General features: G+C 43.6%; 3 protein-coding genes across 4 annotated transcripts in view; 2 read left to right on the plus strand and 1 right to left on the minus strand.

The window, feature by feature from the left end:
- Positions 1-38,021: 38,021 nt before the first annotated feature.
- Positions 38,022-40,029, minus strand: adra2db (adrenergic, alpha-2D-, receptor b). Its single transcript, XM_027000143.2, has one exon. The coding sequence runs from the start codon at positions 39,602-39,604 to the stop codon at positions 38,357-38,359; it is 1,248 nt and encodes a 415-aa protein (XP_026855944.1). The 5' UTR covers positions 39,605-40,029; the 3' UTR covers positions 38,022-38,356.
- An 8,588-nt stretch (positions 40,030-48,617) lies between these two features.
- Positions 48,618-58,499, plus strand: cnot6a (CCR4-NOT transcription complex, subunit 6a). Of its 2 annotated transcripts, XM_035527479.1 has the most exons (12): positions 48,618-48,700; positions 50,301-50,422; positions 50,676-50,862; positions 51,557-51,642; positions 51,811-51,912; positions 52,324-52,392; positions 52,679-52,836; positions 53,182-53,336; positions 53,518-53,672; positions 53,772-54,005; positions 54,335-54,537; positions 54,702-54,914. In XM_035527479.1, exons 2-12 carry the CDS (start codon positions 50,311-50,313, stop codon positions 54,912-54,914), a joined length of 1,674 nt encoding a protein of 557 aa, XP_035383372.1. In that variant the 5' UTR covers positions 48,618-48,700; positions 50,301-50,310. The 2 variants fall into 2 exon arrangements, with proteins under 2 accessions (XP_035383372.1, XP_035383373.1); XM_035527480.1 differs by lacking the exon at positions 48,618-48,700 and having other exon boundaries at positions 50,311-50,422; positions 54,702-58,499.
- Positions 58,500-69,402: 10,903 nt separating this feature from the next.
- The window catches only part of adamts2 (ADAM metallopeptidase with thrombospondin type 1 motif, 2), a 41,482-nt gene continuing 38,795 nt past the window's right edge, over positions 69,403-72,089 (plus strand). The window contains exons 1-2 of the mRNA XM_035527297.1: positions 69,403-69,564; positions 70,573-70,931. Coding sequence (XP_035383190.1) covers positions 69,480-69,564; positions 70,573-70,931 — 444 coding nt within the window. The 5' untranslated portion in view covers positions 69,403-69,479. The remainder of the gene's footprint in view (positions 69,565-70,572; positions 70,932-72,089) is intronic.

Raw genomic sequence — 72,089 nt, forward strand, 5'->3', positions numbered from 1 at the left:
GTTTTAGTCACATGACTAATTCCCAGAGGTTCCGTGCCCTGCAGTGAGAAAGAGCACTGCCACGAGTCTCACCGTGGCTCTGTTCCTTTTTTTCCATTTAGCCGCTATTTTCTCAGGTTAATGGGGCCCATGGCAACCCTCCTGGTCAGGTTAAATCATGTGCTTGGTATTGGGTGGCTGTGTGGTAGCTGGAAGTCTCCTCCGGGGCAAAGAGCCGTAACCCTGAAACAAGAGATCCGAGAACGCTCCGTGTAGCAGAACAAGAGGGCAGGGGAGTCACCCGCCTTTGAAACTGTCATGTAGATCACGTAGGTTACGCCATGGATCAGTTTGGAGAAGATTACCTACGGTACACGACTGAGTCATCGTCTTTGTTTTGGCGCTCGTTTTCTGAGCGTTTTTAAAACGCTTTTGTGGAGATTTACCTCTGAGCTTTAATTAGGACTGGTTGCCGTTGTTACAGCTCCGCCCCCTGCCGGCACCTGTCTGGGAGCGAGGCCGATTGCGCGTCCTTCCTTCAGTCGCGACGCTGAGCCACTTCGTCGTTTTAAACGTGTGGACATGCATCACTGCGGAGAGGCTCAACATTGCCAAGTCATTAGATTGCTTAATGGTCGGGGGAGGGGACGTCTCCCCCTCCGCTGGTGAGAGTGCTCTCAGGGACTTCAGGAAACGCACCGCATATCACGCTCAGCCTCTTGTCCCAGAAGAAAGGCTCGTCACTTGAGAACAATGGACCTTCCCCATGCATTAATCTGCCGAATTCATTAGTATCTCCAAGATCGCACATTTCTCGTGAATATTTAAATAGTTGTGCTTCACAGTTCTGTCCAATTACGGCTAGAAATTTCCTGCTTCCTAATGGATTCCTATTATACAAGGTTGCGGGCTAATGGATGCTTCCCTCACACGTCGTGAATCCAGATATCATTTTTGTTGTTTGTTTCGACCTCATTAAATCTTTTTACTTTTTGCCTAAGCCCACAAATTATTTCAGGTTAAACAAATATCTCTGAAGACCATAAACTGCCTCTGGTGGCTCCTAAGAAAAGCCATTTAAAGAAACGGCATATAGCGGATCATCCTGAAACCGCAGGACCGTCCTGGAACTCTCTCTCAGTCCAGGCTCGGTCTAGGCTTGTCTCTCTCTCTTATATCAGACCCCCACACACATAACTGATATGCCAATTGTATAAAATCCCACTGATCTCCACGTTGGCTTCACTGCATCATAAGATGAGATCATAAGATCATAAAATGGAATAAAATGCCTAATGCACATCAATGCTGGTCATACCAGCTATTTTTTAGGCAGCTCCTTCAATCCAGGGTCAGACTTGGTAATGTTTGGTCATGTGTGGTAATGAAAAAACTTCATTTTAAATGGGGAGCTGTGGGTGATAACTGCAAAATGTGAAATAAGGCTTTTCATTTCGCATACACAGACGTGCGCAGAACACAGGCAAGAGTTCACACAGAGTGAACCGAAGCCCACAATGACACGTTTTATGAAGTCCATAGAAATGTTTAATACAAATTTCAGTAGAAAGCATCATATAAAAAAGTTTGAGTTGGGCTTTGGATTTTCAATACTTTTTCAACATTTTTCACACCATTTGTACAAATTCTTGTTGTCGGGAGTCAGGAGGATTACCTTTCAGTATGCTGAAGATGTGACTTAACTGTGGAAGATCAGCACTGGGCCTCTTACAAAATTCATCACACAGGTAGCTGGCTTCCCTGCTACTGCGGCATGAGCAGGTGTAGATGCAACAGTCCACTGCTTTTACATCAGTTAATTTTACCAGTGGATACTCTTTTGTGAAATAAAGAGGTACAGGTACAATTAAACAGAATTTTTTGACTCTTTCAGATTATGTGAGTTCACTGCTAGAAAAGATTTTTCAGCAAATCAAATCAAATCAAAATGTATTTGTCACATACATAGTCATACACAGTATAACTGGCAGTGAAATGCCTTTGATGACTGTTCTGCCCATAAACCGAGGAGAGATACAGAATAATATATAGAAATATAATCTTAAACTGAAATAGATTCTTTAGGCAACCAAAATAGCAACTGTTCATTTTCACTTCCATACTGTCCATATATGGAATTTAAGAAACCACTGTTCATTTGATGTTACAACAACACATTAATTTGCATATCCTAACCTGTCTACAGCAGCTTAGCCCTACCCACTTCTCAGGCATCTTTCAGTTACACACTTTAGCTGCCATTTTTGTCCAAAGCAAGTTACAGTTGTGACTGAATACAACTTGAGCATTAAGTGTCTTGCTCAGGGGCCCAACAATGGCACCGGTGGGGCTTGAAATAGCAACTTTCGGATTACTAGTCCAGTATCTTAACCACTGAGCTACTGCCCAAGTTCTGAGTGCTTTTTGAATGAGGTGTGATGCAGGGCAGTCAGTCAGAACACAGCCCATTGAGCTTATATCTGTATTAAAGGTGCAGTAACAGAAATGGCCTGTTAATAAATGTAAATTTAAAGGGATAACGAGAGGTTGGAAAATGGTTGAGTAAAAATTAATTATGACTTCAGAATGTTTTAATTCAGCATCAAGGAAAAATCTAAAATAAAACAAAAATGTAAGATGTGGGTCTTTTAAGGTTTTTATTTTGTATCACTATTTTTTAAAGATAAATTCTAGTGCACTATGATTATTGGATATTTTAATTTAGGTAAACTAAATGAAACAGGAACAGAGGCATTGATAAACAGAAGTGTGGTGAAGGTGTTGTACAAAACATTATTAAAAATTAGAAGCCCTATGATATCTCTTTTGCCTATGATATCTCTTTTCAGGTAGGTCTTATTGCCTCAAATTTTCCCCTGGGGATTTCTCTGGAGAGCTCTAGTTTATAACACTTCATATGCAAAACATAAGCTCTGGTTGAATTAAATCTTATCAATTTTGATCTACAGTTTACCTCAGTGTGGCAGTGATTGACTCCATTTTCATAACTGTCAGGCTTGAGCATTGAATGACACTATTACACAGTGCAACCACCAATAGGCTATGCCAAAAGGCTTAAACAAGAAGACATTGTTTATTTCAGAATAGGCTCTTACCTCAGAAGAACCTCATTCGTCATGATTTATTCAAAATATCCACAGCCTCTGACCATCTGCGACCTTTGTAAGGAATGCTTCCTGGACTGAGGTTTGATTTACCCTCATATTCTGTATCAGTAGTGATGGCAGATGTTTTGTGATTGTGCGCTTGTGCTCTGAGTGTCTGAGTAACATCCTCTGAGACCGAAGCCTTTATTGCATCTTTAACGGAGGAATTTATTCCCCTTTATCGAAAGACTGCAGCAGTCAACCAGACGTTCCAGCGCTTTCCTATATTGAATACGAAGCAAGAGCAATTTGGCCAAGTAGAATCTCATAATGAAAAGCAATATCCTCCTATCCAGTTTTCGACTGGATTATTCACAGATAAGACACACTTTCAATTTCGAGCGTCAGTATCAATTTTAGAACAAACACCTTTTCACTGTTCCCACCTGCCTGAACACTTTTAGTGTAGATTGAAGTAATTTATGGAACCTGCTGGCTAATCTTCAAACTGTCCAACCTAATAAGCCCATAATTACCTGCTGATGACCAGATCACACTGAAGTATGGTTTATGCCCATCACTATGTTAATGACATCCCCACTCCAAAACAGAGTTCTCTTAAGCAACTGAGATAATGAATAATACAATGGGGCAGATGTGTGTGCATGTGTCCGTGTGCGTGTGTGTGTGTGCATGTGTCCGTGTGCGTGTGTGTGTGTGCATGTGTCTGCGTGTGTGTGTGTGTGTGTGTGTGTGTGTGTGTGTGTGTGTGTGTGTGTGTGTGTAAGCCAAGGCTTTGATTATCTGGCTTGAATGTTGGGTGGCTCCTGCCTTGTTGCTGGTCCTTTGCCTTGGCCTGCTGTTGCTGCTCAAGCTGCCCACTCATGCTTAGATTCAGGATTGCAGAGCCTTGAATTGCTCAGAACAGCCATAGAGCGCAGGGTCTCATTTTTAAGGGTCCTCCAGTTAGTGAGGACACGCAGAAAGCTTTAGCGCAGATGGCCCAGACTGTATACAGGGCTTTTCGGTGCAGGCAATACATAATACCAGCATGAGACGGACATCAGTGAAATGCTCCGTACACCTGGCTGACCACCTGCATGGCCGTTCCAGTGGAAACGTGACTGGGCTTTGTAATCCCCGGTGGCTCCCGGTGGCTCTCGCCACTCGCCCATTTAATAGGTGAGTCATGTCCCTGTCACCACTTGATGAGTTCTCTCAGGTTTAAGGCATAACGAACAATGTAGCTCTGTAGCCGTGACCCTGAATCACTGGGCACGAATTAGCTGTAGTAATTACCAGTGCAAACAGTGACCCCAACAGTCTACAGCCACTCTAGAGCACCTGCAACTTAGAGGCACGACTACTTATATTTAGAAAGTGTTAAGCTGTGAGATCTGAGGTCTTCTGGCTTATTCTGCTTAAAGCCTAAGCAGCACCCTCTGACTCCCAGGGATTCATGTTCACTGGAGTGGGAGTGCTCGCTGAGGACTCTCCCTGATGAATGACTGACTCTTCTCCATGGTCCGACATGATGGAATGATGAGTAAAAATGCAAACTAGCAGCAAATGAGAGAGGCAGAGGCAGAGGGACTGGGCGGAAGAGATTGATGTTTTTAGCCCTGCCCGCAGAAAATAGCTGTCATGCGGGTCGCCAGCGTTCGGTAATTAACTACACGCCGACTGGACTCTGCAGCGGGGCACGACAGCTAGCATATGGCTCCCTGGAATCCTAATTACACTAACTGGAGGCCAGTAATCCCAGAGATCGTGCGGGTGCATCTTACATTTTTAAAACTCCCCTGCTTCGGAGGACATGGCCTGGAACTCCATTTCGGCTGACAATTGAATTGCATTCAGAGAGAAATATTTGCTTCTACTTAATTGTTATTGTTTTTCTCTTCGTCTTATTGTCATTTCCTACTCGAAGGTCCGGGAGCTACAGTTATGCTTGGTTATGCACATTAATGTGCTTGCATATAGCCTATCGATGTGATTTTATCATAGCAAACAATTAATTACACTATCATAATCACTCTGCTATGTATTGAATTATTAGCAGCAAAGACACATAGCAATTTAGCATGAAGCCCATCGTTGGGGCAGCCATTATTGACCTTTTTACTGCAAGATACAGACTCCTTTTCACCTCAAAGGCTACTCATCAACAGTAGAACTTCCAGTCTACCATATATCAAGCTGCGCCTAATTACTGGGCTTATCACTAAGCTAGTTGCTAATTAGCGTAAACATACAATTGAACCAGTAGGTAATTAATGCGTGTGCAAGGTTTGGATTCCATTAATTCTTTTGATGTCAGTGGGCATGTGCGTACAGTTCTTTCCACTGTAAAACTCTGTGGTTAGCATTCCGCAGGCATCCAACCCATCTTCTGCCTGACCCGTGCCTGCGCAACCAGAGCCGTCTGCTTGTCAGAATAAATTCAGGCGAAGCCACGGACGCCACTAAAGTGCTAAAGTGACAGGAGGCAGTGGACATGGCGTGGGTAGGCAGAAGGAGTGGCTCGCCCCAGGACACAACCCCCCCCGCACCCCCAGTCAGCCACAGATGTGGAGCTGAAACAAGGAGCCTCCTTGCGGCTTCAGATAACCCTACTTTGTTTTGCACAGACACAGGGACTGTCGCTGTAGGCCCCGAGCAAGAGAATACTAAAAGCACCATGCCGTGCAGAAAGCAGATAAGGATGGGCCAGTCCTACAGTGTGGGCAGTGACAGGTAATACTGGCTATGGTTGTGTTCCTCCCTCTGAGCCTGGAACCTTCTGTTCATGACCTCATGTGAATACACTTTCTGCAGCTTCAGAGTTACTCAGGAACATCCGAACGAAGAGCTACAAACCTTCCCCAAGGACCTCCCCAAACGTTCCCCATAGTTGTAAACTAGGTGCACTGAACACAGGTTTTATTGGCCACACATTTCACATCCCTGCTGTTCCTTGAGAAAAGAAAGAAAACCTCATCTCTCCATTTTTTGTCAGTTTTTTGTCTTTTCTTTAATCATTAGCCTCCCTTTTTATTGTGGGTACATGATCTTTTCTAGTGGATTAATAGTAATAGTCCACAATACTTATACAATCAGTGATATGTAATTTAAGGAGTTCTTGCAAGCTATTGAATAATGGAAACCAGGCACTGCAGTTTTGATAAACTATGATAATGTAAGTAAATGTAAGTAAAATTAAAACCCATTTACTCAGTCATAAGCTGGGACAATGCTAAACACACATAAACGTAAAAGGACAAACAATTACAGGCTGCTATGGACCGTATGCACTTAGTATTCACTTCAAAGCATATAGTTCTTAAATGAGATGATAGGGTCCATGGTATGATTCAGTCTTCCTTTGTGGTCTCTGCTAATTAGATCACTTCCTGCCCTTATCAGGTCCTTTGAGTATGGAGCAGACCAAAAACGGACTGCAGGTATGACCTTGTGTAGCTCATATGTTAAACAAAACCAGTCAGCTAGTCAGCTAGCGCTTATGGTCTAATTGATATTTCAGGAAAAGGTTGACCTGCGTTTTTTTTTTTTTTGTTTTTGTTTTTGTGATGGTGGTGTTTTTATTCCTATTGTTTTTTCCCTAGACATGAATTAAGATGATAACCTCTGTGGGATGGCACACAAGACATCCTTTCGTTAAAATTATTTATTCAGTCAGACCTAGAACAAGCTGTTACTACAGACTATGAATGTGAATATACAGGATGTAAATTACATTCCGAGTAAAGGGGTGAGTACCTCGGTGAAAGGTTAACTGTAATATCAAGCTAATAAACAGCAAGTCATTTTTTCCCCATGCCAACAAGGGTGCTAATATTACTTTAGGGCCCTGTGTTATATAAGCAAGTTCACAAAAAAACACCTTTCCCTCTTTTTCTTGCTTTGGCTTTAGGCAGTGTACATTGAAGAATTCCACCGAGGCTTGCTCCCTAACTATTTTACACTCTGGCTACTCAGCTTAGAGAAGAACACAAGCAGAGAATTAGAATGACTGCGCAGGGACTGCGGCTACCAGGGAGTTCAGAAAACACAAATGTTCCGCACCCTTCAGAACCCCTGAGATTTGTTGTTTCCCTTTTATGTCTGAAACTATATGAAAAATGCGCTCCAAGACATTGGGGTTTTTTTTCCTCTATTTGCATAGTACTATGCCTACTGCCTAGTAATCACAGTACTGTATAGTACAGTATTTGATCACATAGTAGTCATATGCTGTAGCACGGTCCTTAACTGATTGGACAATGGCAAGTTTTATTGCTTTATACTCCAGCATAGTCAACTTCAACTGAAAGATTGGCACTGAGGTTAAAGTTCAGAAAGTTTGTTTGTTGGTTATTATTTACAAAAGTATCGGTTGATCCAAACAGGGATCATAGGCCTTTTATACGTAGGCTGCCAGTTCCTGAATCATTAAAAATAAACGGTAGGCTATTGCTAATGTTATTTTTAGCCAACGAAAAATTCCTTCTATAATGTTGCTATAAAGAGCTGCTTGCAGGAAATGACTGCAAGCAGGCAGTCTTTAAATGAGGCAGCCTGTGTTAACTAATTAAGCTCTGAATAATCTAATCAAATCTGCATTTAGGCTCGACAGTTGATGATATTATGAAACAGCTTTTTATAATATATTTCCCGACACTAATCAGTTTTTAGGCCAAAATTCACTGTATTGGGAGAGACAAGAAAATGTGAAAATTGCTCATGCATGACTTTTTTTTGGAGCGAGTCAATGAGAGAGGGGCCTGGCTTGTTATCTGCTAGCAGCGTGGAACACAGCATGCCTTTGAATTTTCATAGTAAGGAAATCAACAAACATTCTGAATCTCTGCATCACTTCTGGGGATTATTGATTGATTGATTTTTTCTTGTAGCCTAGTTTTTTTCTGAATATTAATCACCTTTTATTCCACCCACTAAATCCCCCCCCATCCCAGACCACCACCACCAAACGAGACGAGTGAAGGCTATCACATGCTTCCTCTGATACAGCCACCAGCACAACATCACTGGATGGCACCCTTGGAGGAGAACACCAACCACCAGCTCCACCTGTGCTGGCAAGCACACAGCCAGATTGGTTAGCACCCTACTAGTGATGGGGTGGGAGAAAGTAGCAATCCAATCCAGCCACTCTGTTGGACTGGGACTGTTCTGGCATCGTCAGGGACTGAACCAGAAATCGCCCAATGACAGGGCTAGCACTTAGACCACTTAAACACTTTTGTGCACTTTTTGCTTTGTTTCTATATATGCTGCTAACTTAGTCCTCCTTAGTCTGCTTTAGTCTTCCTATGACAATGATCCAGTAAGATGATGCCATTCAGTGTGTGGGGTAATTCTCTCACTGTAACTCAGTCTCCATGGTACTACCTTGTGTCAAGCCTGTTTTAATTTGTCTCTGTTGTCTCTGTTGAATTAAATATAGAGTGGATTGTTGTGTGTGTGTGTGTGTGTGTGTGTGTGTGTGTGTGTGTGTGTGTGTGTGTGTGTGTGTGTGTCCGTGTGCATGTGTGTTTGTGGGTGGGTGGGTGGATGTGTGCTTGTGTGTATGCATATATATGTTTGTGTGTGTGTGTGTGTATGTGTGTGTGTGTGCGTGTGCATGTGGGTGGGTGGGTGAGTGTGTGTATGCGTGTGTGTGTGTGTGTGTTTGTGGGTGGGTGTATGAGTGTGTGGGTGTGTGTCTGTGTGTATGTGTGTGTATGTGTGGGTGTGTGTTGATGGGTTGCTGCAGAAGAAAGATCCCCAGCAGGGAGGATTAGCATGCTGTGTATTGGATTAACAGCAGAGTTGCATGAGTGCAGTGATGCCTACAGTCACAGCTAACACCTCTCATCCCTCAGTACAGCCTCTATTAGAGAGGCGTCTGTGCTGACACACTCCTCTGTAAAAATGGCAGTTTCTTTGATGTAAAGTGTGCTGACTCTTGCAGTCACAGCCTATCAGTGTAAGTGCAGTCAGATCTGAATGCTGATGAAGGCTGGAATCAAAGCTAGCTTCTAAAAGCGTTTTGGAGTGTTCCAAAACCAAGAACCTCTCTTTTAGAAAAGGGTTTCAAAGTGTATCTGGAATCTCCTGTCATAGTTAAGCACAATCCCCAGGCCTCCAAATTAAGCCGGCAGACGTCGGGAGCAATGTATCTTGCCTTACTTCAGTTGTTTTGTGCTAGAGGTTTATGCCAGAGAGCCTTGTATGCTTTCCTTTTTTTTCAAATTTTTTGATTATGGTGATTATGGTTATGCAAACAACCCTAGTGGTCACGATAAATTAATCTAATCCCCAAGCTTGTCACTAGTTTTCCTCTGCCAAGCTTGTCTTTCTTGACGGAACTGCAGGTTGCCTGTTTCTGAAGTGTGTCCATCGTGGGCTATGGTTAATCAAAGACAGGTGGTGGGATTCCTTTATCCCTAGATATTAATAATGAAGCCAATATTCAGTAAGTCCAATAAGTCCAGTCTTAAGCGTACCATCGTTTGCTCTATGGGTGGCTTTAATTAGCCGGTGACTGCATTCCCTTAACAGAAAACTCGGTTGGTTAATTCCTCTCAGCTTCACAGGGGTGTTTTAGAGGTATGCAGGTTTGTGTCAAGCAGGTCTGTGACAGGTGCTTTGCTCTGAATATTATGACCCAAAGGAATATGCAAGCTATCTTTAAATAACAATTTCACGCTGTCTGACATGCCAGAAAAATGTGTCTAAGGTATGGTAAAGAATGACACATAAATGTTCTGGTGATTTCTGGTAAACCTAGAACTTCATAAAGACAGAACTATGTAACTATAGAACTAGCTCATATAGGCCGTAACTGTTGCACTACATATACCTTGTCAGTACTGATAAAATCACAAACACACACACACACACACACACACACACACACACACACACACACACACACATACACATACAAATAAAGTTAAACCTGTCCCGAACTACTTATCTCCAGGTGTTCTAGTGCAGGAAATGTCACTGTTCACAGGATTATACTAGATTTGGTTCTATAGTTTAATAATTTGCATCAGAATCTTTTGTAGATTCAGTTTCATTCCACTTTATAACATAAACTTAGTTGCGATGAAATGAAACATTCACACCTAAACCTATGATATTCTATTCATTTTATATCATGTGTGCTATTGAGTATCATGTGACCAGTTCCACTGATCCCCAGACATCAGATTTCTGTGATAGATACAGTCTGCTTTCCAGGCTTTACCGTGACTGTGTCCGGGATCAGTCTGGATCTCCCTGCTGCTATTCTAGATTAAGGTGTAACCCGTATCATTATTAAAGGGGTCATTCGCTGTCCAGATCTGTCTCACATTCTATCAGACCCTTTGTACACATTGCAGTGGTCATATCTCAGCTGTCTGCTCACGTCTGCAATAGGGTCTATTGCTGCCTGCTTCCTGCTGCCTGGACTGGACTGGACTGGACTGGACTGACCCTGCTCAAATGCACCAGTGTGTGCACACAACAAACTACACTGCTTATTATATTTGCCTGCACTGATCTTAGTTTATTTCACTCGAGCAGCAATGTACTCGAATACTGGCAGCATGGACGTGGGGTGAAGATATGTATTACAGTCCATGACCATACCATTTTCTGAGGTAGAGCAAATTGATATCATTGTTTGTGTCTTACTACGTCTTAAATTGACCTTTTCAGGTTTGTATAATTTTAACAGTTAGCCTCTTATATAGGTGACAGAACCTTATAAAGCAGGTGACAAAGAATGACCAACAAGGACCCCATAACTATGGATTTACTTTATTTATTTCTAACGCAGCAGTAGACTGCACAGGTTCATGACATTAATCACACACACAGTAAATCCAGTGGCAGCAGGAGTCAGTGATCCAGAGATTTCTGGAAGATGAGATGAAATCTTATGCCCCCACCCTTTACAGACTAAACATGAATTTTGCAATAGATCCTTACTCTTCTTTCGGCTGGGAACTGAAATTATACATATTTTCTGCATATATACTGTCTGTAATTACATCATACATCCTGTATGTAATACATAAACCACCAAAGCTGTTTACAAACGGAATTTCCAAAGTATGGGGCTCCTTTAATTACACAAATGTATTCAGTGTTTTGAAACCCCCCAGGGTGCCTTATCCAGAAGGAATATTCTTGTTTAAGAATGTACAAAATTTATAATTTCAGCTAGCATCATAGCAAGGTGCTGGGAGAAAGTCGGCGTATGAACAATGTGTCTTTTGTAAAGCTTTCTGCACTTTTCAAGTTGAGTTTTTTTTTTTCAATAAATAAGTTTAATTTGCAAGATAGTTAAAGAACCTGACTGTTCCATGTGTGTGAGAAAGAAAAATCACCTTCAAGCAAGCTAGCCGACAGAACATTTTTCCAATAAGATGTTCCTGCCGTTGAACAAAAGATGTTCCTGTAAGATCAAAAAAGAACATGAATCTTCAAGGACCCTTGAGACATATTTTATATTACTTTAGCAACTTTACTGCCTGTTTCATCAATTAACGGCCTCATCAATGGTACATTTAGGTTTAAGAGCATTGCTCTGGTTAATGTAACCCAGCTCTGTTTACATGTTCACCAGCCTGCTAAAAACATTCCTGTTAGACTCTAAGAAGAAGCCTCATAGACCAGTCAAAGGTACATTCTATAATTGCTGGTAGAATATATTTGGTTTCACTGAATGGCTTATTGGATAGCTTTTTTTTTCAGTTGTCAACAGCGTGTCATCTTTTATAGACTTGGTTAGTGGATGTCTAGATCTTTTGCCCACTTTCTTCCTTTATCTAGAGGAGCAGTAGTATTGAAATACAAGACGTCTGAATGTCTTTCGCTGGTAATGTCATTTTCATGTAGGTGCAAATGGCATATCTCATTATCTCAGAAAGGACTCAAACACCACATCAAACATGCACTTTGCATCTGGCTTATATTTCCTCTCCATTCAAATGCTTTTTTTTGCAGACGGCTCAGCTGCTAGTTAGCAAGGACCACGTGAGGGGGTCAGGCTTCTAATGACACGGGCCCTATGAAGGTCAGTGTGCTGGACAACTGTTGCCCAGTCCAGGCAGACTGAACCACTTCCTTTCCAGTCAGTGCCACAGGGAAACCGCAGTGAATCCGGACATGTTTGCAAATATTAAAATGGTGCCCCATAATGCTAAGTGCCTAATTTCACCCATTGTTAAGCACTCTGCATTTGCCTACAACACAGACACATCCAGGTCTGCTGGGCATTTTAAAAAAAGAACAAAAATAATCTATTTTATGAGCACACCTTTTACTTAGCAACGAGATTCGGTGAAACAGGAAAAACACAGTTTGTGGTCATAAGTAACCTATGAAAACGCAAGTTGTAACTGGTAGTGAAAAACCCAGTTTGTAGTTTTCGACATATGGGCACCGTTAGAGCAACATCAGGAAGGAAGTTCGCTGTATGCAGCTTCTAAGTGAAGCTCAGTTTCACTAAACTACACGTGCATGAATGCGTTTAAGATGGGAGAGGAAAGGGCATAGCAGTTAAGAAAAGCTCTGGGGTTATGCTGTCTTCTGATCACACACACAGAATAGTGCCACACACAGCGTATTGAAGGGCACACCGTGGCTCAGGCTCATAGCACTTTCAGACTTGCCCTATCTTGTTCTGCTGTGATTAGGGCTGTTTTAATCAGAGAGCTTTGATTAACTGACTGATAACATCAGTGAAATCGTGTGGAATATTCTACCAGTTGTACTGCCCCATGGAACCATGTCCATTAATTTTCTTAAAATCACACAGTGCAATCAAACTTAGAAATAGGTACAGAATCTTTTTACACCATCAGTGTCTAACCATGCCTAATCATATAGACCCAGTGTGGCATTTGGCTGTCTTAAATTGACTTTATAAAATGTTCACTTTCTATGAGTCTCTATAAGAAGGCACTATGCTCTGTTGTCATCAACATTATTGTGTCGTTTTATTAAAGTTAACACAAGTGGTCGCCATAACAAGCATGCAATGTTTATAGAATCTGTTCCAGTTTTGGATGTAAAGCAATACTCTTTTCCTTCGGTTTCAGAACATTTACTGTACATCATCTCTCTGTAGGCTGCTGTGGTATTTAGGGCCCATGAGATATGCCCTCAACTTAAACTTCCTGAATCGCGCCCCCTCATTTCACATAGCAAGGGCACTAAAGGTTAGCCATTCTGCTGGGAGTCCTTCAGTGACTCACTCATGTATGCTACATCAAAGAATTAGGGCGCACTAGGTAATTTCTAGCCTTCACCAATGTCCCTCTAATGAGCATGAAGCAATTCTCCATAGGCTGAAAGAAAGATCGTTTCTAATATTTTGTCCTGTGGTCATTTGCTGATGGGTTGATGTGTATGAAAAACGAATAACGACATTGGACTATGGGGTTGAGTGTAACTGTAGAAAAAAAAGGTGAATACAGGGTGTTATCCTGATTTAGAAGGATGAAAAACGTGAGGTGAAATTTGAGAACATATGGAGCTTGGTTTTCTATTAGAGCAAGATTTCTATAGTTGCATCACCAAAAAAATATTTTCGTCGGAAGGAGTGATCACAGCTTAAACCAGCTGTCATCTCATTAGTCTTACTATATACCTTGAGTCTGGTGAGAACCTGAAGCAGGACCTTGCATCAGACATACGTAAATAAACTTGAATTGGAAATCCAGTCCTGGATTTTGTAATTGCTGGTAGTTAACCGAACAGTTTATGTAACTGAAGGGAGAGTAACATATCTGTGAGAGCTGGACTTTAAGGACAGCATTTTAAACACTGAACTTAAACCTGCTCGGCTTGCAGAGAGACAACACCATTTGTCACTTTTGTGGCTCTCCCTGAAGAAATGAAATGAAACTTTCTGTGTGTGCTCCATAACTGCAGAACTTTTCTTTTTTTGACAAAGCTATACGATTCTTTCGTTTTCATTTCTGGTCGCACAAACTTTATAGTTGGCTTTCATTCCCTTTGTTATTTTCAAGAAAAGACTTAACACAAATAATTCAGTCTCTGTGCTACCCAATAAAATGTCAGCATATGGCTTAGGTTCAGATACTTCAGTATCAAATTATGTGGTTCATAATTTTTCTGTGATTGATGTTCTTCTGACTATTTTTTAATGTGCAATCAAAGATGCATGTTACAGGATCTGACGTGCTGCAGCTTTTAAAAGAAACTTCCACTGGAGGGCCTTTGAAGGAAAGTCAAAGCTTGCATTAGGGCCTCTCGTTGTTCACACCGCAGCCTTTGACTGGCAAAGCCCATCGTGCCCCCAGCACGGCATGCTCAAGTCTTCCAGTGACCGAACCGTTGACTGAACTGTACAGAGTAGTTCTTCTGTAAAAGCTCAAATGTGTAGGCATACAACGCTGACGTTTGTTTGGCTGGAATATGATGAACACAGAGCCCTCACAAGGAGAAGAGAACTGTACCGTGCATGACTGATTCCCATGCGCGACCTGAAAAACCCATAAACCAATAAAGGAATCCAGCCCCCTTTCGTAAACCTTCCTGAAAAGGCAGGGAGACGGCTGGCGAATCGTGCACTGCGGCTTTAACCACCCTCAGAGCATGAACGTTAGATCACATTCTTCCCTCACATCTGTGGGTTTTTTTCCCTTTCTTTTCAGCGCTGGCATTCTGACCTGATGTGGAGGTGTTTCAAACCCCCCCACAGCTCTAGGGCCTCATCCAGACCTCGTCGGCCCGCTTTCGTCTGTGCCGGCACCAAACCGAAACGGGTTCGTTGGGCCTCCATAACCTCATGTCCAGCTCATCCTCCTTCAGTCCTGCCTGGTACTATGCACGCCTCGGGGAGCACCGTCATACGGAACCAGAGAACAACAGCATAGTTTTTTTTTTTTTTTCTGGCCGTGAAAATCCTGTTGTGTGCTGTGTGAGCAGCATGTCAAGAGCCTGTGAGAGAGATGATTGTTACGATGAGCATTTACAGGAGCATTCATGGGTAATTAAACAGAATTATGCAACAGCGTGGGCGGAAATAACCTTAGTGTTCCGTTTTCATCTTCGACTTTAATTTCCTCCCTTGGGACCCGCGATGACTCGACTGTCAGGCGTGCGTGCGGGAGCAATTTCCGAACACGCATGTAATATTACTGATGTGGATTTGGATGTGAGACACGCGTATAAGAAGCTGCGAGCTGAAATTCTTCAGGTGGAGGGCCCATGTCCTGTCAGTGGTACTTCGTTGTAAATAGTGAAAATTCTTAATTAGCTTTCAAAAGGGTATCACTGCCAAGACCCCTATAGAGCAGAATGTGCTTCACTTTGAAAGTCTTTGCCATCACCACGGTGATTTACTAGGCTGCTGTGCTATGGCACCTTTATCCAGTCCTGCCACCTCCCCACTGCTGCTCCTCGTGGGAGTAGAGGGTTTCGTTGTGACCCTAATATCTTTATCACCAAAGGGGGATTTTTTAAAATCCGTTTTCAATGATCGCAGAGGGTCAGCTGAAAAAAAAAAGCGCCAACAACGTCTCCACGAAGTCACCTTGCTTTGTCGTCTTAATGGCTCCTTTCCACTCAGCTGAAAGAAGGCGACAGATATTGCCCTTCCGAGAGTCCTCCTCCGTCACTCTGAGATTAAAGAGCCCCCCTGCTTGTGAGGGGCCGCCTCTGGCCCGATGCACTCAGTGTGCTCGTATTCACAGTGGATTAAAAGTGGTGAGCAGCCGCACAGCCTGCCACGATCCGTTGGTACCAGCCGGCAGTGGCGCCTACCCCTGCTCTAATTCATACTTCTGAGGTGGCTTCTGTTAGCTGCCTCCCTGCAACTCTCTGCTTCGGTTAACTGCCTCCCTGAGACTCATTGCTTCAGTTAGCTGCCTCTCTGAGACTCACTGCTTCGGTTAGCTGCCTCTCTGAGACTCACTGCTTCAGTTAGCTGCCTCCCTGAGACTCACTGCTTCAGTTAGCTGCCTCCCTGAGACTCACTGCTTCAGTTAGCTGCCTCCCTGAGACTCATCACTTCGCAACACAGCAGCCAGTGCCACACCTACCCACAATTCAACTTAACGGACCCCTGAAGGCATTTGACATACTGAAAATTCTGAACCCAAATCTAAATGAAATCCACACAAGAAAGGATATAAATGCAAAGATTCAATGCTGTTAATGTTTCAGCTCACTCCCACTCTTTGTTGTTGACTTCACTGGAGCCAGTGCTTCACTAGAGCTGGACATAGAAACAGGAGGTGACAGCAGATGTGAAGGCTAAGAGGTTTTATTGGATGCATTCAAAGGCTACGGCTGGCATGTCAGACTCAAAATGGAGGTCCTGTATATCAGCATTCTCCATGAACTCAGGAATAGACCAAAACAAAAGGCAAAGGATAAACCAAACCGGAGAGGATGAACTGAAGGTTAGGTAAACAGTGGAAAAGAACACAGTGGTGGAATCCTGCCTTGCTACACAATGAGACAGATTAACACTGGGGTTTATATACATTTGGAAGATTGGCTATATAACAAAGAGCAGCTGATGGGGATGACAATAAGCAGGGTGGAGCTAGTAAAGGAAACTATGGTAATCAGGTTGGAAACACACACACATGGGGCGGACCAGGAACGGTCAACAAACACAGGACTGGCAGGAGCACATGCTGCATGTAAACAATGGACAAACACTAAACAAAGGCCAGCAAAGATAACTTAAACAAGTGATGGTGTGCCAGCAGGGACTCACCCTATACTAAAGAGGAAGTCATACAAACATTAGTTGTCTTAGCCCTATTTAAACATTTCAGTCTATTCTCTACAGATTTAGATTAATCTATTAACCATTATGCTATGTTTACTAGGGGTTGACTATATGACTGTGCATTTCCTTGCATTTCTTTGTCCCATAGGGAATTTTAACTTTGTATATGTATGCAGTTTTTTAAGGGTCACAGAGGTCACAAGGTCCTATAACTCTTAAACCTCCAGAGAGACAGCATTTTCCCATGACCCCTAGCAGCTATCGCTATGGCATATGCTATCCCTCATCCGTATCCTCTGCTCACTGTAATAGCAGTCAGTATTTTCTCTGAAGATGATTTTGCAACAACCATGGGGCTGCTAGATGCCTCACATGTTCACCAGTCTCTCCGTGTATAGTACCAGCTCGTGTGGGAAACAAATGTCACAGCATGCCTTCAAAGTCTGCAGCCACACAGTATTGAGTAAACATTTAGTTTAGTGCATAAAAATATATTCAAGTCAGCTGGAGTAGGAAGCAGGAGATATTTTCCTGAGTTATTTGCATTTGTCGAGTTCCCAGATGTCTGCATAGCTAATAGCAGCAGTGACAGTTGAACTTCTGAGAACAGGTTACTTCCAGCAGTGCCTTATTTGGTTTACTTATAATAACTGTCAACATTTTAATAATGTTGCTACAGAACAATTCTTCCAGCATCTACTGTATGAATACTGAATGTTATTTTGAGCTATTTTGGCATTGATGTGTTTGGGAATTGGATCATCTGGTATTCCAATTACAAATTACAAACTGATATCCATAGATTGATATCCATCCAATTACAAACTGATATCCATAGACTGATATCCATCCAATTACAAACTGATATCCATAGACTGATATCCATCCAATTACAAACTGATATCCATAGACTGATATCCATCCAATTACAAACTGATATCCATAGACATAGAGGCACCTATTATATTTAGGATAGCACTGTTACCCACCACAGCTTCTGTGCTGTTCTGAGCTTCCAGGTTAAAGCCGTTAAATCCATCATCAACATAGCCAAACACATCATTTTATAAAGAGGATTGTTTTTTCTACACTGGATATTTTTGTAGATTGTTTTTCCTCTGGTTCAAGAAAAGTAGTGAGAATGCTATACATTTATACATGTATATTAACCTAATCTTGGGAGGTATAGAAAGCACATTTTAGAATTAGAGACAGCAGCGTTTTTAAGGACTTATCTTCTCTGACAATCATTGCTATCAGTTTATGGCATTCCAGAGAGCTGATGAATGCACTCGGGATTTATCTTGACAGCAATATCATTCACTGCCTCCAAGTGAATTAATTTCCTCATGCCATGGTCCTATTAGACTGCATCTTATTGTCAGCTCTAAGATAATCTCGTACCACTTAGATAAAGGAGTGTGCTGTCAAATAATGACCTTAGAAACAACATTTACAACACATGAGACAAAGCAGACGATGAAACCACAGAGAGCATTAGATCTGTGTTCCAACTTTAAATTGTTTGAAATTGTTTGTCTTAGTCAAGATCCTGAACTTCTGGAAGAAGGCAATCTAATGCTTTGAGACAATTGGTTTCTTGTAAAATGTAGTTTAAAGCCAGTTAAAATGTCTCTTTAATGTATAAATGGACAGAACTGGCTTTCATAAAGCTTCTAATCACTTCAAATGTCTCCAAAATTAAGAAAGTGATGTAAATTTGCCGACATCCTGGAATAAAAACTATTTTTAAAAGTTGTACAGATCAAAGTAAGCAATCTCCTCTACCACAAAAGCAAATAGTGGAAATAATTAAAACTCTATCTTCATTGCCTTATAAAAAGGTTTATGGCAACAGGGGATTAGAGAGATGTTGTGCCTGTTCAGCTCTGCCTGTTGCTCTCTCCTGGAATGGCTGTCGTTTTCTATTTATGGCCAGAAAAGCAGCATATTATTGAAATAAAAACGCATACATTGGATTAAACAGAGAAAGATATTAATATAAAAACATATGATGCATTGCAATTTTAACATTTTTCTCTTGGTGACTTCATTGGCAAACAAATTATATTTTCATTATAAGAAATCCTGATGTTTGCAGAACAATTACCCAGAGAAACAATTGTCCAGTATGTACAAATTCAGTATGATAAAAACTGTATTTCCAGTCTATCTTACTAGGTGCATACAGAACAAATCTGATGGAAAGTTGTCTGACGGAAATACAGTTTTTAAAGGGAATATCTGTAATTAGGTGACTATCTGGGTCTCTATTGTTTCAGCTTTTGTACTATTCAACTATAATGATCCCTTAGACCAGACATACTGAGTCCTGGACCTTGAATCCCTATGCCAGCCTTGGAATTTGTGATTACTAGTAGTTAATTAACTTAATAATTCAAGCCCTCTGGGGAAAAGTTATACTGTAGAGGAGGGGCTGTGAGTGTTGGGAGGGACTGTGAGTGGTGTTAGGGACAGTGAGTGGTGGGAGGGGCTGTGAGTGTTGGGAGGGACTGTGAGTGGTGTTAGGGACTGTGAGTGGTGTTAGGGACAGTGTGTGGTGGGAGGGACTGTGAGTGGTGTTAGGGACAGTGAGTGGTGGGAGGGGCTGTGAGTGTTGGGAGGGACTGTGAGTGGTGTTAGGGACTGTGAGTGGTGTTAGGGACAGTGTGTGGTGGGAGGGACTGTGAGTGGTGTTAGGGACAGTGAGTGGTGGGAGGGGCTGTGAGTGTTGGGAGGGACTGTGAGTGGTGTTAGGGACTGTGAGTGGTGTTAGGGACAGTGTGTGGTGGGAGGGACTGTGAGTGGTGTTAGGGACAGTGTGTGGTGGGAGGGGCTGTGAGTGGTGGGAGGGGCTGTGAGTGGTGGGAGGGACTGTGAGTGGTGTTAGGGACAGTGTGTGGTGGGAGGGACTGTGAGTGGTGTTAGGGACAGTGTGTGGTGGGAGGGGCTGTGAGTGGTGGGAGGGGCTGTGAGTGGTGGGAGGGACTGTGAGTGGTGTTAGGGACAGTGTGTGGTGGGAGGGACTGTGAGTGGTGGTAGGGACAGTGTGTGGTGGGAGGGGCTGTGAGTGGTGGGAGGGACTGTGAGTGGTGGGAGGGACTGTGAGTGGTGTTAGGGACTGTGTGTGGTGGGAGGGACTGTGAGTGGTGTTAGGGACAGTGTGTGGTGGGAGGGGCTGTGAGTGGTGGGAGGGGCTGTGAGTGGTGGGAGGGACTGTGAGTGGTGGTAGGGACTGTGTGTGGTGGGAGGGACTGTGAGTGGTGTTAGGGACAGTGTGTGGTGGGAGGGGCTGTGAGTGGTGGGAGGGGCTGTGAGTGGTGGGAGGGACTGTGAGTGGTGTTAGGGACAGTGTGTGGTGGGAGGGACTGTGAGTGGTGTTAGGGACAGTGTGTGGTGGGAGGGGCTGTGAGTGGTGGGAGGGACTGTGAGTGGTGTTAGGGACAGTGTGTGGTGGGAGGGACTGTGAGTGGTGTTAGGGACAATGTGTGGTGGGAGGGGCTGTGAGTGGTGGGAGGGTTGTGTGGTTGCACAGTGGGCCGTATATGTGTACTACTATAAATAAATTGTAAACTGTATATATAACTGGAGGGATAAAAAGGAGGGAAAAAAAAGAAAGTTTGGGGCTATTGTGGCCAAGCAATCCTGGACTGGGTTTTAAAAAAACACCCTTCGGATCCAGGCACTATGGATTTCTTAGTCTTTCTTTAGATGTGATGACATCCAGTTACACTAGTTACAGTACCGCGGCTAAAATAATTACAAATAATAAAAAAAATCAATGACAAAATAAATAAAATAAATTGCATTTGAGATCTGGAGTCAAATACATCTGACTAATTTTTCAAGTAATAGAATTGGAAGATTCTATTTAGTTTATTCACATAACCAGCATGTAACAGTGTTTAAATTCTCTAAATAAAGTCAGATTTATCACTAGTATTAACTTCTTAGAAATGTGTATAATGTAGACCCCTGTAGCATTAAAACTTCCTTGCACTGTAGATGCTAAAATGTTGTAGTGTCATATTTAGCTGCACATCATCTGGCCTTGATTCATTTTTGTTCACATCATTGCATGACCCAGGTACAAAGCATGCTTTTTAGCTGGTGCTCTTTAAATGATGGGCTGCACTCCTGTATGGTTTAATGCAAACCTAAGTGCAGAGAAGCAAGCTTTCCATTGTCTCTAACACCAGACGGGGGATAAGCGGGGGAGGGGGGGGGGGGGGGGGTCCACTCTATGAGGGTGTGGTGGTGAAACAAAACAGCGGAATTAGTTTGGCGGCACGGATCGGAATTGTTGTCCAGCCGAATGCCTGATCAGGCCTGTTTGTGTATTTCCATGTGCAATGGACAAGGCATGAAGGATCAGAGTATGCTAGAGGAAGGCTAGAGGAAGTGTGGCGAGTCACTCCCGTCCACTCTCATCAGCTCAGGTCACCATACGTAGGCTCATGTCACCCAGAGACTGCAAAGGAAAGTGTTGAAAACAATTCACTGCCTTTATAAACCCACAAATGTCACACAGGACGGTGTTAAACACCGCAGCCTCCCGTGGTTGCCATGTGTTTCAGTGAATTGTTCTGTGTGTCGTCTGTGCGTGGTCGTTTTCACATATCAAATAAAGGGAAAAATATTCAGTTGCAAAATCGAGCCATTTAACTCTCATCAGTTTTACACTTTATTTATGGTTGACCAGATGCTGCCGAGGGGCAATTTTATTTGACTGATTTTATTTTGTTCCCTTAAGCTGTTCTGTGATGATTCATGGTACTTTATGTGGATGACTGCAGATGGTTTAGCACAGTAAATGACACTAGACATACTGTGTTGCAGGTTTTAACCTGTTATGTAGTTGGTTTTAAGTGAAGCACCAGGTTGGTTTGGATATTCGGAATATCTAAAATAAACAGCTAAATACAAGAAATAGCCAAATAGTCAGAGTAGTAGGAAAAAAAACCCATAAAGCTCTGTTCATTAGCACAATGACCCTGACTACAGCTACCCCACACCACACAAACAATGTTTTCTCAGTCCTCAACAGCCAGGTTCACTAATGACATGAGAATTCTTTCACGTGCTTGTCTGCAGTTATGCTTTATACCGCCAACCAAATTGCTTATTGTACCGCAACGATTACATTCTGATGTTAACTGTCAAAACGTCAATTTGCAGTTTATAGCTATGGTCCCAGCCACCTGACCCTGGCCGCTCTCGTCTGCCGTCCGTGAAGCTTTGATGGGGCATCTTGCATTCCGGTCTACTCGTCTTACACCTTTGTGTCGGCCTCCTTTGAAAAGCCTGCAGGCTCTACAGTCTTGCCGACGCTTCAGCCTGATGCCCTGGCACCTTTCATCTCGCCTTTTTTCAAAGTCTGTTAGACCGCGATTTTAGTCTATTCTCAAAATTCCGTTCGCACGAAATCACCCTCCCACCCCTGTGTTCTGCAGGGACGCGCATTGTCTGGGGGCCGTAGGTAATTGTGAGGCCCTGTTTGGACTGTCACGGTTCATTAATTACAGAGGCTGTTTGGTAACTCGGTATTTATTCACTGGCATGGTCTGAACACATCACTTCATTTAAAATGGAGTTTTTAGCCATTTGAAAGCCACTTATCTTTAAATTTTGCAAGGTGCAAATTTCTGGTTATGAAAGTACTTTGAGCAGGGTGTGTTTTTCAGCAGAATACATGTGAGGTTGATTACTTTGTTATTTTTGATTTCTTTAAGAGCCATCAGCTGAATTACAGCACAACAGTAAAGGAGACTTCTGCTTTGTTAATGAGTTTAAAATTAGTTATTAACATGCTCATATTTCTTCAAAGCATGTGTAATTCAAACTAGTGATTGACGCATTGTTGGTACAGGGCTTCGCTATTAAAAGATGTGACTCAGTTGGAAGATGGCGATTGTTCCCCGGTGAATGTCTACTACCCGTCCATCCACCAACCAAACCAACCCGACAGCTTCTCTGTAACTCAGATATGAATTCTTAGCTCTACGATCTCTCTGTGCTTTGCCTTAACTATCCTACAGGTAGGGAGTGGCCATTTAGTCCTCTGTTTGTTTTCCCTGTTTTATGTTAGATAATTAGCTTTAGCTAATGAGCAGTAAGCTCACCCCTGAGGTTGCAGTTAAGCATTCACATTTGTAAAAGAAGGTCCAATTCTCTTACTCTGGCAGACTTTCTGTTTTTCCTATTATAAGTGACAATATGCTGAGTCTCACATACCAGACTCCAAAGTGTCAGGACACACTGATCTGATCTGACATCAGTATTATAAGCACAGCCTCTTTCCACCTCCCCCGACACGAAGCATTTCATTACACTAGAGCACACAGCTGCAGATCACTCGGAGGACAGCCGGACAGTGCCATCCCACACTCAGTACACCCTTCAGTCACTGGTACGAGCTGACACACCTGCCCAACTTGCTACGGGGGAAAGGCGTGCGTCCTGGCACTCGGGGTTCAGACGAGGCTGACTTCAGGCATGTGCTTTACCAAGGGATTCATTCTTTATGCAGAACAGATATCAGATATCAATGTATGACAAATCAGGGTAGTTACAGTATCACATATAATCTGGGTTCAATAATATCACTAGGTTCGGTCAGAATTCAGCAGAATAAATATGAAGACAAATCAAATTGTTTAATACCCACTGCGCTGTGAGGCAGTATAGACTGTTCACTGTGTTGACACGCGTTTGAACCCTCTTGGAGAGTTTCTCTTGGATCCTGAAATGAGATCAGGATAAGAACTGAAAACCTAAAACTGTCTTTTCTTTTGTGAAACAAGAATGAAAAAGTGTATTTTAGCAGTTAAAATAAAAATATAATTCTATATAACAATGACCATATATTTATTACAGCAACAAATAATAATTTAATGGTTATATACAAATATAACCCAGTATACAGATACTATATGTGTCACGATTGGTCCCTCCAAGCTTCCATGTTCCGTGTTTTCCCTGTCTTAGTTCCATGCCGTAGTTTCGATTTCTCCGCGCCTCGTTTGATTTTGCACACCTGCCCCTTGTTTGTAGGCTTGTTAAATTCATGTATTTAAACCCTGTCGTGGAGCCTGTGTCTTGGTTGTTCATGGTTTATTTTAATGCTTGCGTTTATGTGTCTGGGGGAAGTCGGAATGCCCGTCTGTGTTTCAAAGCCTTCGTTCGCCTGTTTTGTTATCCTAGCCGTCGTGTTTCCTAGCCTATGTTATGGCTTCATCTGGTTGCCTTCGTGTTTGTAATGTATCCCCATAGTCTCCTTGTTGGCTCTTTGACCCTGGACTGCTATAATGACTACGACTCTGGATTTGCCCCTAATAAATCTCGCTCTTCTCCGCACATGCATCCGCCTCCTTACCGCTCACCGTTACAATATGCTAATAACAACAAAAAATAACTTTGGGCCCTAGAGAGTTAAGATTTTCTTATTTATCTCACTCAATTCTGACTATGTTTTCATGCCTCAGAAGACTATAGCGTGTCTAAATGAAACCTATATCCGGGTTTGTGTATTTCTGCATATCTACGTATTTAATGGGTTTGAAGTTGTTTTATTTGATTACATTTCAAGTACATTTTAGAAGCATTTGATCTAAACACTGCTCACTGAGACTCGGTGTGTGTACTACTCTGCTTCTCTGGTTCTTCATGCCCATACAGCAGACCAGCTGCTGGTCACACAGCACAGGGCTGAAATAATCTACCCACTCCCTCTGGAACGTTCCATCAAACAACACATCCTAAGAGCATCCATTCTCTCATTGTGCTGCACACACATGACCAGAGAGAGAGAGAGACAGACAGAGATAGAACATACACTTTTCTCCACATGTGCACATACCTCTGTGTCCTCTCACCTCTATATTTCTCTAAAATATCACTGTGTGTGTGTGTATATATATATATATATATATATGTATGTGTGTGTGCGCGCGAGAGAGCGAGAGACAGATGTAAGTTTGCCCCGGTTGTCTGTCTGTGGCTTCATCCAGCTAGCTGCCACCAGCACTATCCACAGCTTGCAGCCTCTGGCCAAACAGCCGAATAGTCTCCTGCAGGACCATCTGTCTCAAGACACCTACAGTATATCTGATGTACGAGAGGAGGAACAAAACAGTGCACCCTCTCTCCTGCTCAGAAGGGTGAAGTCAGAGGAGTGGAGGGAGCCTGCTGTGGAGGCTACGGTGGTGGAGGGTTTCTTTTTAAAAAAAATATTTATTTATTGCGATTTATTGTGACTCTCAAGATCAGAAAGGTTTGTAAACATGTAATAGTAATGGTGACAGGCAATGTGTGATATCATTCATGGAAATTAAAAAAACGCAGTGACTAATCAGCATCTGGAAAGGAAACGTCTTTCTCTTCTTCTACGGTGCCTTTCCCTTCAGATTCCTGGCTGATGACACGATGACTGCAGTTATTCAGGAACAGAGAGAGCAGACCAAAACCCAAAACTTTAGGCAACCAGACAGTTTGAGGTGAACTGGCCATTTTTCTTCATCTGGTCATTAATGATTTGGGGGGGAGGAAAACAATACATATCTTAGATTCTGTTGACGGGCTGTTCACGGGCTGTTCACGGGCTGAAGCTGAAATGTTTCCCAAGAGTGAGCAAAGACATGCAATGGGGCTGTATCGGACACGCATCAGCCTGATATGAAAATTATGCAACAGTTCCCTGCCCACATCTCAGATAAGAGGGAAAATTAGCCTTCCAAGGTCAGAGATAGAGCAGGAGTCTCATTCTCAGATGACACCTCATGATGCAGGCTGAGACGTTATGGACAGGAGGCAGACGACTGGGTTTTATTAGTAGCGGGAAAATCCAGAGACATATTTAAAAAAAAAAAAAAAACAGGCATGAGCCAACAGCTAGAGAGAGCATATACAAACATAGGGAGTAAGCTAAATCGGAAACAGGTGAATAGCGCAGAACTTATGAAACCAATCGAATGAGGCAAACAGACCTAAAGGGGATTGAGGCAAAGAAAATAACCAAAGCACAAAAACTGCACGGTAACCAGAAAACCAGGCAAAAAGCATGCTCAATATGCATGAGATAAACATACTTCGCAAAGACAAAGTGCAAACAGACCAGTATGTAGAGAGAATGGATAATAGGATATGAGTGAAAAGGATCAATAATCAGGAGAAGCAGATCAAACGAGATTGACGTGATTGGTGGAACCAGGAGTCACAGACAAGCAGGTGGAGGGTGTGAGCTGGGAGATGTAGTCCAGACCACGTGACATGGGCTCACTGAAAGTTAGAATGGTCCACCTCTCTCACGAGGGTGTCGCACTCTCTTGTCCACCTGTACTGTCGGATTGCATAAACACAGGCCGTGGGATGCGCGTGCCAACAAAACCCTGGAGGTGTGTTACTTTCTTCCGTCATATCCCCGTATGTGGATGGGATGGCAATAAAGTTGCTTTATTCTTCTCAAAATTCTCTCTTCTCGAATTCTCCTCTGGGTCAATACTGCATTCAAAATTCAGTCCAGAAGCTTCAGATTTGCTCAGATGCTTTTTAAATAGCCGCTCTCAAATGGAACCCCTCTGCCTTGGAGCCTGTCCCCTGCGTCTGTGCGTGTCTTCTACATCTTCACGTTATTTGTTCGTTTGTTTCTTACAAATGATCGTATTCACTCTCCTGCATTGTTTGAATTTTTATCATGAAATTCCTAGTAGGGGACTGACAGATGGCCATCCTAAATCCTGACCCGAGGTAATAGGACACTTAGCCATGTCATAGAGCTTTGCATGAAAAGCAGCAAGCCAGGGCTAAAGGCAAGGCAATTAGCTGCCTCAGAGAGGAGCCCTGGCTTCCCTTGCACTCCTCAGATGTTCTCCACACTTCCTGCTTCATGCATGCGCCTGTCTAACGCCAAATATTTTATTTATGCAAGCAGTAGACTACTGACATGTCGTTTTAATACCGGGTCCTGGCTCCAGTTGTTTCAACTGCATATTTCCATATACTCAAAAGCATAGCAGGCAATAATGCCCATCAGATCATGGGCATATGTGCACTGTTTATCCAGTGGCTGAAACCATTGCTTGGTGCTGATTTTAACTTGGCTGTGGTCTTGATTGGCATATTGATTGGATGTTCGAGATGCTTTCATAGGCTTAAATTAGCAATCTTTATCTAGATGTCTGGTGGAAGGTCGATGTTTAATGAATGTTAACTATAAGCTATCCTTATTCCTGTCACAAAACCTCACCCAAGTCATAATAATTGCCCTAGCCTTAATTACTGTTATAATACTAACCCTATCCCTAATCTTTATTTTAGCATTAGAGAACACCTTGAGCAACTCCATAAACCAAAATAAAGATTTGTATGCCACCCACAGAAACTGAGGGTGTTATTTTCATCAATAAACACTATCTCTTCATGACCCTGGCAAAGCTAATTAAAAATCTGTCACTGTAATAGCTCTAATTTTCAGTAGAGAGATCAGCAGAACGGCTGTACTGCAACTGACTGAAGTCACGGCATTGGCAATCCACAAAGCTGCATGAAAGGTGTGAAAAGATTCAATTAATTTGAGATGCTAGGATTTTGTGACAAAGGTCTTTGCACTACGCGCAGCTTTGGAAGTAGTTTTTTAGATTAATTTATCTCTTATTAGACCATTATGAGAATTTTCTTGGATAACCGATGGCATCATGGGTGTGCTAACATGAGCCAGATGTATTTATAATGTTACCTGATGGCATGATGCTTTCATATTCAACAATGTATTCAAATCGTATTGAAATTCAGCGTTTCCTGTAGCTCCCCTTGTACTTCATTCAGTAGCATAACTAAGCCCTTGGAGCATGTGTGCTCATGATATAATGGGCATTACGGCCTGCTATGCCTCTGCGCAAAACCATCTGGCATCAGTGCACCTCAACGGTAAGCCTGCAAATTAGACAAAATGCAAATGAGAGATGTTGTTTGGCTCAGTCCAGGATACATCAGTCAGATGAACAAAGGGACCATACTGTGACTCTCTCTCTTTCTCTCTCTCTCTCTCTCTCTCTCTCTCTCTCACACACACACACACACACACACACACACACACACACACACACACACACACGCACACACACACACACCCAGAGCTCACAAATTCCACCAAGGATAAATCCTTCCTCTTTTTTTATGGGTGAGCATTCTTTTTTATCATCTGCTACCGTTACTGTAATACCCCTTAAGCTAGAAGCTACGCTGTTTGAGTTAACTTTGGGAGCCCATGTTTTGCCAGTGTTTGGGTTGGTCTTGATTTCTAATTATGAATTATTATGAAGATATCTCAACGCTAAATTGTATATCAACACACATCAATTCATCGCTATGTGCCAATTTTTAGTTTGTTGACACACTTTGAATGTAAATACTTAATGTCTGTGATCTACATAACTAAATAGAATACTCTTTCCACATACCCTTCATACTCGCATAGCCTCATGGAGAGATACCTTCCTGCAGAGGTAAACTCTGGCCGAGGCCTAACATGCCTGCTGGAGCTAATTGAAGAGATGTGAAGACAGTCATTAGCTGTGGTGGTAGTAACGCGCTACATTTACTCCATTACGTTTACTTAAGTACTTTTTTTTAACAGATTGTACTTTTAAGAGTTGTTTTAAAAGTGTACTTTATACACTTACTCGAGTATATTTGCGAAGTCATAAATGTACTTTTACTCTGTTATATTCTTCATTGTTACATTTTAAAATGATTTTACATTTTGTACAACCTGTCAAGTGTAAAATGGTTAGTGAAATCACTAAAGATGATAATACATGCTTTGTTTTGGGTTTTTTTGTCTCTAATGTTCTGGTCAGTGGAACGATCTCCCTGCATTCTGGTCAGTAGACAGGATCCTGGGACGGAGGCTCTGCTCCAAGTTTGGCCTTCCCAGGTTTGCCAACTGTTCCTCTGGCTCCGTCCTAGCATCGCCCACTGGTCACCATACGTGCACCTTGTGATGGTGTGTCAACATGATCCAGAACCTGTTCATATACACAGTTATTAGTGATGTGTCGTTAGCAAAAGAATCGAAAGAAGGGAACACGTCATCCCTATTCTTAAACCCAGAGATAACTTTAAGGTGTTATTACTGGTATGTAAAGCAGTTAGTGCTGTAGGATTTGTGTCTGTCTGATATGCTGCAGCATAATGAGCCAAGTAGAACTCCCAGATCATTAGGAACTAGTCAGTTTGTCCTGCCCAAGGTAAAGACTAAGCACAGAGAGGCCGAGTTTAGCTATTATGCTGTTTCTAAATGGAACCAGTTGTTCAAGAATATTAGAAGAGACATTAGACATTAGATATGTTTAAATTGAAACTAAAAACTTTCTTGTCCAAGCTTTCAGCTCCGTTTATACACTGTTCCCTTATCTCCTGTAGCACTGCACTTTTACATTTAAATTTTACATTGCACTTTTATTTCTTTTCATTCTTAATTTCTGTCTTTATTTTAATATTTTATCTCAACCCTTTACATGGTTGATTTGAACTCTTGAATTTCAATTTTTAGTAACTAGTTTATATAGATGTCTAACATTAAAATATGTTCAATTTAAATCAATTGGTCATGGTAGGGAGATCAGCCATCCAGCAGGAGGTTCACGCCCACTCCTGCGCATACCCACTCGCAGCAGCTGCCTCGGTCTCGGTCACCAGCCTATTAATTCTTCTCACCTGTTCCTTATTTTCCGTGTCCTTATTTAAGCCCAAAGTCTCCTTGCGTCGGCGCTGCACGTTGTCGGACTACCGAGCTATCTACTGCTTTTCCTCACGGTGCATCTACTGCTTTTCCTCACGGTGCATCTACTGCTTTTCCTCACGGTGCATCTACTGCTTTTCCTCACGGTGCATCTACTGCTTTTCCTCACGGTGGAGAATAAAAACTCCTTTACTTCACCTTCGCCTCATGCTCCCTCTGTGCCACCAGCGTCACACGATCACTTTACATTTTATTTGATTTAAATCGTAGTTTTATTTATCTATGTAACAACTCTTAATGTGAACCACTTTTGCTAGCCACTGTGTCGGAAAAGTGCTGTCTAAATAACCTTGCCTTGAGGGACTAGAGAGTCCACCTTGGGACTGAAGGGTTGATGGTTCAAGCCCCTGGACTTGCAGGAAAATTGGGGGATGGTGGGAATGAGGGAAACAGCATTTTCTCTTCCCCAATATTCACGGCTGAAGCCCCCGTGAAGAAGGCACCCAACCCACAACTGCTCGCCAGGTACTGTGCTGCTTAGGTAGCTGCCCACTGCTCCGGGTATGTGTGCTCACAGCCTCTGGTGTGTGTGTGTGTGTGTGTGTGTGTGTGTGCGTGCACTCACTACCATGGTTGGGTAAAATGCTGAGATTCAATTTCCCCAGGGGGATTAATAAAGTACCTCTTTTTCATCTTCCTGCCTATGGCACAGGTGCAGCAGACATGATAACCTAAATGCAGGAGGTAGGAGTAGCTGATGTATTCTACAGGAGTGCGTGCTCTAAAATGAATAAGAAACAATGAAATTCACTGTGCCCTTACCCCTTTACGTTGTGACACATTAAATAGCTATTTACAGTATGAATATTCCAGATAATGTCCTGGTGCCACGAGGGCAATTAGCAGCAATAGTTATATTAATAACTGTAGTACTACATAAAATAATATGCAGGTCATAATACCGTTAACCTTAAAAATGTTATATTAAAAAAAGCCTTTCAATGCTAGTGAACAAAGAGGTCTTTGGAAACCAAAAGGTCAGCTTTTATTACTAAACTGTATGAAAAAGAAGAAACTTATGCAGGATTGTAGAACAAATTTAAGCTGTGGCCCTTTAAGCACATACATGCATTGAAATGTAAAATGCCTGCACATTCTTTGAAATTCATTTTAAAAAGAGTGCAGGAGTTATCTGGCTGACATTTAATGTGTCACTGTTTTGATTAAGCATGAGCTTGCGGTGCTTATCCTCTTGTGGTAAAATCCTAAACCTGATTTTGAGGGTTCATAGTTGTGAACACAGATGCTTAGAAGTATTCTCTCTCTCTCTCTCTCTCTCTCTCTCTCTCCTTCTACCTCCTCTCTCCCTCTCTTTCTCTCTCTCCCACCTCTCTCTCCCTGTCTCTTTGTTGGAGTCAGTAATCTCATAACAAAGAACCCCTGAGAATGTCCACATGGGCTCTGAGTGTAAATAAGATAAACCCAAAGTCTAGCAAGAGACACGTCATGTCACCCAGCCTTTATTTCCTGTCCTTTCTTTTATTACTTTATTGAGCAAGACAATAGTGCTTGGAAATGTAGCCATTTTCACCAAAAATTAAATCCATAAGTACTGTGAAATTATATCTCCCAATGTCTAAATGTCATGTTTAGTTTTTCCCCATTTATAAAACCACTTATTCAACTTATTCAACAACGTAAGACTGCAATACATTCATGCACAAACTTTTTTTTTTCTTTTTTCCAGTGGCATGAGAGCTTGCAGTACAGAATGCAACATTGTAGTACAAACTGGTCAAGTTTACACACACACACACATACACACAAACACACACACACACACACACACATACACACACACACACACACACACACACACCATTCTCAACAGACATGCCCTCATGATTTAACAATTAATATTTGGATCTGCTGCACTCAGAACAGAGGTTCAAGCTTTCTACTAAGTGGAAGCAGAGAGACATTGATTGTCTGTGTTATTTACTGTACTGTTCATTGACTGTCCATTATAAGTGGAAAAAGATGCCCATTGTTCGGGTTTTACAGCAAAAAAAAAAGTGCTACTAGAATACAGTAGTTATTTCACTACCCGTACTCTCTGATGATTTGCCAGTTCTGACTCTGAAAACTTTCGAGTCTGGTTTATTCATGAGGCTTCTGCAGGCGCTCAAAGGAGAACAGGACATGGAAGTAGGGAGCAAGCAGCAGTCTCGCTCCTTCAAACCAGGGCTGGATATCCACTCTGGAACTGCACCATCCAGTCAGCAACATTCCTCCGAGATACAGACACTTCCGTTTCAGGGCAGTGTACACACTCACATACATTCAAGTCTGAGGGAATGCAGAATGATGAAGACAACAGTAAAGCTCTCAAGTAACTACTGCATGCTGTACTATGTATGTCTTATCATTACCAACTGATTGGGAAACATATTGCATGAATAAATAGTCTGATGAGGTAGACTGTGTTTTAACTTGGTTGCAGGACAACAAAGAAGATTCAGCAGTTATTTGACAGTGGTTAGGTTGGTGTACTGCCCAAGAGCTGCTGCGCTGATTACATAACGTCTGACGCCTTGCCCAGAAAGCACTGATTAGAGATGTGACTATGACAGAAGATTAAATATGTGAATTAACATGAACTCTTTGAATAATGATGTAGCACCTTCCTCAGAGAAGGGTCAGGGTGCTATAGCCCCGCCCCCATAATGAAAGTCATACACATAATTGGTGAATCCCTGCAGCCATACTAATGATTAGTTCTGATTAGTTCCACTGTCAGAGAGAATTACATTCTATAGTAACCACAAATATGTAAAGCAGCATGTATGAATATATAGATGGTTTTATTTTAATGTGTATACGAAATGCGTTAATTTATTCGGTTTAAATTGTTTCCTTCATTCTAGAGGGTTAAAAGGACAGGTACAATGTTAGTGACATCACGCTTCCTCACAGGCTAAAAGAAGTGCTTTAACATGAAATGGTACATTTTTGACATAGCAGCACAAAAGGCAGATTCAAGTTTAGCCAAGCACTTTTCAATATTGAGCAGCAGGGGCTTAAACAGTAAGGTAATGGTCGATAAACAGGTGATGCATTGCCTTGAAGATGGGATTAGATGCTCAAATGGTGTTCACGTGCTGAACTTGAATGCGCATCTCGCATTGTGGTGTCTGCTGAGTACAGCAGCATGTGTTAAGCCATGATCCAGGTTTCAGGAAACAGTGTTACTGCCGCCTTTTAAAGCACCCTGTTCAGCACTTCTGGTCGTGATAGTGTCGAGAGTGTTACGAGTATTACTGGCAAGGCCAATGTTATTAGGTTACCACCTGTTGGCCCACAGCGTTTTAGCTACATTCTAGGCTTTGAGATCGTTATGAGTATTACTAGGAAGATTTTGAGATCTTAGATCTTGCCCTAGTCGGGTTAGATCTTGCCCTAGTCGTTTGTTTCTTCTTTTGACTGCTTTTCCGTTGGCACTCACTTATTCATTCACTGCCTGGTGTGGACTGGTAAGAACATACAGGTATGTTAGCAGGTCTAGATAAGGGCTGGCTACCCACTGTACTTTGAATACAGTAGACTTGGACAGTTAGATAGGGTCGTCAGTTTGTTTTATTTCTTTTCTTAATTTGGCACCATCCATAGTCCATTTTTACCTTCCCCATACATTATGTGCTGTTCTTACCAAACAGCTAAAAGAATGATCCATGCCCTATGTCCTGGTCTCTGCACACATACCATGTTGCATCTTCCCTTCACCTCAGGGGAGGATGTAACAACTGCATACAGCACAAAGACACACACACACACACACACACACACACACACACACACACACACACACACACACACACACACACACACACACACACAGTCAAAAACTAAGGAGATAGTTTGCTTTGTAAAAATAAGAGTATGTAAATGATTCCTGACTGAGTCACAGAGTTTGTTATATATCCATTTTAACATTAGAAACCATGTACCATCTAAATGGCTTTTTAATATCTGATCAGTGTTCCTCAGAGTGCGAATATCTATTGACATTACTGATATTGTTATGAAATACTAATATTATTATTAAATAGTATTAGTTTTTTCCCCATTTCTCCTCAATTTTCCAGTGTCCCACCAATCCTAGAAGGGTAAAAGCTAGCATTTTTTTTCTCCCAAGAACTAGACAACTACTACATCTGTTTGAATCTCAGCCATACAGCACCGCAGAACAGCTCCGTGCTGGTTGAGGAAGACATTATGCCTGCTAGTGACCTAGCAGACAGGGAACAAGGAATCTGGGCACCTGTCACAGCCAGTGATAGCAAAGGCTATTGAGTCCAATTTAGTCAGATCTGAATTTTAGAAACTGTGCCATCATTGCCTGAATTATACTGGAGTAGCCAGTAATAACAGAAATTCTGTTATTTTTCTGTTATTATTAGTTTGTTATATGAAGGCAGAAGCTAATGCCTGATCCCTGCTTGGCCTGCAGCCACTAATATTTTTTTATCATCCTCGTTATTGTTACCAAGATACAATAATGTCACATAAAAGCCACACCCTTTTTTGGAGAAAGTGGGTAGAGAGCCCTTTAGTGTTGGGCAGGACCATTTATTTGATGATTCTCACAGAATGTCAGTGACAGAATGTAAAAAAATTCAGGAACAGGATGAGCAACCTTGAAATAGTGTCACTTGGTGCTTTTATGAGTGTAACCTATGAACACTTTACATCAATTAAGGAATAAAACCAAAGGCACTGAAATTCAGGAGATTATATCCATGTCTGCTTACTGGGGAATTTCAGTATGAATTTGTACCAAAAGTGGAGAAAAAAACCCCCACTGTTTCTCTCAAACATTTCTGAATACTGTTCTATATGACATTCTGATCAATAACATTTATCAATATACCATAAAATGCTGACTGTTTGCAGGTACCCTGTTTACAGTGCTGGTAAAAGGATTGTAGAAGCTTTGTGTCAGTCTCTGTTCTGTTTGAACATGAAAATCCTTTTTACCTCATTTTTTTTTTTGTCTTTGTCTTCTGGAGAAGCACAAACATGACAGTGATAGAAAAAAAAAATCCAGGTTTCATTTGAGGAGAAAAGGCCATAATGAATTAAAAATGTTCAACTCCCACAGCTACTGAAAATACTTTGCTATGCTAAATTCTGACATTATATATATATATATTTTACTTGCTGCAACTGTTTTTTGTCTTAGAACATTGGTGGTTGGGTGATAGTTGATGGACATTTGGATGCCTTTTAACACTTATGGCTCATAGATCCTCTGCATATAATAACTACCTGTGGCATTTAGGTTAAAAAACACACACCAGGTGTTCAATTGCAGACACAGGATCAATATATCTCTGGCTTCAACGATGATTCAACGATGTGAATGAGTGAATGAGAGATGTGAATGAGACGATGTGAATGAGAGAGCCCATGGAATGGCCAGTGATAAAAGTGCACCACTTCTGAACTGGGAAAACTGAAAACACGGCAGAGAAGTGTTCAGTTATCCTTCTGATGACAGAGTCTCACGCGGCTCCCTCTCCTCACCTGCGAGCTTTCTCTTCCTCCTTCCACATTCAGATGGTCCAAGCATGTGGGTTTGCTTTATCTTTCATTGATTTAAATTAAGTCATGGTCAATTCTGCTGGTTAAATACCACAATGTTTGGTCAGCATGACTCTGGTAACACTGTGTTCTTTCATACTGGATCATCACAAGATGTCACCAGCTACAGCAGCAATTGCTACTTAAAAGCAGACTTTAAAGGAATTTGAATGGCTATTGTGTGCTATTATTTATTGAACGCCTGGAAAATGAGGGACTTTGGACCCTAATGCCAAGCCTTTCTCAGAGGTGTTTTCACCCTGCAAAACCAAGATCAGCATCAATAGAAGCAAAGTAATGCATTGCATATAAAGCATCAGCTCAGATTTGAAAGTGCTTTATATCAATTGATAAAAGGGTTCATTTCCCAACCAATTTACACAACTGCCACGATCTTAGATGTAACAGCATTGCCTAGCCATCAAGGCATTTACGGAAGCCTTGTCCATTATCATATACTACCGCATCATAGTTCAGATCCCCCTCATTCACTGTCTGTGGTGCACCAGGCAATCCAACCCATCATCAGATTAGTCTGTATTGCTGCAGCAGCACACCCTGACCTCCCATGCTCCAACTACCTTTCACCTCTCCCTGGAAAAGCGCAGGGTGTGCACTCTCATGCGATCCCTTCCCCACTTTGGCCAGCATGCATCACGCTCTCTGCGCGAGCTGCTGCCTCCAACCATTCCAACTCTCTCTCTCCTCCTGGGCTTTATAGGGGCCCGGGCTGGAGCGGCCCAAGTCGCCGACAACCGCACCGTTCCCTGCCTTGGAACCATTTACGGGGGAGTGTGACAGAAAGGAGCGTTCAAAGCCAGACTCGGCGGAGACGCGCCCTTTGTTTTCAGGGAAGGCTTTGATCGGCATGCACGGGTCCCAGGGATGCAGCGCCACTTTCGCGCTTCTTATCTCGCAGGCTAAAAGCAAGATCTGCTGGCAGTGGAGCGAAGTCTGCGATTTTACAGGGCCGTTTCTCAAAAACGTTTCTGCTATAGAAGGGGGGACTTTGGCAGAGGATGTACACCTCAAATGCGGCACATGTGGTGCACGTGGGCTGAGACTTCTCATAGTCTCTTTCTCTTTGAAGTGAGCCCGAGCCGGGCGGAGGTGACACTGCCAGTCTGAAAAGCCGATTTCAGAGACAGAGATTTCACAGAGGACGGTGTGATTGTGTTTGCTATTACTTTGTGTCATGCCTGTCACTCCTTACAGGGGCAGATGTATTCATTAAAAAATATGACATATGACAGGAATTTCATATAACAGATTAATTAATTTCATGAGCAACATTTTTCTACCAGTGTAAAAAAGATGATATGAACCAAAAATGAATGTTCACCACAGAAATTAATTTATTCTTCAGATCAGAAATTACAAGAATAAAATGAGATAATTCATTTAATACACTTTCTCCCCAGGGGCTAACTGTACAGATGAAATGGGCTGGTCCCTGGTACCTACAATGCTCGCTTCTTGCTAAACATACTTTTAATTTGGTCCCTAGTTTTTAACAGGATTTGTATTACATCTGTCATGGTAAGGCTTTGTAAAATTTGTGAAAAGAAGTTTTTATGGTGAGACTGAAGCAATGACATTTCATATAAGGTGACTCATATAAGGTTACTGTTAAGGGGAGGGTGAATGTTGGTGTACTGTTCACAGCTTATATGCAACATATACAACTTGACACTGTCATGTACGTTTGAGTCAAAGTAGGATTTACATATAAAATCAAACCATATCACATAGAAAATTACATTTAAACCTCACATATGCCACTAGTATAGGCTTAATGGTAGGGTCCTTAATTATTTCGGTTTTGCACAACAGCAATAAATATTAACACCTAATGCATTGCTTCAAAAAGTCAAAAAGTCAAAAGTCAGCTTAGACCTTCATGTGCATGGTCAACACGATGGTAAACGTTTGTGTTTGGAAATGTATCGATATACATGACAGCTGAATACTATTGATGATTAATGACATTGTGACATTTCACCTTTTCCCACAAATGTGTCATGCAAGCCTAGGAGTCTAGGAGGTTATGATTTCCTGTCAGCATTATACAACAAAGAAGTGATCAAGACACACACACACACAAAAAGTAGACTTATTTCAATGATTTATAAAAGTGCATGTGCATGTGTGTGCGTGTGTGCATGTGTGCGCATGCGTGCGTGCATGCGTGCATGCGTTTGTGTGTACTTGTGCTTTTAATGAGCAATAGCCAACTAGCCAACATAACCCAGCTCAACAAAATTAATTGAAAATGTTCCTTTGCCTGTTCCTCCTGAGGCTTGCTGCCATTTTGATTCAAATCCCATTGTTTTTCTCTTGCACTGCTGTGCATAATCCATTAAAGCCTTGGTGATTTGTAGCCACGGATTTTTTTTAACCTAAACAATTAAAAGATGATATATTTTCACCAATACTCAAACTTTACATGTTTAGATGCTTGTTTTCCACCCTCAATTAAATTTAGTCTATAGGTTGTTAAATAAACAAGGTATTGAGTCATTATTGTTTACTGACAATACTGTTGACTGCATAAATGTAGAATTTAAGTGTGTATATAAATGCTGTTGTTTTTGTTTGTGTCACTGATTGTTCCTTCTTTTGGGAAAACAAAAACAAAAACAACTTTATATATATATATATATATATATATATATATATATATATATATATATATATATAAAGTTTTATATATATATATATATATATATATATATATATATATATATATATATATATATATATATATATATAAAGTTTTTAAAGCCATATCAATTTAAACATATGATAGCTTGAATAATTTCTAATTTCCTAAAGGTATTCAGCTGATCAGAGGAGCCACCAGTTTCTCCTTCAATTTTCAATTCAAGTGTCCCTTAACGATGCAGTACTGTGTTGTATATTGATGAAAACGCATCTAAAAGCAATACATTTCTTTCCAGAGGGAACATTTTGGGCTCTAACTGCGAATGTAATATTTACACATGAGCACACATGAGCACGCGCAATGCACAATCTTTCTTTCACTTTCCTTCTTTTAACAAAAAGGGGAAGACCATGTAAACAGAATACACCTGTGTGCGTCCAGAACAAACTACGCTTTAACATGAGCTACATTCAGATGCTTGACGGATTGTGACACATTATCTTTTTGAACGCTTTCCGAAAGTCTCTGTTAAAAATTGTGTAAATAATAGGGTTAACTGAGCTATTGCAGTAGCCAATCCAAAAAAAGAGATTGAAAAGAGTATCTGGTATCGTGCAACTTTCCCTGCATATGGCATGGAGACTGTATGTGAAGAAAAAGGGAAACCAGCACAGCACAAAGACTCCCATAACCACGGCCAACACGAAGGTGAAACGTTTCTCGCGCATCTGCGCAAGTTTGATTTTTGACAAAGAGAGCTGCCTGGCTCTCCGCTCCTGAAACATTTCCGAGGTACGGTTGGATGCCCACGACAGACCACCGTTTGGCTCTGGACTTGCGCTCGCACCCTCCACTTTCCTGACCTTGGTAAAGCGGGGGTTCTTCTGGTTGTTATTCGAGACGCAGCTCTCCTCCAAGTCTATGTCATCCAGCTCGCCTTTGCGCTGGTCTGCAGAGCTGTGGCTACTCGGACTGGTCATCTCAGACTTGCCCTTACGCACGAAGCATGTCTCCGACTGCGAGGGCTGTCGCTCCATGCTGTTTTTAGCTACGAACACAGTCGCTGCGCGCTGCTTGGCCACTCTATAAATTTTACAGTAAACCAAAATCATGATCAAACCGGGTGCGAAAAATGAAACCATACACGACGAGAGAATGTACCAGGTCTCGTTGTTGAGCAAGCACTCTAGCTCGTCGTGTTTGGTCATGAGAAGCGGTGGGAAAGATATAATGGCAGATATGACCCAGACAACGGCGATCATGCACTTTATTCTCTGCGGCGTCCTCTTTAAGTTGTAACTCACTGCTTTGGTTACGGACCAGTATCTGTCCAGACTTATGGCGCATAGGTGCACTATCGATGAGGTACAGAACAGAACGTCCAACGCGAGGTAAAATGCGCACCAGGTGCTTCCAAAGTACCAGTAGCCCATCACCTCGTTGGCGAGCGAGAATGGAATGACCAAAGTGGCGACCAAAATGTCCGCGGACGCCAAAGAAACTAAGAAGAGGTTCTGGGGCGCACGGAGCGCACGACTGGTGAACACCGCCACCACAACTAACACGTTCCCGACAATTGTCACCAAAATGATAACGCTGACCAGAAGAATGATCAGCACAGCTGCGCACTGGGAATGTGGTGGGGGTCTCGGTGCGCTCGTGTCATTAGTATCCACGGAGGAGTTTTGCGCTGGAGAACTCGGGTCCGCTAATTCCATCCTGGATACATTTGTTTGAAGTCACCCATTTCTTTGGGGACTATCATCAAAGCTGCCGTGCTCAAACAGAACATTCCACGTTTGCATTATTTAACCAAAGTTCGTTTAGTCATATGTGTTATTCCAAGTAACCACTTCGGGGATGTAAGAAAATATTTTGACCAATGATGTCCGTCGAATTTTTGGAATATTTTCCATCTTCTGCGTCGTAGTTTGCACACTTGACAGGGCAGTATATCCAGAAATGCTCAGTCATTTTAACCGAGGACTGTTTATAAGTAACTAGTGCTAGTACCCGGGAAAGCACGCCATTCTTCCAGCTTTGACAGTATCCGAGCGAATAAACGCCGGCTGGCGAGAATGGGTGCTACTTTTCCTGGTCGATTGCGCAGGGCTTCCCGTTTCATTTAACGAATGTGGGAGTGTGGAAGCTGGTATGTCATCTTAAGTTATGCGCTTTGTGTGTGCGTGTGTGTGTGTGGGGGGGGGGGGGGGGGGGGGGAGCGAGAGAGAGGAGAGAGAGAGTAAAGTGAGGAGGGGTGTGGTTCTTATTTGTACACTTTAAATCATTTTCAAAGTATACAACAAAAAGAATTTTTTCCTTCAAAAGAAAACTGCAAATCTGCGACACCAATTTCTAATTGGTGGGCTAATGCTTCAGATATGCCATGATATGCAGGGCAACGAGCTGAACTGCTGAGTTAGGAAAACAGAACGTTTTCGCATAAATTATGCTGTTGCTAATATTTCACAGACGTGTTGACCTTTGCTTATATAATAATTCCTTTCCGAGGACGTTTAACCAATAACTCATTCCAAATGGCACTTTCAGCTGGAAAAAGTCACACTTACCTGACGCGGACGCACTCAGTGCCCGGTGCCCTATTCTGGTCCCCATGGAAACAGATTCCCAGTGGTCTAGTTGCTAAACGGGCCCAAACCAATACAGGTAGGTAAACTTGACTAATGGATGTGTACTGTATATTACAATTAACGTATCGCTACTGTTATGCGTCGTGTGTTGATTAAGCCCTATTGCATTTGAGTAGTAGCATACTAAAATTGTCCAGGGCAAAATGTTAGGGAGATGGTTAAAGGCAGAGCTAATGCATCTGTGTTAACCTGCATCCCCGGAGGCCAACAGTAGTGCAGCTTTTAGTGAAGCGTTGCCCTTACACACTGGGATCATTAGCTAATTATTAAAAACTTTTTAGGCAACCTGATTACCCGATTAGGTAACAGAGAGTAAAATAATGAGCCCTGTAATGCTGTGACCTTCCAGGAATGTAGACCGATGCCCCTAATTTAATGACCCCAGTCAATTCTGGTGTAAAAATTCTACCTTACTGTAATCCAAAAGTATTTAGTAATGAATAGTAATGTAATGGGGACGGAACAGTACATTTGAATTGACTAGTACTTCCTATTCTATACAATAGCATATAATAAGGCTATTATTATGCTATTATTATTAAAAATGACTTTTAAAAAATTTAAAAACCTCTTTTTGGTCATGGCTTGTGACAGGATCATCATGTACGTGGTGTTACTGTCCACTCTGCTCTATGCATACTTATTACAATCTTTAAGATCACCTTCTGAAGGAATTAATATCAATTTAAATCACTCTTGAGTTATACATACATATTATGTAACAAACAAAATGTCTTTATTATTTCTAACGCAAATGAAAATCTATACAATTGAGCTTATGTAACTCTGGCTTTGAGGGTTTCTGTATTTTGAATGCCTGCTCAAAGAGCAAACGATTTCAAATCTGCTCGTATCGGCGCTCATGCATGTGTTTGTGTGCTCAGGGGCCTGACAGGGAGGTGGAAGCTGGTATTGGTGGGGGGCGGAAGGGGCAGATGGGGGTGAGACGAGGTCAGGGCATTAGCCTACACTGCTGCATTCAGCAGATCATGTGGTTAGCCTCCATCATTAACACTGAGGTGTCTGGCCACGCACGTGCTCGCTCTCTGCATGGTTGGCTACAGGTACTCAGACTTGGCCTCCCTGGACTCTCTGGGTCAAAATCACTGGCTCAGGAGCACTAGCTGGCGCATTTAAATTTGAGCTTTGGAATTTATAGCTGAAGGTTTCCTCTTTCCTCCTCTACAGTGCTGCCCTATAATTTCAGTCATTCACATCACAAAACACCACAGATGTTAGATACGTCTGCGCTCTGTAAGGCTGCAAAGTGTGTATGGGTACCCAACAAGAGGAAATCTGTCACAGTTCTGGCTTCTACTGCACATGACATGTTGAGGTAACGTTGTGTTGTGTGTTCTGGGAGGGTTTTAGCATCCTGTTGGATGTGGATATTTGTTTGAGGGGAATTGTTTTTTCACTCTTTATTGGGAGTAATACATAGTCAAAGTGTATGCAAATACACTCTCACTCACTCACCAATTCATTCATTCACACACTCACTCACTCACTCACTCACTCACTCACTCACTCACTCACTCACTCACATGTGGGCAAGTTTATACAATGTTCCAAGGTTAGAGAGAAAATAGATCTAGTATTTGTAATAAGTGCTTGAATTTCCAGGAGTAATGGGGTCTTAGAATCATACCACCCACCCTAAGTAAAATGGAGGTAGTCTTCTAAGTAGTGAGCTAATTCACCATTCTGCACTATTGATTTTTGCTTTTGATTTCCTCTACTTCTTCTAATATATCAAAGCGAGTCAAAAAAAAAAAGTTCAAAAACACTTAGAAGATAAAATCCTCTTGCTAAGCATAATCATTGATCCAGGCAGTACGCTGTCTTCATTAGCAGGTTCACATAAGTCCGAGATGAATGCTGTAGTCCCCATTAATATCCATAAAGGGGATACGCTGGGAGACAGCTTGAATGTTATTGTCCTATTTGTAGAGTAAGACTCCCACTTTAAGGGAGTAGGGTCAGTGTCCTTGGTTATGTGCTTTGGTGTTATCTGCTCTCATAATGAAGATAACAGGTAATGGGGATGTGTGTCATGAGTGGAAAATATAAACAGGGGGTTGCCAGAAACTTTCAACTACAGCAGTGGCACTGTGCAAAGTTTGCAATGACAGTATGAGACCTGAATTCTCTAAGGGGCGCCTTTTTTATTTTTTACATAGTGCCCCTACAGACTAGAATGGCCACCGTTCATACTGTCCGAATGCACGTTCACCTTTCTCCTCGTACTTGTTTCTCATGGAGATTTGCTAGAGGAGGACAAGTTACATCAGTGAGAGGCCTGAATTCTAAGACTGAGTATAAACCCATGTGAAAAACAGGGTACTGTCACGGAACGCTCGCCTCCCGCCAGGCACGTGTTTTGGCCAGCCATGTGCAGTAGGAGGACCTTTGTTTGTGGCCACGCCTGCACACACCTGCACGTCGTTTGTCTGTGTGTATGTAAACCCATGTCAGGGAATGCAGCGTCATTGGTCATTGTTACCGTAACGTGTCAATGTGGTGTGTAAATGTTCAACGGTGATGTTAAACGTTATGTTCCTTCTTGTTACATGTATACGTGTTTATCGTTCGTATTTAATGTTGATCGTTTCTCATTTGTATTTATTGTGTGTGATTCTTGTGAGTGCCGATAGTGTTATATGCTAAATGTTAATAAATGTACGTCCCAGACGTTGGAGTCTGTACGTCCTGCCCCTCGCCCTGCGGCACTCGGGCCACCACGCGTTACAGGTGCTCACTGCAGAAGCTTGTTTTTAGACTGGCAACTGAGTGGCAGAGTAACAGGTTTCAGGAATGACCATGACTCCGCATATGAAAATAGTGTCGTTACAAGCCCAGACAACTGGACACAGACAGGATTGTTGTTTGATATGATGATTATCCTTCCATATGAAATGATTTTCAAATCATTTACTATTCAGTTTAGTATACACCTCTTGTGTCCTGGCTATATTCCCTCTGAAGTAAAAAATCAATGAGCAGTAAGGTAGACTGTATACTACCAAAATAACTTATGGGCATACTTATCCACTCTTGTTATTATGAAGAGAGGTAAACATTACAGATTACCTCTCATTGCCAGAGAACTGCAAGTGGAAATGAGAATGTGGAGGAGTAAATGAATATTGTACATGGAGACACAATGAGAGAGAGAGAGAGAGAGAGAGAGAGAGAGAGAGAGAGAGAGAGAGAGAGAGAAAGAAAGAAAGAAAGAAAGAGAGGAAAGAACATCATTGTGAACATCATTCTTAATACCAAAACATGGGTTCTGGTGGCTTATGGGTCCAGGTGAGGGGTGGGGTGAGATCCTTCAGCATAAAGGACTGCTGCTCACTTCTAACTCAGATTCACTGCTGCAACAATCATGGTGCCAGAGAGGATAGTACAGAGATTTTCCCTCATCCCCCAGGCCAGATATGCAGGCAGGGAGCAGAGTGGTCCACTGGAACCGCAGAGGTGGATGTGGGATGGGGGCAGTTTTGCAATGAAGCTGCAACTACAACAGTTGGAGGTAAATAGTTGCATAGGGTGCATATTGATTTTGGTGACATTTAGTCCAAAAAGGTCAGACATATTATTTTCTCAACACAAGATCAACTAGAAGGTGAATGTGTCCTCTGATATGTCCAACAATTTACCTCTGAGATGTATAGAAACCCAACCATCTTACGCACAGAAATGGGTTTCAGAAATGGATGTTAATTGAATTATGGGCATCAGAAATTCCGTCCTGAATTTTTTTTTTTTTCTTGATTTTTCAAACGGCTTTGTACACATTCCAAAAGCACTGAGGGCAAATGGAACTACCCTCATAACAAGAGATTAAATTTATGTTCCCTTTTGACTGGTCACCGCTGAGCCCACGTAGCTTCCATTCATCTGCATCAACTGTTGGCGGGGCAAATATAGAGATCCCATGAATGCGACTCAAGAAAGGCACAAGACGTGTTATGGCTGAGTGGCACCGCGATTCAGAGCATGTGGATGAGCCGAACCTATCATTAATCACCCCGTCACCAGGATGGGCTGGCATGCGCACGACATACCATTCACAGCTCCCTTCATCTTTGGCTACAGCTTCCTCCACTTCCCGTGACCTTCAATCATTAGTAATTTTGGGGATGCGAGCGATGGCATGTCCACTCTTAGTCTTCCTCGCTGTGTGGAGGTAATTATGTAGTGAATGAGTTACACGTTACTTACGCAATTAATAGCTCAACGTGCTAACGATAGCGAGACTTGGAAGATATTCAGGCATACATTTACTGTGCCCAAGTCTGGCGAGGCTTCCTCCCGGTGAAACCGATGAAATGCTTTTCACGGCTCAAAGCGAGGACCTGTCCCTTTCGGAGGGCTCAGTGGCATGCATCTGCACAGTCAGCGGAGGCGGCGAACCCGCCGATGAGGAGCGCGATGGCTTCTTGAGCTCTGCAGCCACGAGGCGCTCAGATAAGGCAGGAAAACAGCAGGCGCGCTTCTGTGGAATGTTAATAGATGTGCAGGTTAAATGGGGGAATGCTGAAGAACGAGATATGGTGTGGGTGCCATATAGGGATTTATCAGTACGCTGAAGAAGTAACAAAATGTTCACCTTCAACAAGTTCTAAATCTAAAGTTGCGAACGTGGTACCTGCTGTGTTTACAACCTTGAAGGACGACATCATCAAAGTTCATGTTTTCTGGCCTTTGTTGACATGGGCCCAGCTTCACCTCCAATTCACACATCAGTTCGGCCTTTCTGATGTTCCCCCCCCCAAAAAAAAAAGACTCTATTCTGTTTAAAATTACAGTATGTTAGCTGGTGTGAGATTGTGTCGGGGATGAAACAGTGTTAAGCCGGGGGGGGATGCCATGCCTTGTGGATTATCCTGTAACAATTTTAGCATCTGCACTAAAGCTCTACTAAAGCACTTTAGCATCTCCACTAAAGCACTGTTTACTGAAAATCAGATCAGCAGTATAGCTATTTCAGTGTGAGGTTATAAGATGATATATCTCAGATGGTTTAAATTGTCTTGAGATTACCATGGTCGAGGTGGTTTTATATGTATATGAATGTTTATGAAGCTCCAGGTGCTGTAGTAAGAGAGAGTGTAAGGAAACTGCCCCACTGACACCATCAGAGGTATGTCAGGCAGTGCTGCCTAGCAAGTGGATTCACGCAATAACAGAAGAAAGAAAATGTAGTTCATATATCATCATAAGCCTGCTTGTTCATTTTAGCATGAATCCATCATTTTTGGCAATAGTTCCTTTTTCACAGAGAGACTGGTTACAATGGTTTTATAATGATATGCAATAGGATATAGTTGCAATCAGCTATTAAGGACATTAAAACTTGCAACAAAGGACCACTTTTTTCTATTCATGTTAAGAATGAAACTGTAAATTGTTTGTCCTGACATTATGGAAGCAAAACACGAACTACACATTATATATTTATGTCAACACACTGAAGTAAGCATTACATTACACTGACGAGATCAATCACATCCCTCTACATTGTATATTCACGAGGCTAGTCTAATAGTTCTCATTTCAAGATGTTTTTCCCAGTGAGAGCTACACAATAAACATTAATAGCAGCTGCCATGGGCATAATTAAACCTCAGTTCTCCAGTGGCGTTTTGGACCACTAACACACCTTTTTAATTAAAGCTACAATAAGCAGCACTGTCAGTCATATGAAGGCTCCTTCTGCTAGACACATGGCTGACAGCTCGCTTACTGACCATCAAAGAGGCTTCAATCCTTGCCAACATGTAACATTAAACGTCAGCCATTAGATTACATTAATCTTCTTACATTAATATTTAATCAGATTTTAATGGGGCATTCTAACTGGCCCCTGTCTAGCCCCCAATCTTCACTGTCTTGAAGCTCATGAATATGCATAGACAGTTATACTATTAGAATGTTGAATAAAAACTGTAAGAGATGCACATGATTTCTTATATTACATTTCTGTACTCTGGACAAGCCACATAAACCCTTCCAGTTATCTGGGAGACTTAAACATTTTAGTCTGGGCAGGTACCTGTGGGGAATTTTACTTCACTCTCAAGGCCAACACGGACTATGGTATGCCAGTTCTTCCTAGCACTTATTACCTATGATACAGAGCATAGTTGTGCTGCTGGAGATATGTAGCTACCCATGTGCTTGTACAACACTCTCTGCATTCATTCATGACAAAAAAAAAGTCTTGACAGTGCAAATCACCAAGCGTGAAATGACTGGGGAATCTGATATTGAAGTACTGTGCGTTTGGAAGTGGAAGTCTGGCAGCCAAGAAGCAAATATAACCAGGTGAAAAAGATATATACTGCCCTCTGCTGTGAATTAAATGCATTGTGCATTTACCAAAAGTTAACAGGGAGGCATATTATTTTGGTATAATAATAATAATAATAATAATAATAATAATAATAATAATGATGATGATGATGATGATGATGATGATGATGATAATTATTATTATAGAGAATTTTATTTATAAGAAGCTTTCAAGATACCCACAGTCAAATTTAGAATAAAAGAAAACAATAAAACAGAATTCTAAAAAACGTCATATAAGGAATATGAAGAACAAGATAGGGAAATATTAACAAGACATACACACAATAAAATTTAAGTAGCATGCTAACATTAAGTGTGTGTGAAGGTAACTAAATGGTCACGAAGGAATGTGAGCTGAAAGAGAAAAGTTTTCAGCTGTCTTTAGAATATATCGAGAGGTGCAACCCCAGATATGTAGAGGAATAGTGCTCCACAGTGTAGAACTTACTTTATTCAAATAAGCAAGAATGACAATAATATTAGTCTTTAATGTAGGCACAAATATACTCACCAGCCAATAGAAAAAGCCCTCTTATTATGCCAAACGTGTTGATGGCATACAGGTAGAGTTTCGCCACACGCAATGTGTGTTATTCATGTACTATCCCTTCATCAATGGGCAGTTATGGACCATAGGACCACTGTTGAATATTTTGGAGGACCACCCTCATCCCAGCTGTGACAATGTGTGTAAAACGCCCAGAAACTGTGCCTGATAAACCTGTACTAACTCAATGCCCACAACTATGTCATTGTTAATGCTGTGTTGAGACTGGCCTGCTGCCTAAATAATATTTGGTCAGCAGTGGTGTTGTGGTCAGAAACTGAAAGTGATTAACAGGGTACCGTTAAAAAGCTCCTATGAGGTGAACCTCACGTTTCTAATCTCATGAATAACATCTACTCAAGTGGATTAGTTATTTTACATCGTGTAGTTGATGTCACGGTGTATGATTTTGTGTATGATTCTGTGTATGCTTCCATTAGAATGCTTTCGTCAACCTGAATGCTCCACCTCTAGTGGCAGATTAAGTAGTATATGCAAGTGTCGTCAACATCAGTCAGTGTTGACACAAGTTATTTCACTTGATACCAGTCCTGAATATTTTGGTTACAGCTTCCTACTTTCATTGTTATGGACAACAAAGAAAGGAATACTACTCGCCACCCCGCCCAAAAGGGGAAGCAATTGTATTATTATTATTATTATTTAATCAAAAACAGGGAAGGATAAGTTTCTTTAGGCTATCAAAAAGGAGGGGGCACCTGACACTACATTTAATAAGCTATAGGCTAACGGTTTGGCGGTGGGTTATGATGTGAAAGTGTGCAAGAACTATATTTGCTTTATTACACTAATTGTAAGTTACTCTTGAGTTACACATATCTATAATCTTTAAACTAAACGTGGACTGTACCAATAGTAAATAAAAAGGCATAAACAATTACAGATTTCACAGTTAATGAGAAGCCATTCTGCAGTTTCTATAGATCGTTCTATTCCTTTTCTAACTGTAATACCGCAGAAACTTCTTTGTCGACATCCGCAAACTGACCTATTTCGCTGCTCCTCTTCTCGCCTCGTCGCTGGCGTAAACACCGTGGAGGCGTCGTGTGAATTAGCGAGCCAATCGCGGCGCTCGTCACTGAGGCAGCAAATGAGGAGGGACGTTGTTATCACGGACCAAAACTCTCACAGCCGCCATGATGCTTGTTTGCTTTCAGTGAGAAACAGCGGATACAAAGTGGATCAGAAACAAAGGAAACACGCACTCGTCTTTGTGAACTGGTATGCTCTTACAGGTAAACAGTCGATGCTAAGAATAATATCGACTTGATATTGTTATGGGGAAATGATTTGCGGTATTTTGTCAATTATTTTTTGCGAATGTAGTTGTTATTTAGTTTGCAAATAGAAAATCGTATATTAGATAGCTAGCTAGTTAGCAAGCTAGGTAGCTCGCTAACTCGCCAAATCTTTGTGTATCAGTTTAATATTGGATGGTCACTAGTAATCAATCTAACTGGGTAGTCAGTGTGCGATGTGTGCTTGTTCGCGTCTAGTTTTCTCTGTGCAGTTTAAAAATGCTTTACTTGATGTCGTGGATGGACCTGACAATGTTGCACACATATAGTCGAGCTATAGCAGGGCTACCAGTTACAATATTATGTAAGTTAGCTGCTGTCGACCAACCTGATTCTGTGCGCGGGTAAGACGGAAAGCTGTTGGCTAATCTAGCTAGCTAACTACATATAAAATGTGTAGCTACGCTAGCTGGCTGGCTAGCTACACAGTCAGCGAGGTGTAAGTTCTTGAAAGCTAGCTAGCTCCATACCTTTTAGCAAGCTTAGAGTACGACTGCAGCCAGGAACGGGCGCGTTGTGGCGAGTGTTGGCTAAGATGGATAGATCACGGCTGGCAGGTTGAAGGGATTTAGCCAGCGAGTGTTCCTGTAGACTTTCCCCTCACGCCACCTCATTCATTCTTGAAGAGTGAATTAGAAATGGCTAAGGGAAAAACAAAACTCATTGTAGTTGGGCTAAAGTAGTGTGAGAAACGTCAGTGGTTTGTTATACAGCTATCGGGTCTATTAACTTTATCATGCTGCATTTATTTTGACACAAAACTAGTCGTAAGGTCTAATGGGATATGTAGCTAAGCGATCTACATGAAAGTTCGCTCTGTCTAAGAAACGACCGCTTCTTTTCTGTTAGGAAACATGTTAGGAATTATTTACGTTTGAGTCCTTTATATACGGGAGCCAGTACGGTAGTTAGCTGGCTAGTTAATATTAGCTAAATAGTGCATCCACGAGGTATTGGTGCCGGGATTAGCCAGTTTAGTTTTGTAACTTTTTTTAAGTGGCTGTGGTCTCCAGTTTTTCTGTAGCCAGCTATTTGTAAGGCCTTAAAGCACGATGCGTGTCCTGCATGTACTCTTCACAACCGAATTTGTTAACTTGGTTGTGCGCAGGTTTCCCCATCTGTTGAAACTTGTCTAAATAGTTACGTGTTCACAAGAACATGCCTATGAACGTTAATAACCGTAATTCGAAATCCTCAGCTATTGATCTTCTAAAGTGATACCATGTGGTTTATCCAACATGATTTAATTCACTGTCCCGTGGGCTTCTAACGTTTCCATGAACGTTTCCATGAACTATGGTTCCTTCCCTTTGAAGGAACACGAACATGTGCTTTACTACGTTTCCAAACCTAGATTGGCTTAGCTTGTATGTATCCAAGCTCACTCTGTGCATCACTCTGTGCATCTCTGATGCACTGTAAGGCTTTTTATCCCAGAACAGCAGAGCACGTTATCATGCTCAGCTCTGCTTTTGAGCCGTGCTTCTCTAATTTCCTTGGAATCGACCAGTGGAAGTAACCATTTTACTTGTTTCAGTATTACAGGGATGCCCAAGGAAAAATATGATCCGCCTGATCCCAGGCGGATGTACACAATAATGTCGAGTGAGGAGGCTGCCAGCGGAAAGAAGTCCTACTGGGCTGAGCTGGAGATCAGTGGTAATGTTGGCCTTTTCTCTCTTGTGGGTTTTTGTTTTGTTTTTTGGACAGCTTTGTACTTTTTTTTTTTTTTCCCCTTCATGTTCCAACCAGGTGTGAGTCCACCTGTGTGAAGTGACAAAGCCATGACTATATTGTTTACTTGATTGTCTTCTTGGCAGACATGTTTTGCTCTACTTGATCTACTTGACCAAGTGCGGCGCGGGGGTGGGGAGGACCTGTAACCTAAGCCTCGTTTCTTTTTGTCCTTTAGGCAAAGTGAGGAGTCTGAGCACGGCGCTGTGGTCTCTCACCCACTTGACCGCTCTACACATCAGCGACAACTCCCTCTCGCGCATTCCGCCCGACATTGCCAAACTACACAATCTGGTGTACCTGGACCTCTCATCCAATAAGATCAGGAGCCTGCCTGCCGAGCTAGGCAACATGGTATCTCTCAGGTCAGCGCCTGGCAACGTTTTGTCAAGCTGTTCGTTTGTGTGTGATGCAAGAAACCTGCTAGCAATCGTCTCTTATCGAGAGCACAGAAATGCAGCAAGTGTTGCTCTTTGCATGTCGGCAGTTGCGTCTGTGGATGAGGCTCTCTCCCGCTAGCGAGAGCCATTAACTCCAGCGTGCACATGACTCTGAGTCATTCTGGATTTTAGCCCCAAAGCCTTGCTAATTAGTTTCCCTTTTGTTTGGAGGGGATGGCAATGACTGCTCCCCTGTGCTCACTAATATCAGTGTGGTTCTCATGTGTGGCTGCCAAAGGGTTTTACTTGGATGGATCAATTCCATTAATGTCACCGGTTGTAATATATCCACCTCCATGCCGCTTTGATTGCTGCTTCACCGGGTGGTAATAAATCAACTCCTATGAAGAGTTGAAAAGGCACAGCACACCGTCCTGAGTGGTCTGGATCAGGTCCAGCGCTCCGAGTCTGCAGTACTGCTCCGTTTGTACTTTTGCGCTACTGTGATCATCTTAGACGCCTACATCCTGTGAATGTGTGTGGATTTGTAATGCCTAGTGTCCATAAACACACCAGGAATCCCCAGCTTGTAAATCCTGGATAGTGTGCTAATATTATATATTTAGTTTTTTTTGTTGCTATAGCTAATTTTGAAATGTTCTGCTTTTTTTACTTTTAGGGAACTGCTTTTAAATAACAACCAGTTGCGGGTTCTGCCTTTTGAGCTTGGAAAGCTGTTTCAGTTACAAACACTGGGTTTGAAAGGTAAGGTGTGGCATATCTACTGACTTGTTCAATTTCATATTTGAGGCACAAAGTGTAATTTCAGCTCTGTTTTGAAAAATGTTTCACATTAGAAAACTTCGCAACCACGTTTGTCTGAGCATCTTTTCCTTTATGTAAAACCTGCAAATTTCCACTTTGATCCCGCAGGAAACCCACTTGCACAAGACATCATGAACCTCTACCAGGAACCCGATGGCACACGCCGCCTCCTGAGCTACCTGCTGGACAATCTCGCAGGCACCAAGCGCGGTATTCCCTGCTCTCTCTCTCCCTCTCTCCCCACAGAGCTGGGCTTGCTTCGTAGAGAAAGTCGTTTTTGCCGAGCGTCTGAATGCGGCTCAGCAGGATGAGCCGCTTTGATCCGTATCCGTGACTTTCACCGCTTTCATTTGCGTGTTTTTGACTGTGCGGGTAATTACTGTGTGCATAAATTATGTAGCCAGTTGCAGTTGTGTGTGCACGTGTGTCTGTGTGTTCCCCTTCCTGTTTTATTTGTACTCAATAAGAGGCTCTCTCTGTGTGTGTGTGTGTGTGTGTGTGTGTGTGTGTGTGTGTGTGTGTGTGTGTGTGTGTGTGTGTGTGTGTGTGTGTGTGTGTGTGTGTGTGTGTGTGTGTGTGTGTGTGTGTGTCTCTCTCTCTCTCTCTCTTCCTCTACTGTAGTCTCCACAGAACAGCCCCCTCCTCGCTCCTGGATACCTCTTCAGGAGCCTGACAGAACACGACCATTAGGTGAGAAACGGCTAACTATAGAGCTTCCAATGTTGTGGTTCTGAAAGTAGCTCAGTGTGACCATGTGCTACCAGCTATTTTACTCCTGGGTGCTTTTACACACATGGTAGTCCAGCAATGTCTAGAAACGTAGTTGTGTTGTGGGAGAAAGCATTGGTGGAGTCAAGCTCTTTGAAACCAGTGCACTTAAGACCCTTTTAGAGGTAACAGGGAGCTCGACAGGCACCGAGCCAGGTCCAAATGCAGATGGATTGTGCTGACCCCTGTCCTTCTGTGCCCGCCCTAGCCCTGTTCTCCGTCATGTGCTACAACGTGCTGTGCGATAAGTACGCCACGCGGCAGCTCTACGGTTACTGCCCGTCCTGGGCCCTCAACTGGGACTACAGGAAAAAGTCCATCATGCAGGAGATCCTCAACTGCAGTGCGGACATCATCAGCCTCCAGGTGCGCCGCCGGTCACACGCACGCTCACCTCTCGCACCCTCTCTCTCTCTCTCTCTCTCTCTCTCTCCGCATCCCCTCGCGTGCCTGCTGATCGTCCCTGCAGCTTGCCGGAGGAGGGAGGGGGCGATGACGAGATGGTTTGTGCCGCCGGAATGTGCCTCAGGTGCCAGAGCCTGGCGACACGTTGCCAACGTTTATTCTTCTGGGCACTTTGTGGTTTTTATCTTTTTTAACCGGTCTGGTTCAGATGCTTCACATGCCAGCAAACACGCATGTTTTAGAGCACCAGTAGATCTACAGCTCTGTGAGCTCCCATGTCACAGACCGGTGTGTGTATATGTGCAGGAGGTAGAGACAGAGCAGTACTACAACTTCTTCCTGGTGGAGCTGAAGGAGCATGGCTATGATGGCTTCTTCAGCCCCAAATCCCGTGCCAGGACCATGTCCGAGTCGGACCGCAAGCACGTCGACGGCTGCGCCATCTTCTACAAGACTGAGAAGTGAGTGGCTGGCCTGCAGAAGTGCCTGCTCCAGTCTGCCCTCTGCTGGTGGAGTGGCAGGATGAATCGCCTCTGCCACCTGGATGCTTGCCATTATCCAAGGCAGCTATCTTCACCAGCCTGATGAGATGATATTTTGGGACTGCCTCTCTGACACCTCCCCTGTGTGTGTCGTTTGCAGGTTCAGCCTGGTGCAGAAACACACGGTGGAATTTAACCAGCTGGCCATGGCAAATTCGGAGGGCTCGGAGGTCATGTTGAACAGGGTGATGACCAAGGACAACATCGGGGTTGCTGTGCTCCTGGAGCTCCGCAAAGATATGATGGAACAATCTGGTCCGTCTCTCTCTCTCTCTCTCTCTCTCTCTCTCTCTGTCTGTGTCTGCCTCTCATCCGTATAACAGTGTAACAGGCTTGTTCTGTGGTGCTCTGTAGCAGGGAAGCCCTTGCACGGCATGGAGAAGCAGCTCCTCCTGGTGGCCAACGCTCACATGCACTGGGACCCGGAGTACTCGGACGTGAAGCTCGTCCAGACCATGATGTTCCTGTCCGAGGTGAAGAACATTGTGGATAAGGCCACGCGTAGCCTCAAGCTTTCCTCCCTGTCCGGGGAGACCAACGCCATCCCGCTCGTCCTGTGTGCTGACCTCAACTCGCTGCCTGACTCAGGTAGGGCATAGCAAGGTTGGCTTTAAAGTGAATCCCTCAAGTATTTAAACAAATCTCACTTATCGTCAAGTGAGTGTCTAGTGTGTTTTTTAAAAAGCATACGTTTCAAGAGGTTTTTATGTATTCAAGTTACCTCTGTGGTCTGTTGTTGTTTTGTATGTATGTGTTTCAGGCAAATACCTCAATGTGAGGTGTGTGGTGGTGTTCGGGGCTTTTTTTTTTTTTTTTTTAAAGATGCATCTCGAGCAATTGCTAAGTATTTAAGTCTTTTTGTGTGTGTGTGTGTGTGTGTGTGTGTGTGTGTTTGTTTTTTGTGTGCCACCGTGTAGGTGTGGTGGAGTACCTGAGTACAGGCGGTGTGGACAGCACCCATAAAGACTTTAAGGAATTGCGCTATATCGACTGCCTGACCAACTTCAACTGCAACGGCAAGAACGGCACATCCAGCACCAGGATCACGCACGGCTTCAAGCTGAAGAGTGCCTACGACAATGGCCTAATGCCTCACACCAACTACACCTTCGACTTCAAGGTCTCGCACGCACCCCCCCCCCCACACGCTCATTTAGCTACATTTTTTTTCACCCATTAGTATCTTAGACTTACCGTAAGCCCGCATTGGAGATCACTTCTCTACTCAGATCTCGTCTGCAGCCTCTGATCCTGACCCTTTGACCTTTTGCCTTGCATCCACAGGGCGTGATCGACTACATTTTCTACTCTCAGCCCCTGCTGAACGTCCTAGGGGTGCTGGGCCCACTGGATCCCCACTGGCTCCTCGAGAACAATGTCAGCGGCTGCCCCCACCCCCACATCCCCTCTGACCACTTCTCCCTGTTTGCACAACTCGAGCTGCTCCTGCCCTACCCGCCCACAGTCAATGGCATCCACGTGCCCAGCCGCAGGTAGTTCTCCGAGCCAGCAGGGGGAGCTCCTGCCCCCGCTCCCCGCTCCAGCGGGAAACGAGCGGGAAACGAGCGAAGCGCAAAAGCCGATTGTGTATAAATTTGAGTCCGGTAGGAGGAGGAGCTTGGGTATGGCTCCACTTTTATTCCTAATGGATTTTAACTGAAGCAGACACTTATGTCAGTCTTATCACCTTCCCCTCTATTCTTGGTTTCTTTTTTTTTCTTCTTTTTTTTTTTTTTAAACAAAACTTTGAGGTGGTTTTTTTTTTTTTTTTTTTTTTTCTGGGCGCAAATTGTATCAGACTGTATCCCAACTTCAGACTCCTGAGTATTCCTTGTAAATTTTACCTGAAGTCAGTGGTCGACGCTTTTATATAAAATATGGCAATACCTTTTTCAGACACATGCAGGGAGTCCACACCAACCAAGTTGAACAGATTTCTATTTTGGGCCATGCCACTTTTGTTTTGGGGGGGGGTTTTCTTGTGTTTTTTCCTCTGAGGCCAGTTCAGAGCGAGCAGCTAAGTTTGACAGGAACCAATAAATCCTACCAGCTTTCCAAGCGGCGGCTTAGCTCGGCCAACCTCCCGTGAGGCTCGTCTTAAACGCGCGCGGGGAGAGGGGGAACAGCGGCCGCTCGCACGCACGCACTCGTGCACGCACTTGCGCTGGATCATGGTGCTGAGGCGCTTCCTGGTGCGGCCCCGCCCTCCTGCCCCGCCCCCTCGGCTGCACGCCTCCTCTGCCAATGCCGAGGCTTTGGGCTTTACAGCACTCTGTCTTCTCTAGCCAGATCTCAACTGCACCAGGGAGTTTGAGTAGAAATTCCCTGCATTTTTGTTTTTGTTTGTTTGTTTGTCGTCTTAATGTGAAGTCCAATTTAGAAGCCCAAGGCCTCTGTGCTACCACGGACGCCCCTGTCCCTGATGTGTACCCCGCAAACTGGGGGCGTGGCAGGAAGGTGAAGTGGCTGGGTGGGTCTAGTGTGTTCTGGCAACGCACACTGACGGGAGCGCTGACCCTGGAGGCTCCAGCAGGGCGGAGCGTGACAGTAAGGCCACTGGGATAAGTGGCCCTTGCTCAGTGTCTGCCCATTAAGCTAGCTGCCCTCACTCTGGCCAGGACTTGCCTTGCCTGGCCAAGCAGACCATACAAGGTTTCACGCCCACTTGTTTGGGGTGTGTATATATATATTTTTTTGTTTGTTTGATTTTTGTTGTCTTGTTTAACTCCATGAGATCATACACAAACTGAACAGAAGTCCTGGCTTTTTCTCTGTGTGTGTGTGTGTGTGTGTGTGAGTGAGAGTGTGTGTACATAACGCAAATTCTGATTTGGATGAAAAATTATTGTATTGTAAATGAAATCAAAATTTCTATCCATATAAGATGTATTGAATCTAGTGAACATGCAAAATGACCAGCATGTATACAGTTATCAGGTTGTTGCTGTGTAAATTTGCACTTCTCCAGGGTTTTTTGTTTTTGTTTTTCTCAATTTCCCACCCTTCAGTGTAGTGCTTTAGTGTCCTCTTAACCAAAAGCTTTGCTGCACAGAATCTGCTGTCCGGTTACGGCCCACTGCTCCTCTCTCCCACCATGCTGCCAGGGCACTCCTGGACACTCGGACCTTTCCTGCTCCTGTTTCCTCTGGTGCTTTTTTTGTTTGTTTGTTTGTTTTTGTTTGTTTATTTTCATTGTGTCAGTAAACCTGCTGTTGTCCTTTAGCTGCTTTGCTGATTGGCTGTGTCCTTTTTTTTATTTTTTTTTCTCCTTTTCTTTTTTTTTTTTTCTTTTAATACATTTTTCTGCATGAAACATCATGCAATGGCAGCAGACTAGTTCTCCAGCTCGGTTTCCTGCCACTTCTTCCCTCTGAACTCAGGCAAGTCTCTTTCTTTCTTTCTTTCTTTCTTTTTTTTGGGGGGGGGGTGGGTGTCCGTTGGGTTCTTGAACTTCTCTCACTACTGCTAGACCACAGCAGTGTCTTTTCATGTTGTGCCATCTGACACGTTCTGCTACAAGGCCAAGTTTAAAGCTCCCAGTCCGTCTACTACTGTCAAACCTCTGCCCGGCGAACACGAGCACGGCAGCAGCGCTGTCTGTGATGCCGCCCCTCTTGGCTACAGCGGCGTGAATGTAGCGTGGGCCGGCCTTGGTGGAACCCATTACCTATAGTGGCGCTGTAAGCAGTCGGCCAATTTTTCCCCTGCCCTCCGTTGTCCTCATTTCATTATCTTTTTAAACAATATTGAATGGATCGACAAGCACTTATTGTAGATCACTAGTGCAGCTATTGCCCCCTCTTCTTTTGTTTTAAAGAAAAGATACTTTTGCCATGAGGCAGAGAGAGATTTTAATGACTTTTACCAAGCAGTGCGAAAGCATTCTGGGACGGCCCCGCCCGTCCTTCTGCTGGGGGCCCTTTTTAGCTCACCTTTCTCCGTGTTTCTCAGTCTCACTTTCCTCCCTTGTTGGGTTGTTTTTAATGGAAAAACAACTTGTCTAGTTATTATATTGGATTGCTGGTGGTGTTGTCGTAGCTAAAAAGGCATTTTTGTAAAGTGTGAATAAATTATGTATCACATTTCCTTTCTTTTGACATGAATTGTGTTGATGTGTGTATCATGGTTGATATCTAATAGTTTGTTTGTTTTTTTGTCATGCTTTTCATTTTGCTCATTTTTGCTTTTTTTGTAATACTCAAAACCAAATTTTTTGTAAAGATGTTGGCACACTGAATTATAGATTTATATGGTTGCTAACTTTCACTTCAAGATACTTTTAAGAAAAAAAACTTCAGTGAAATCTAGAGAAAAGTCACAGAGAAATAAAGAGCTGTCATTTTGTCACGAAACAAGATTCCTTCAACTTTGACCTCTAAGCTTTATGTGCCGAGCGTGTGTTCAGCTGGCTAAGTGCGAGCGCAAAGGCCGTTTGGGTGGTAAGCAGGTCAGGCAGTGCAGCCAGGGTCCCTCCCTCCTGTCCACACCTTCTGTCCTGTTGTCGGAGAGCATTTTCTCACTGGTCCCCTCCAATTGGAAAGTGGCGTGTAGGGTGAAGATGTCGGAGGCGGTGCTGGTGTACCTGACCTCCCGAATCTTCCCGCTCGCGTCGTCTCCTCTGTGTTCCCCTGCTTCCCCTCAGCACTCAGAAAGCCAGTCACTTCTAAGAAATTGTGCATGTATAGCCATCATTGCCACTGCCATAGCATGATTTGGGTTGGTTTGTTTGTTTTTCCTCCATTGAAAAGGAAGTTTGTTCGGGCAGTGTCTTGTGAACAGCAAGCCATTGTAGCGTCACACTATCATTTTCAGCTTTCTCGAAACTTGGCAATAATGACTTTTCACAGCAGTTCCAGAGTTTTTCACCCTTTCAGACTGATTAGGCAGAAATGTCTGGCTTTGCCATAGACATGGTCCTTTCACTTTCCTTTCACTGTTTCATGGTCTGTTTTTACCTTATCGCTCTGTAGGGGTAGTTGTGAAATGGTCAGGATTGTGATTGATTCAGCTGGAAGCCAATAGGTATTTAGGTAATGTCACTATATGATGCACTGGACCAACTCTTGTTTACCATTTATGGAATACCAGCAAAACACTTGCACAATGTTTTAAAAAAGAATGTTAAAATATATATATATATATATATATATATATATATATATATATATATATATATATATATAATATTATAGTTATAAAAATAATGGCAGCTGTTTTTATTCCAATATTAGGAAGTGTTTAAAAAAAGCCTAATGGTAAACAAGGCGTTTTGGATTTTACTGTTTCTGCTCCAGTTCTCTTGGTTCTTCTCCTCTTCTGAGTAGTGGTGTGTTTCTAACAGGGTCTGCTTGTTTCCTTTACACCTCTGTATTTTTTCCTACTCATGGTCAAATAAATTCTATATCTGTTTCAGCGATGGTGGTGTGTGTATTTTTTATTATTTTTTGCCTGTAGGCAACACGATTGAGGCACTTGGAGTGATGTGACCAAGGGGACACTGGCAGGTACAATGTGTCTGAAGTCTCAGATTTTTAATTTTTTTTTTTAATAGTTAACTGTTCTAATGAGAGTACATGTTGCACAAATACTTGAAAGAAATTAAGACATCAGTGTCCCCTAGTGTGCATAATGAGACATGACAAGGCTGTGTTTACATAGTCGGAGTATTTTCTTGGATGTTGACGTGCGTTTTGCCCAGCAGGAGGAGTTCCTGTTTCACCAGACACCATCTCTGTTGAGCTGGTAATCTGCCCTTCTTATGAAACCTGTATCTAGAAGGATAGCAAAACCAGCTAATAGAGATGCATCAGTTACCTACTGTAAAATCTTGACGCACTATTTGTGTTTAACGACAGAGTTTTGTGCTGCCTTGTGACAAGCGCAGTGGGGGAAAAACATTGCAGTAAAGGCCTTTGTATGAGGTTTTGACAAACTATCCTTTACAAGTATGGACTTGTGAAGGAATCCACTGACATCACTGCTGCTTGGGTTTTGTGAGCATGTTATGCATCTGGTTGAGGGAGAAGCCCTCAAATTTTATGGTTTCCCTCCACACCACCAGAGCTGATGCCAGTAATTACCATCCAGCCCATTTTTGGAGAGAACATCTTGGCAGCAAGCACATCTTGGTAGCAAACATCAACACACATGAACTGCGTGACTCATCGTTTGCTAATGTCTCCTCATCGAGATATCCGAGCACCCTTCATTTATAGTGTTGAGAGATTCCGAAATCAAATCCTGAAACGTTCCCGGGGGGGATGTGGGAAGTGTCGAGGCATAGCACTCTGTAGAAGCTTCCGTCCACCTTCTGTCCACCTCATGTTACTTTCCCACCGCTGCTCAGCCAGCACGACACTGGGGTGGGTTTCGCGGATTCAGCCACGTCCTGGATTGGATTGCAGAGGTAATGAGGAGCCTGTGTATGCTCACGGTGCAGGACTGAGCAATGCTGGATCTTCTGCGTGTCCACCTGCAGCGAGTGGCTTCCAGAAATAGACTGTGGGGGAACCCTTTCCCTTGTCCTAGCATTTGGTCTTGCTGTCAGCCCACATCTTACGCTTCACTGGAGGTTGCACGGGTACAGAGTTGCTGGGCAACTGAGTGAAGTCTCGGTGGAAAAAGCGTCATGGAGACGCCGGGGAGGCAGCCGGTGGCAGCTGGGATCCCACCCGCTGGATCCCACCTGACCCCTGATGACCAGTTTGTGCTAAAAACAACAGAGGAAAGGGAAAAAATGCTCCGGACATGTGACTGGCTCATAGATTCGGGCTGTGCCTCGGGGAAGAACAACAGCGTCTGCAAGAAACTGCCCATTCGGGGCCGAGCCATAAAATAATACGATCTTGGCGCCGATGCTGCCGTCTGTTAATAAATGATCTGGCCTGGTGCCAGGGAGGGGTGGAACCTTCCACACACATGTGCAGACTTAGACTGGCGTGGGCCACCTCTCTCACATCACATCTGCTGCCGTTGGGGATTCTTCGCTCCTTTAATCATGGAGCTCGCACACCTCTGAAACTGCAACTCTCTTCTTCCAAAGTAGCACTGAAATCTTGTTAGTATCACTGGCCTTGTTAAAATAACACACTTCATTTTGTTACCTTCCAGTAAAACTTAGCCTTAAAGGCCCTGAGGTGTGGTGACGTCGGTTTCCTGTGTGCTACTAGTTTGACTGTGTAACTCGGTGATGCAAACCTTAGCAGAATGGTTGTGATGGAAAGCCCACGCTATGTGCTGGTCTGCAGCCCAGTGGCACAGTGTAATGGGCCTACTTATGCTGTGGCCTTTGGGAGGTGTGGTGTAATGTAATATAAAGCTTTATGATGTGGGGTTCGGGGTTTGTTTTGAAATGCAATGCCAACTTGTTCCCCTTGAGTCAGCAGTCTTGTATCAGTTTGTGGATAAAGGCACTAGGTGATATTGCCGTTTCAAAGGCAGCACGGTTTTCCATAAGCAACAGAAGCCATTGCACCCAGAAGATGTTCCACGCAGGGACAGCATACTGAGTAAAAAGATCGTTTAGCTTTGCCACCAAAGAGGAAAGACTTAAGATTATTCTTTACCTTCACTCTAGGGCCCCAAAGGCCAAGTTATGAGTTATGATGTATTTACATTAGCTATATTAAAGTGATATTGCAATTTCCCACCACTTTAAAAACATTGCTAGATGTAGACTCAGAGCTAGAGTTATCAGTTAGATTAAGACAAACTAATCTAGTTTCCAGCAGACTGGACTACAGCAATGGGTTTCACATGAACTTTCTGAAAAAGATTTAGTCACAAATCATTTTGCTGCCAGAATAGACCAGTGCCAAGAAAAATGAGCCTATTAATCTAATTCTCAGACCTTCACAATGGCTCCTGGTTAGCTACAGAATTTACTTCCATGTGTTGTTACTTGTTCATAATCAATTGGAGGTTTCGGACAAAAATACATGCCTAATGTGGTGGAGAAGACAAACCTAGCTGGCTTCTTCGATCAGTGGGGTCTGGTGATCTAGTAGTGGCTACAATCAGAACCAAGCATGACAAGGCAGTTTTCGGCTCTGCTACCCACAGCTGGAAGTTATCTTCCAACTTCAGACATCTTAAAATCATGATTAAAAAACACTTTCTCTCTCTTTTTTTAAGTCTCTTTCTTGTCTCAATTAATGCGGTCCATTAAAAAAACAATTTCCCTTTAGCTTTTATTTTTCTTTTTTTGGTTGTTTATGTCCTTATCCCTGCTGGCGTAAAGCACTGTTTAAATTCCGCATGTTTTTAAAATGCGCTGTACAAACAATCGCGCCTCGCCTCTCGGGCCACTAAGCCAAGCTCGAGGCCCAGTCCCATCTGGCCTTCTAGTCTGGCTCCGTCGAGCTGGAGCTAAGTCTACAGGCTGCTCACTACGGCCTCTAATGGGAAAACACGTGACCCAACCTCGGAATGGGAAACATGTTCTCCGTTGCTCATTCACTCAGGCTGTTGAAGGAATGTGTTGTTTTGGTTACCAGGACTACATGTGAGGTTTTATTCCCATTTTATTATCAGTACCACTAGTACTGTTTTTTTCTTTTATTGAATTACCTATTGTATATTTATTGTTCTTTTTTTCAGTCAGTTGTCTGCATGCTAGTAAGTGGCTACTACAGTATAATGTCATTAGGTTCATTTTATTTTACTTGTCAGTGTGAGTTTCAGGACAGTAGTAATGTTTAAGATTTCATCCTGAGTCATGAAAGATTTAGCAGGATGATTCATTCCACTGTTGGACTACATGTCTTTCCATTTATCTAGTTATCAAAAATAAATATAACTTTCATGGAATCTACTTTGGGTTCAAACCTTAGAATTCCTCAGTGATTCGGTCCTATTGGCAGGGTGTGCTCAAAGTTTGAAGCCCACATTCAGAAACCACTAGTCCTCTGTGTTCAGGATCTGTCTGGACCTAGGTGAAAAGCCAACACATTTTCTGGCAAAAAATGCCCTGATCCTGCACGGGGCGGGAGTTGCCGTGGTCAGCCGGGTGGTCCATGCTTCCTTGGCGCGTTCGGAGAGCCCCGTAGCCCTGTTCTTCTGTCAATGTCACCCACCTTACGGAAGTAGGCAACTCAGAAGGGCCTTGTCCCCTAACCTGAGTGAGGAAGGGAGGGCGATTGCCTGCTCCCACCCCTCCAGTGCTCCCTGGCTCCTGTCACTCCCAATCCCTCCCGCCATCCATCTGCACTCGGTGGGGCTCGTGGGATCCCTGGGTGTTGCTGACGTGCACTCCCGCAATAAACAGAGCGAGCAGCGGGACACCAGCCTGGGCCAGGCGCCCGGCCCGAGGGTACGGGAGTCCGCTGCTGCCGCTTCTCCGTGGGGACCCTGGGGTTTGTTAGAGGATGGGGAAACGGGGAAGGGGGACGTCCTGGGAGGGTATAGGTAGGACGAGGGGATGATGGACAACAGTAAGCCCCGGCAGATGCTGCTGCTGCAGCATTGGATGGTGAAAGCTTCCAGCTCTCCAGCCGTAGGATGAGCAAGGACGAAGGGCAGCAAGACTCTGGCATGACGGAGCGGCAGCAGGTGGCACCAGGTGGTACCAGGTGGCAGCACGGTTGGCCAGACGTGGTACTTTTGAAGGGACGGTGTTGTGCAGCAGCACTGTTTTCTGAGATCGACGATAAATTTGCCAAACCTGAATCTGAACACGTTTTACGCCTGGTCTGCTCTCCAGAGTGATCTAATTAAAGTGCTTCAGGGATGAATGTCAGCCTTGCTAAAAATGTCCTATTATTTATCATACAAAGCTTTTAGGTTCAAATGATCTATTTCTAAGGTTAAATGTGCTCAGCACTCCTTTTGGGAATGCATATACCTGTCAGCCATTTTTCTCAAGGTCTCTAGTATGCGAATATTTTTTGTGTAGGTCATTTTTAATGATATGATTAATGATGACAGCGTTAAGTATATCAACCAGACACAGAGTTCCCTGTTCTTACTGTTCTTGCATCCTAATCCTGTGGAACAGACTGTTCCTGAGCTTCTGTTAAAGGCTTGTGATCACACGCAGACGTGGAGCGGAGTCGTCCACGAGCTGGCCTCCTGCAGGGACACAGGCTGTTTAAAGCGATAAAAGGTAGTGGTGGAGGGAAAAGCCGCCTGTTTGGATGGTTGTAAAAAATATTCTGAAGTAGAATAATTCAAACTAGAAAGCGAGCCTTAATACACAAATGCCATCATTTTATTTATTAGTAAGCCTGAGCTTTCACTAATTCAGTTTGAAATCAAGCTTTGGACGGGTTTTAGGAAGGTATATTAAAAGCCCACCATTGAGGTACTGCGATACATCAACTCCCAACGAATCAATACGTTCCTGTCTATGCTATATCCATTCCTCACAATGCATCAAAGCTGACAGAGAAGTGACTCTACCAAACCAAAGTGCAGCTAGGTAGGTCTGTCTGCTGCCACCCCAGAAGACATCTTTATTAACCACACTTTCCAGGTCTGTGGAGACAGAGGCCTCTCTGGAGAACTGAGGTGGAGGAAGTGAGTGCTGGAGAAGGCTACAGAGAACAATCACCGGCGCTGACTTCTTGCAGTTCAAGGGAAACCATATTCAGTTCTGTAGGAGGTTGTACTTTGGGGAACAGGAAATCAGTTTTTAAAACCGTCATTTGTCATGGAGCACAGTTGCGATTAGGACCAATGTATCAAGGTGGGTAAGGCTGGATCAAGTGATTGGTCCATGACAAATGCCTCCCTCTCTTGCCTGCTTTCTAACTGGCGAGCTGTAAAACTGTTTCACTGGTGCTGGGGCTGATGTTTGGTAAGTTAGAAGCACAGGGCGCTTTAAATATTTCTCTTAAACATATGTTAAAAAAAGGGGGGTGGGGTGGGGGTTATCTGTAAAATACATTTCACAGATGTTTATGCTTTTTAAATCTAGTTTTATCACAGGGGGGAGTGGGATTCACTTCTGCTAACACGCAAAAAAAAAAAAAGGTGTGTGATTTATACACTACTCAATGTCATGGGCTCACTGGACTCAGAAATCAGATTTACCGTGTCTTGGATTGCTTACAAAAACGAACAGTTCTGTAAAACAGCAACAGGGGTCGCACTCAATCCTCCGAGCCTTCTAGCGAAAAAATAATATTCTGTCTTTTTTATTCCCCTTCAACATTTAACTGCCTTAAACAGTGGCTGTAACCCCCCCCCCCCCCCCCCCCATCCAGGCAGCCACACCGTCCATCATGTACTGAACACTTAAGGAGCAACAGTGAGGTTAGGGGAGAAGTAAAGACTTTTATTTGTGTTTTGATTTAGTGCTCTGAATCAGGAACAGTTGATGAAATAGGAATGTTGGGGAAGGCTCTGAAAGCATTTCAACACTTCCTCTGGTTGTGTCTGGGCTACTGTATATTTGTCGTGCCTTGGGCAAGCCCTTGGCTCTTCCTGACGTGCTGTTTTCCAGAATTTCCCCCATCTTGCACTCACTGTTTGGCCTGAGTGGGAAGACGGTGGTTGTGCTCTATGCCACATTTCTTCCATCAACCTCTTCCCTCGTTCTCGGATGCCTGCTTTTCCCCCTTTTTCCCCTTTCCCCCGTATTCCACATTGTTAAAACGCTGTAGAACGACGTCAAGGGCCGGTGAGTGTGTGTGTGTGTCTCGACGGAGACACCTCGTCTCTGAGACATGCTCTAATGAGGTGCTCTGATGTCGCAGTGCTTCACCCGTGCTGCGACACTCTCCCTGGTCCACATTACAGACAGCTCCTTCTGGTTACTGTCACTACATTCCAGCCTGTCCACTCAGCTCCCACAGGCCCTTTTTTGGTGGGGTTTGTGTGTGTGTGTGTGTGTGTGTGTGTGTGTGTGTGTGTGTGTTGTTGTTGTTGTGTCGCCCCGCCTTCCTCTGCCACTGCCGTTCCTAATAGGTTTGACTCATTGCTGCAGAAGATGCAGAAGGCCTTGTGGTCCTCCTGGACCACAGCAGAAGTTTTCTGATCTGGCACGTGGCTATCTGACAGGACCTATTTTGCACAGCAGAGGTGAGCTGTCCAGGTCTGCCTGCATTAAACACTCTAGAGGAGAACAACCTTCATCTGACCCCAGCCAGGACCACATCCAGGGAAAAATGGCTTTGCTTCTGGGACACGTGAGATGTACAGGCAGGCGCTCCCCCAAGCTCAGCCTCCCCTACACACCCAAAAAGGATCAAAACTTAAATTTTTCTTAGTCAACTCGGCTCTGAGATTAACCAAATATGCATAGGTTATCTGTAGCCTGAGCACAGGCACGTTTGCCTGGTGGGTGAGAACAAGGCATTTACGTCCCTGCATGTTCAGAAGTGCCCAGACTTTGCTGTGAGCGCAGGTGTGAATGGGCCCAAACAGCGGTGCCAGGCTGCACTTTATACCTGTTCTTTGTTTTCTGTGTCATGGCAACCCAGAGAAAGCACTTAAACACTGCCTGGAAAAACTCCACCATCCAGAATGCCCCCAGAAATGTGCTAGCCGGTTGTTCCGATCTATTAAAATGTTAAAATATGAACTCCCACCAACCAAATCCAAAAAGAAAACAAGTTAAAGCGGTTAAAACATGCTGTTTAAAATACATTGCTTTCAGAGGGGATTCGTCAAATGCTCACTAACAAGATTTTGTTCCAGATTTATATTCATCTTCCACGATCAGAAGTAAGTTCTGCAGGCTGGTAGGCTGATGAAGAACACGTATCGGTGAGAAGAAGATGTTTTATGCAGCTGCATGCATGCCTTTGGTGCTTTGTGTTCAGTGAGGGAAAGTGAGTTTTATCCATACCTCGGTGTATTACTTTAACACGTATGTGTGTGTGTGTGTGTGTGTGTGTGTGTGTGTATGTGCGTGTGTGTGTTAGCAGGGAGGGGCAGAGTGAAGACAGGCGGGGGCCAGAGCGGTGGGAGTAAATGTGAAACACACGTTCTGGCGGGACACGCTGGCTCGGCTGTGCTCTGCCTAAGAGCCAGCGGTGACGCCAGTTCTCCTTCTGCCTCTCCCCCTCTTACTGTCTCTCATTCTCTCATTCTCTCTCCCTCCCTCTCTGTCTCTCTCTCTCCCTGCTCACTCGTAGACCCACAGCCGCAGTTACAAGCCACTCCAGGACACAGCGCGTCCTGCTTTGAGGACGGTTCATCCATCCTCGGAGATCAAAGCCATACAGCAAACATAACACAGTAGTCACGAGTGTTGGTCGGACGCATCCTCTTCTGGGGAGTCTGAGGCCTTACGTGATGATCTCACATGAATGAATCACACACATATGGCAGTCTGGACTGGCAACACAAGGAAAGATTAGGATGTTAATCTTGTGCAGTACATATGTTATTATAAATTAGTGCACATTGCATGCTCAGAATTATCGTGTATACAAAGTGTATACAAAGCGATGTTCTTGTTGATGTCGACTTTTGGTATTGCTGAGCTATTGCGGTCATAGGTTTTCATAAAATACTATGAGGCATGGTTTTGTGGGATAATATATTGACACAGATGACACAGGTTCATTTTGAGGGGCTGATATACATACATTCAGTAACTGCTATACAAATATTACTGAGTACAGAATAAAATGTGTTACAAGATATTTGTTTCCCAAACACAACTGTCCGTACCTCACAACTATCCATAGTTTTGCAGCCTGGGTTAGTGGAGCAGTTTGGTGAGCAGTATTCAGCAGACAGGTGCCCCTGGGGTTGCTTAGGCTATGATGAATATACATCACCATCTGCTCTCAAACTCACGCTTTTCCATCTTTTTTTTTTTTTTTTTTTTATTAATCCGCTGATCCTAAAACCCAAGCAAACCGCATCTACTCCTCCCTACCTTCTGACAGAAACCGCAAAAACATTCAGCTCATCACAGCGACATGCCCTAGTCTCCGAATGTGAATTTCACATTTGATATCTGCCATGAAATTTGGCGTGAACTCGAAGGGGCCCTCCCACCACACCGGTTTCGAGTTCGGCGTCCTGTGGCCGAGGGGTGAGCCAGAGGTGAGTACAAACCCGAGTGTTCAGCTCTGCTTGCCTCCCCGCGCCCATATGCTACCACTCTGTATAAACCAAACAAAGAGTTAACGTGCCACCTCAAACTAACCAGCAGCACAGGCAGGCAGCATTTAGGCTAAACTGCAGTCTTCTTTCCTAGCAAATTGACACGTCTGCGCTTCTACCTCTGCTAGCCAAACGGGACGCTTCTGGGGACTCCTAGCTGTCCCCGCGGACGTCTCATCAGAAAGCAGATCTGTCTTCTTCGCATTTGCGTGTCCCTCCGTCAGCGCTGCCTCGTTCATTACAAAGGCGTGAGTGTGCTTTAGCTAAGCATGTCGCGTTGAGTTTCTCAGCCTCGGTCGGAGAAACTCTCCTGAACTTTCGTTTGGGACCGGTCATTCATGCCCCTCTGGTTGCGTGTACATTAAAGAGTTCAGCCCCCAAACTAGCGCGCATGGCAGTACGGTGTGCTCCGCTACGCCACTATCAGTGTTATTGCTTATTCCCGTACTACCTGTACTGGACCTCTGCGTGGAGGACCTGCGAGAGTACTTTGAGAAGCTTCCCTCAGTGGAGATGGAGAGAGAGAGAATGCTCCTGTTCCTTTCCACCTCAGCCTGAGATCCTTCTCCTGCTAGAATCCAATACACAAGCCTACTAGCAGATTCATTTATTTCAGTAATCCACTGATTAAGTCGTTGCGTTTTCTTTCATTTCGCCATGGGCCGATGAAGCAAAATGCCGTGCTAAATTCCACACGCAATACGGGTTTTTGCGTTTTGTTAGGGTGTTTTTTTTAGGTACTATACTCTAGAGATGACAAAATTGAGAAACTGTGCATGTTGCAAAATGGCAAGACAGTGGAAACACAGTGGGACAGAGAGCTAAACACGCTGCAGACTGTAGAATGCTGTAAAATGTAGAATATTGTAGACTGTAGCATGCTGAAGACTGTACAATGCTGTAGACTGTTAAGGCTCAGGTTAAGCCTTAGGCCCCCCAAAATATGTTTGCCAGTTCCGAGCATAGACCACCAGGGAGGGAATCTGAATCTCACCTCATCTTAATAAAAATAAACTTTTCAAAAGTGAAATATCAGCGATGTATTCTAGCCGTCTATTCTTTAGTTCCCGGGCTCCCGATTCCTCCTGTTGCCATTTTGGTACTGATACCTGCTCGTTCATTCGGCGGAGCCGCCGAGCATCTCGGGGCCCTAAACACCGCACGGTCGCTTGAAGCAACTGGTGATTCAGCCCGCTCATATTGCATCAGGCGCAGAGGCTGTGGTGTCCCCGATAGCCAGCTGGCAGGAGGAAGAACCTGCAGACAGCGGACCTCTCCTGGGGCTCAGCCAGGCAGAGTGATTGATAGAGACACCGGGACACTAATATCTGTCTGGACGGGCCCGGGTGCCGAGGCTTATACTGGGGGGTTATTCTGCAAAGCTACTACTCCCTAATGACATCGCTGCGTCTCAGAATATGAGCAGATCATAGCATAACAGCAAAAGAATCATCCCGATACACCCAGAACAGCGGGCAACATACAGCTACCTGTATGTAGCTCTTAATTATGCAATTCAACCACAAATGCATGCTACATAGGGATGCATGGTGTGACCTGTAGTGACGAGCAATAGTGTATACATTGTTCTGTGTTATTCCTTTATTTTCAGAATGAATGTCTTATATATTCGAAAAAAAAGAACAGCTGGAAAAGCTAAAGCAAGCTGTGGGTACCGGAGGTTGCCAGTAAGATTCTGTACTACTGATTCTTGGCTGTCTGAATATTTAATAGATCTGAGCCAATGGCTTTTTGTCTCGATTTAAAGATAAATGATATGTATTTCGGGAAATAACTAATGAATATATCTGTAGCCTGCTCATCTCTGTAGAGGACAGGGGAAGAGACGAATGATCAGGGAGGGAGGGGGAAATCGCTTCCACGGTGCACTTTGCAGTCCGTCTAGAAGGGGAGGGGGAAGGAGGATCGCTGCTAGATCGCTTATCTGAGATCTGAAAGTCCGCCTCTCGCCTGTGCGGTCTCCGTCTCCGCGGACCTGCCATGGATGTTACGCCTGGATATACATTCTTTATATTTTTGCTTCACTTTCACCACACGAGTGGTCTATATCTCGCCGATAGCGTAGGTATGTGCAGTGCTTTCTTCTTGTGCGGTTTAATCCACTACTGCTGTGCACTTTAGTGTACAGTACAGGGAGATAACGAATCGTTGAAATAAGCGCTAGGACCAGACAGATAGGCTACAGTGCAACTCAGATCTCCTGCGTTTCGGGCAATAGTACTTTTAGAGCTGTGCCTAATGTTTGGAGGGAACACAAACTCGGGAATGTCCTGAATGTCATCAACCTTTTCCATGCCTTTTCGTTTCTCCAACTTTTTTTGTTTGTTTTTTTTGCCTCACTGCCTTCATTCCCGCTGCCAAATCCTCGAGTTAAAAAAAAAAGGTTTTATGATTAACTTTTGAAACTGCGCTAGAATATACTATTTTCCCCAGCGTTTCTTGTTGTTAACTTTGTTTCTTATCGAGCCTTCGGCTCACTGACAGTTCTAAGTACGAGTAGTGTCTGGAATCTCCAAGAGATGCCAGTGAAGCAAAATAGCTGACGGAGGCAGTGTTTCTTGCTTTTAATACTCCGCATAAAATGCACACATTACTGTCATGGACGTTTCTGAAAGGGCGGTAGAGAAAAACTGCGGATTGTTCCGACAACTGGCAGCTCGACTGTGAGAAACTACAGCACGTCGTGCTTACACCTTCGGTCTCAGGCGATGAGGTGAAGGACACTTGCATATGCATAGGACGCTCCCAGCACTCTTGACACAGAGCAAGTCGATGTAAATGTGCTTCAAATCAGTACGCAAGGAATGCAAGACACACAGAGGAAGTTTTCACCTGCAGTCAACTGCACTGCAACGTTTCAGAACTTAGCAATGGTGTTTTCGCGAGGCCTTGCAGCTTGTTTAGATACGAACAGCATGTAAAAGCGTTCTATCACTACTGATGCTTATTGATTTTTGGACTGACTGAGAGTCGGAGTAATGTCTTCTGCAGCTGAGCATGAAAGATGCTCGCCGGTCTATGTGATGCGTATTCACTCTGCTCGTGTGTGTGTCTGTGTGCGCGCCTTCTTCAGATTCCCTGCAGCATGTCCTGAGGGAGTATGACCTGGTTAGGCCTGTGAGCGTGGATGCGGAGGGCCGCTACGTCTCCCACGCCGTCTCGTCCGGCCGGGTAGGCGGGCAGCCGCGCAGGCGGAGGGACGCTCGCCAGCCTGGCGCCGATCTCTTCTACAACATCACCGTGTTCGGGCAGCACTTTCACCTGCGCCTGCGGCGGAACGCGCGTCTGGTGGCCCCCGGGGCGACCGTGGAGTGGCACGAGGAAGACAACCGGACACGCATCGAGCCCCTCCTCCCCAGCTCCTGCCTGTACGTGGGCCGCGTCACTAACGTTCCGGACACCTCTGTGGCCATCAGCAACTGTGACGGCCTGGTGAGTGACCCCCTCCCCCATCCCTCCCTTGCTTCGTTATGTAACCCACTCTTGGACTAAGGTTGTCCTCTAGCCTCATGAATCACTGCGTCCTTTCAGGAGGACACTTTGTCTTCACCGTGCCCTGCATCTCATGAAGCTTGTATTAAGAAACGTAGTGCGAATTGGTTTGTGAATTGAACACTGATCTTACTACAGTCAGTTGTGTGGGTTGTCTGGCATGCTTAGTAGGAGAGGTGGTTGCATTTTGAGAGATCTGTGAGTCTGTAGGACTTTGAGACTAAGGAGCACTTGTACGCTTAACCTTACACAGTGTATTGGATATTTAAATGTGTTTAGTATCTCATATTGATTTGTGATCACTGAATCTCACTCTTGTGCACTCCCCTGCACATTAGCAAGTTTAGGATCAAACCTCTCTGTTATTGGTAATTGACATAACATTGACCAGTCCTGGCATATAAAGAATATATTGAATACATATTGAATATGTTTTTAGATGTGTCATAAGGCATTCCACCATTGTAATTTTTTCTTCCACATTTGCCCTTGACGAGCAGCCTTGGTACGTGTCCATAAATTAAAAATCCGCGTAATTATTATTTGCGTGTTTGCGGTCATCCACGAGTTACATCCACTTGGAGGAGTCAGCGGTCTTCAGTGTGTTGCAGTCAGCCACGGTGAGACGTGACCACACATTCCAGCTCAGTTCCACATGGACATTACGGACCCACATGGTCCCCGGAGCCTAGCATGTTAACAGCTATGACAGCTTCCTCCCCTCTGCAGGAACCACGCGTCGCTGCGGCCTTGGTCACGACACGCCGTTCGGCTGGCGTCCTCTTCCCATTCCGCTTCTTCTCCGAAGCTTCTTGACTGTGAGAGGACTGGTGGGGGGCTTTACCACATCAATTAAGCGCCAGCCCTGGACTGGCCCTCTGTGGAAAAGTGGACTGTAAAAAGAATTGAATTCCGAATGGAATCTCAATCTCGACGAGCACGTGGGCGGAATAAAAGATTAAAGTCCGGAATGGCCGCTCACTTCCCAGACAGAAAGCTGAGAACTCGAAATGGAGGGCAAAACAAAATACTTCACTTCATATTAGGATCAGGTATTAGAGTCGCCACACGTGTCTACAGCTGCCTGTCCTTTTGGCC

Source organism: Electrophorus electricus, chromosome 6, assembly GCF_013358815.1.
Source record: "Electrophorus electricus isolate fEleEle1 chromosome 6, fEleEle1.pri, whole genome shotgun sequence".
Lineage (NCBI taxonomy): Eukaryota > Metazoa > Chordata > Actinopteri > Gymnotiformes > Gymnotidae > Electrophorus > Electrophorus electricus.

Excerpts from the sequence above, each read along its gene's own strand:
- cnot6a (XM_035527479.1), top strand. The coding sequence starts at position 50,311 with ATGCCCAAGGAAAAATATGATCCGCCTGATCCCAGGCGGATGTACACA. Across the intron at positions 51,913-52,323 it reads TCTCGCAGGCACCAAGCGCG|TCTCCACAGAACAGCCCCCT; the intron begins GTATTCCCTGCT and ends CCTCTACTGTAG. Across the intron at positions 52,393-52,678 it reads TGACAGAACACGACCATTAG|CCCTGTTCTCCGTCATGTGC; the intron begins GTGAGAAACGGC and ends TGCCCGCCCTAG.
- adra2db (XM_027000143.2), bottom strand. The coding sequence starts at position 39,604 with ATGGAATTAGCGGACCCGAGTTCTCCAGCGCAAAACTCCTCCGTGGAT.